The sequence below is a fragment of the Olea europaea genome, unplaced genomic scaffold (assembly GCF_002742605.1).
Source record: "Olea europaea var. sylvestris unplaced genomic scaffold, O_europaea_v1 scaffold1534, whole genome shotgun sequence".
NCBI classification, from domain to species: domain Eukaryota; kingdom Viridiplantae; phylum Streptophyta; class Magnoliopsida; order Lamiales; family Oleaceae; genus Olea; species Olea europaea.
The window spans coordinates 44569-95734 of NW_019232931.1; the positions used below are offsets into that span (position 1 = coordinate 44569).

General features: G+C 37.1%; 5 protein-coding genes across 10 annotated transcripts in view; 1 reads left to right on the plus strand and 4 right to left on the minus strand.

Annotated features, from left to right (window-relative positions):
* The window catches only part of LOC111376619 (increased DNA methylation 3-like), a 4445-nt gene extending 4115 nt beyond the window's left edge, over positions 1–330 (minus strand). Inside the window, exon 1 of one of the 3 annotated variants that reach the window (XM_022999579.1) lies at positions 1–330. This exon is cut by the window's left edge and continues 5 nt beyond it. The gene's annotated coding sequence lies outside the window, so the exon portion shown is untranslated. The other 2 variants (XM_022999580.1, XM_022999578.1) reach the window with 2 other exon arrangements.
* An 8315-nt stretch (positions 331–8645) lies between these two features.
* Positions 8646–9604, plus strand: LOC111376628 (heavy metal-associated isoprenylated plant protein 44-like). The gene is made up of 3 exons (XM_022999598.1): positions 8646–8893; positions 8968–9040; positions 9240–9604. Exons 1-3 carry the CDS (start codon positions 8888–8890, stop codon positions 9425–9427), a joined length of 267 nt encoding a protein of 88 aa, XP_022855366.1. The 5' UTR covers positions 8646–8887; the 3' UTR covers positions 9428–9604.
* A 2269-nt stretch (positions 9605–11873) lies between these two features.
* On the minus strand, positions 11874–17991 carry LOC111376620 (RNA-binding protein 24-B-like). 4 transcript variants are annotated; one of them, XM_022999584.1, is made up of 8 exons: positions 16973–17991; positions 16600–16723; positions 15486–15615; positions 14524–14560; positions 14206–14434; positions 13594–13630; positions 13404–13502; positions 11874–12303 (listed from the first exon to the last, which is right to left on the minus strand). In XM_022999584.1, the coding sequence occupies exons 1-6, from the start codon at positions 17207–17209 to the stop codon at positions 13599–13601; spliced, it is 789 nt and encodes a 262-aa protein (XP_022855352.1). In that variant the 5' UTR covers positions 17210–17991; the 3' UTR covers positions 11874–12303; positions 13404–13502; positions 13594–13598. The 4 variants fall into 4 exon arrangements, with proteins under 4 accessions (XP_022855352.1, XP_022855353.1, XP_022855350.1 ...); XM_022999585.1 differs by having other exon boundaries at positions 13594–13634; XM_022999582.1 differs by having other exon boundaries at positions 13594–13712.
* Positions 17992–22474: 4483 nt separating this feature from the next.
* Positions 22475–25813, minus strand: LOC111376618. Its single transcript, XM_022999577.1, has 5 exons — positions 25769–25813; positions 24028–24177; positions 23812–23893; positions 22804–23594; positions 22475–22753 (listed from the first exon to the last, which is right to left on the minus strand). Exons 1-5 carry the CDS (start codon positions 25811–25813, stop codon positions 22475–22477), a joined length of 1347 nt encoding a protein of 448 aa, XP_022855345.1.
* Positions 25814–25852: 39 nt separating this feature from the next.
* Positions 25853–30194, minus strand: LOC111376621 (cinnamoyl-CoA reductase 2-like). The gene is made up of 6 exons (XM_022999586.1): positions 29896–30194; positions 29256–29425; positions 28312–28497; positions 27988–28150; positions 26416–26602; positions 25853–26266 (listed from the first exon to the last, which is right to left on the minus strand). The coding sequence occupies exons 1-6, from the start codon at positions 30008–30010 to the stop codon at positions 26134–26136; spliced, it is 954 nt and encodes a 317-aa protein (XP_022855354.1). The 5' UTR covers positions 30011–30194; the 3' UTR covers positions 25853–26133.
* Positions 30195–51166: the final 20972 nt, after the last annotated feature.

Below are 51166 nucleotides of genomic sequence, written 5' to 3' on the forward strand. Positions count from 1 at the left end.
ATCCGTTTCAGCCCTCAGTATCCATCTCCACTGCTGTGCACTATGCGTAAGAAAATTGACACAAAAAGAGGCCAATTTTTAAGAGAAAATAGAAAGGAAGAAGAAGAAACTGAGATTTCTTGGAAGCAGTAAAGACGTCGGGCAAAGAGTTAGAAAGTGAATGTAATTTCAAATTTGAAGCTAAAGTGCAAAATATATTTTTTCTTGTTTTCCTATTTTTCAATCTGTGTTTGACCAAATCTAGACATACAAACAATAAATTCAGACAACATAGTACAGTGCCGTAGTTCTTCCAACCAAACGCTACACTGCGTACTGAATTGAAGAGGACACAATTTTATTAAAAACTTAAGGCTTGATGACATGAGCTTTAAACGTAAATGAAGTATATGAAAAATAAAATCTTAAAACTGACGAAAATGAATTCTCCTTTTAAAGATTTTTTATTAATTAAACTTAATTGATTTACATGAATCGGTTTCACAAGAAGCACAATTAATTATTCATACAATAACACGGGATATTTTTCATTCAATGAGGAACAAACAATGTAGAAGTTAAATTTCATTTCATGTGAGAGTTTTGTTAATAAAATAAGTAATACTATAACCTCAACGTTAAGCCCCTATTTGCCTTTGATTTTTATTTGGGTCAAAGTCAAACAATTAATATTAATCACATTTTTCATGATTCAACAACTTGGAAATAACACATTTCAAAAACTTATATCAAAATCTACTAAAAATCTAATTTCAATCACCATCAAATACCCTTAAGTATTAACCTTATTTCAATCAAATAATAAAAATTAAAATGAAAAATAATATTTAGCCTTGTTTGATTGAAATTAAAATTTTGAATTTTAATCTAAATCAAAATCAATAACTAAGTTTAATAACACATTTTATGAGATACAATTTTTCAACCATACATTACCTCGACACTTGTAAAAATTTACTAAAATTTTGAAGTGTAGAAATGAAACTAAACTTCTTGAAATAGATGTGGGTGTGTTTGTCACCCCTTATTTGGGAAGAGTGTATTATTAAATACTGATTGATATTGAAATGTGTAGTTAAAAAAAAAAGAAAAAAAGTTATTTACGTGTAATATTATTTTAATAAAAAATGTGTGGTTGAAATTGTAGAAAAAATAACGGGAGAAAATGGATGACAACCATTTTCTAGATCTAAGATATTCATTATGTATTCAGACACGTCATTAATTTTGTCAAAACATACAAGTCAAAACCTATTAGAATTGACACACTCTTCTCGGCCGACTTTCATAAAATCGATGTCGGTGTCAAATTTTGAAATTAAAAGAATGATACTCTTATTAAAACGAGACTTAACATACATTAATTTTACCCAATTAGATCCCTCCCCATTCATATTTAAAATTCTCATTTCGACACTCTTGATTGAGTAGGAACTTGTGATTAATCCTCGCAAGGCAAGATGTAACCAATTGTCAAAATGAAGAAAGTTTGCCGTCACTTTGAATTGGAACTTCATTAATTGCAATAGTGTAAATAATTGCAAGGGCAAGGCTCAACAATAGGTTAAATCTATGAAGTAAAAACAGTAGAATAATATTATTTGTAGTTGTTCATTACCGCAATCGCTATACGTGTCATATATGTGGTTATTAGTGATTTAATGCATAAAGTAATAAAAAAAACTATCACATTAATGCATCAAATCACTACCCGTCACATGAATACCACGTAGGGCGACTATGTAATGAGTAACTGCAAATAGCATTACTTTGGACATTAATACTGATATAATTAATTAGTGGAAAATCGAACAGTTATGTGGAAATACGTGTGTCAGACATAGTATTTAATACTTTAAAACCTTTATTAACATGGCATATAGCAAAATCGGAAAATTTCTTAAATTTGTATGAATAGGGATAAAAATTCCATTTTGATATCCAAATAACTATCTTATTCAAATGAAGCCTTGTTTAGTTTAGATGAAAATTAATTTTTTTAGTAAATTTTTATAAAAATTAATTAAATATATAATTAAAAAGTTGGTAAAATTAAATTTGTGGTTGAAAATGAGTTTGATATTTTAAAAATGGAGTCAGACATGGGTTAAATCACAAACAAACATCCTTCAAGTGGGTTAATATAGATATTAAATAAGCACAATATCTCTCATAAATAGCATAGCATATAGTAGTAATATGGTATTAGTAATTCAACGTTCTCTACTTAATTAAGAACCGAAATTGTAACATGCTAACATAATCCCAAAAATAGTGCTTCTCATATGTTGCACATACGTTGTATGTAATTACTGAACAATTGCATGCATGCAGATCGTGAATTGAGAAACTAAAAGTACTACAAAATTGAAAGGGTGGTACTACACATATATTAGAGTGTCCATAACAGTATCCATCACATCACATTAAAGGAGAGCCACTTCGAATTGTGTACAAGCATAATAGTCCAAATGGAAAAGCCATAAGACTCTCAAACACTAAGAAGAATAGTTTGAGAATCCAAATACACAATATGACATGTACACTTAGACAAAACATGCAAGGCATTAACCGAACAATACATTTAAAAAATAGTATAATACTTTTTCATATGAAACATTCGTGTCATTCATTGCAAGAAGAAAAGGGACTCTGGCTGAGCACAATAACATAGAAATTTTTACTAAAACAAATTTGAACGTATGTGGTATACTTGTCTTAGTGAATATTTGTTAAATGGGATTATAAAAATGACGATATTTGTCCATATATTTTCATAAAGAAAATGGACATTAAATTTGCAATTTCGACAATTTATATTGATGATTTAAATCTAACAAAAATTCCTGAACAACTACAAATCATTTGAAAAATAAATTTTAAATGAAAGATTTGGAAAAAATTAAAAAGGATATAAAAATGACGATATTTGCCCATATACTTTCATAAAGAAAATAGACATTGAATTTGCAATTTTGTCAGTTTGTATTGATGATTTAAATTTAATAGGAATTTCTGAACAACTACAAGTTATCTGAAAAATAAATTTAGATTAAAGATTTGGGGCAAAATTAAATTCTATCTTGTGGTACAAATCAAACATTTTCAAGAAGGATTATTTGTTCATTAATCTTCGTACACAAAAAAAAGTACTAAAATGTTTTTATATCTATTGGCATCACCTATATATAGTCGTTTGATCAATTGAAGAAAATAGATCAATTTCGTGCATTTAAAGGTGATGAAAATATTCTTGGTCCCGAATACCATATTTAAGAAATATTGGAGCATTAATATATCTTGCAAACTGTACTCGATAAAATATAGTTTTTTTATTTTTATTTTATAAATTTCCTTCCAAGGTAGAGCTCTATGCCAACTCAAAGATATTGAAATGTCTTAAACATATTCTTCGTTGCCTAGGAGATATTATTGACATGTGATTATTTTATTCACAAATTGAATTTTTTTTTTTTTTTTTTTATTTAATGATAGGCAGATGTGGTTATCTCTCTACCCCCCACATAAGCAAACTTGCAAATAGATATATTTACACAAGGAGGAACAATAATATCTTGGAAATCATTGAAATAAACTTTTATAGCAACTTATTCAAATCATTATGAAATCATTGCAATCTATGAAGTAAGTCGAGAATGTGTATGATTGAGGAACATGACCTATCATATTCAAGCATCATGTGGATGAACTTCAACAAATGATAGTCCAACAATATTGTTTGAAAACAATGCAACTTGTATTGTATAACTCAAAATGCTATATCAAAGGTACAAGACAAAAGCACATTTCTTCAAATAATTTTCTATGCACATGAGCTTCAAAACATTGGTGATATTGATGTTCAACAAACTAGCTCAAGTAATAATGTGGCTTACTTATTCACAAAAGCATTATTGACATCTACTTTAAAGAAATTGGTACATATTATTCGAATGCGTTGATTCAAAGATCAGCAGTTATCTGTAGTCTTTTTACTTTGTCTAGGTTTTGTTCCACTCAATTTTCTTGGCAATGTTTCAATTAAACATCATATTTTAATACTTCAAAAACTTTAACAATAAACTGCCATATTTTCCCTTGAGATTGATAATTTTTCATTGAATTTTTATCAAATCATATTTTCAACGAGACCATTATTGTGTAATTAATCATCAAGTGGAGAGTTGTAAAATTGATGAATAGTTATTGATGACTATTTAATTTTATCAAGATGTCTAGATAAGTCTTCCTCTAAAGTTTGTATCTTATTCAATTTGTTAACTCATCGAAATAATATACGTGGATTCATCGTCATTATAAAATTACACGACTTTTGACTTTACTTTTGTCTCTTGTTCTTTAATTTCATAACAATATTTTCTTTCGGAATATTCATTAATTCTTTAGATTTTAAAAGGGTACTCGACACAAAACGTCCCTACCTTTCAAGTTTATTGTGGAAAACGATCAAACCTTTCATTTTTTGACATTTTCGCCCCTACCTTTTACATTTCTTTGCGCAGAAGGTCTTTTTCATTAGTTTTTGACAATTTTACTCTCCATTTAAATAAAACAAAAATAAAAAAATAAATAACTAATTGCAATAATAGTCCCAAAATTTCAAAAAAATGACAAATCGGTCACAATTTATTGTGAAATGAAAAATTTTAAAATTACCAAAAAAAAAAAAAGAAGAAGAAGAAGAAGGGAAACTTGAATGTACAGAGAAATAATCAAGAAATAGAGAAATTTTTGAACCATAGCCAATGAAACTGAAAATCTTAAAAAATGGGTAATCATAAATCTCAATTTTTGGGCCCGTTTGGTAGGGATTTTGAGAATTGATTTTTTGGCCGTTAAAAGAAAAGTGGGGTCCACATGTGAGAGAAGAAGTCAAAAATTACGGCTTGAATAGTAAAATAACGGTCAAAAAATCAATTTTCATTTCCATTGGTTATGATTAAAAAAATTTCTCCATTTCTTGATTATTTCCCTGTACATTCAAGTTTCTTTTCTCTATTTAATTTTAAAAATTTTTAGTTCACAATAAATTATGACTGGTTTATAATTTTTAGAAAATTTTGGGACTATAATTGCAATTAATTCTTTATTTTTCTTTTTCATTTTGTTTCATTTCAATAGAGGGTAAAGTCGTCAAAAGGACCTTCTATGCAAAGAAATGTGTAAGGTAGGGGCAAAAATGTAAAAAAATGAAAGGCGGTGATGTTTTTAACAATAAACTTGAAAGGTAAAATGACAAATTGGTCACAATTTATTGTGAAATGAAAAATTTTAAAATTATCAAAAAAAAAAAAAAGAAGAAGGGAAATTTGAATGTACAGAGAAATAATTAAGATATAGAAAAATTTTTGAATCATAGCCAATGAAACTAAAAATCTACAAAAATGGGTAAGCATAAATCTCAATTTTAATTCAGTGAAAAGTAGATGAAGACTTGAGGCAAAAATCACGTAATCTTCAAAATTTCTCATTTCCATTGGTTATGATTAAAAAAATTTCTCCATTTCTTAATTATTTCCTTGTACATTCAAGTTTTTTTTCTCTATTTAATTTTAAAATTTTTTAGTTCACAATAAATTATGACTGATTTATAATTTTTAAAAAATCTTTGGGAGTATAATTGCAATTAATTCTTTATTTTTTTTTCTTTTCTTTTTGTTTCATTTCAATGGAGGATAAAATCGTCAAAAGGACCTTCTGTGCAAAGAAATGTGGAAGGTAGGGGCAAAAATGTAAAAAAAAATGAAAGGTAGGGATGTTTTCAACAATAAACTTGAAAGGTATGAACGTTTTGTGCCAATTACCCGATTTTAAAATATTGTGATGTTTACATAATTTTGATGTATGCGTTAAAATAGATGACACGGTAAAATCCCTATATAGTCATAATGTTGGTACCAAACTAAATTTGTTACTACAAGAAGGTTATAACTTAATGATGTGTACTTTTGAAAATTCAAAAACTTTTTTCTAAGATCAAGAAGTTGTTTCTGAAGATATTTGGTTAATTTTTTAAACGTATTTTATTTGGCTAGAAGTTCTTTTTAGAAAAAAAAATTGGCTTAATTTAGTTGCATCGGAAAACTCTTTTACAAGAAGAAAAAACAAAGATAGAAGTCCTATCTAAAGGACTTGAAATATGCAATGTCTTCTTAAACCTTTATTATAAGATAACACACATTTTTTGTTCCAAATAAATTTACATAAATATTTTATTTACTCTTAAACATTAATCTAACATAGCATATATTTTTTGCAATATACAGTTAATTATTACCATATAGAGGCACGTCCCTTGAGGCCTAGAAAAATTATAACTTTATTACTATGTGGAGTTCTTATTTATAATTTACTCAAATTGAGACCAAATGTGTGTGTGTGTGTGTGTATACTCGTTTATCCCCAAACAAGTTTATTTTAAGGAGGAATGATTTGACACTTGACTGACTATATAAATAGTTTTTTTTTTTTTTTTTTATCCAGGTATCCCAGCTTACACCAGACTAAATCCTGGACCTCCAAGACCCATGCCCTTAGAACCTTGGAGGGGGTAAATTGCGGAGTATGCCTCAACTGGATCACAGGTTCCCCTCATTGACTGTACACTTCTGAACACTAGAAACCCTCCTCCACAGTGATTGCTCCATACCAAATTTTTGACCACAGGTTCCCACCAAGAATCGAACTCTCCACCCTGCCGCTGGAAGCAAGCCAATGTTGATTGATCCACCAGTTGAAAGGTGATGAAGATGTTCATTTAGCAAATGTAGTGAGAAATTTGAGGCCAAATGCATCTTGTCAATGAACTTCACAAGACAATGAACTTCATATTTCAAGGAATCAACGAACTTCTTAAAATAAACATGTTTATGTAAATAATGCATCGATCAATTCTTCATTGATTTTGCTCTTTAAAATAACAGTCTCCTGAAAAATAGCTCACTAACACATAATGAATAAATAGTAAAATATATGCAGACAACTCTTTAATTATTTGGAAACTAAATCAATCAATAAAATAAAAAATCTGACAATTGAGCTATAAAATTACGACTAGAAGTATATTTCCTTAACATAAAGATAAACTCGTAACAATGTTAGATACATTGAATTTAGCGCCCTTTTTGGTTTAGATAAAAATCAAAATTTTAGTAGATTTTGATAAAAGTTAATAGAACATGTGGTTAAAAATTTATGTATACCATTAAACGTGTTGTTAAAATTAAGTGTTTAATTTGAATTGAGTTTTAGTCCACTTTTTTAGTGGAGGAACCAAACAAGGGTTTAATAATAAGGAACCTTTTGCTAATATATCGAGTTTTACATAATGGATTACAAAATGTCCATGTGATACTTTTATCATTTGTTAGTTTAAAACATAGTCAACTTTTCATCCAATCTTTTCCCTACATATCATTTTCGATAACTATTTATGTACCATTTTTATGTATAAATAGCAAAATCCTAATAATAATGTTGGCCACATGAAATGCAATACATATGCATGCATGGATGTTTATGTTTTGGCATTTGAATCATATGAACAAAGATTCAGGAAAAAAAGATTTTGACCAAATGGAGCCGACATTATTTTGTAAAAAACGAGGGAGGGATGAGGGAGATTCCCGATATTCCAACATTCACACCTTTTGTCAGCTGTTCTCTTGCTTATTCCATAGTTCTTACTTCGGAAAACTCGACACTTTTCGCTTTGAATTCTTCTTATCCAATTTTTCATTACTTACGATAGAGTAATGCTATTAGCATCATTGAAATATAACATCAACCTAAATGATAGCATAAGATAAATAGATCATAAATTCTTGATTTATTATAGGTCATAGCTCATAATGTCTCTAATGCTGTTATTTAGATTGGTGTTAAATACCAGTATTATTAGATAACATTATTCTTTATAATATTAATTGAGAATGGGCTTTATCAAATTCTATAGATGCATTAGCAGGAAGCGTTGACATGAACTCGGAACTGTAAACCACTCCGAAGGGCTTGAGAACATCCTTCGAAACAGTCGGATTTGGTAATGACATAAACTTTCAAGAGATCAAGGAAGAGTCTAATCTTGACGAATTCTCCGAAAGCCTATTATCTCATGTTGATTGAATCATCCATTTCAGAATATATCTTGAGAAAAAACATGTTTAGTATAACATATTAGATAAATCTCCATATCGAATGAACAAGATTTTTTACTTTTTTCCGTACCGAACATTGAACAGTTGTGCCGATCATGTTGTAAGTGGTAGGCAAATGTGACATGCTAATCAAATTTCTGGACCATGATCGAGCATATCAAAAGAAGAGAGACAAAGAGAATAAATGAAATTGAATATATATACTCAGTGGCTAAGCAAGCAACAAAACCCAAAAAAAATACCAAACTTGCTGTCTACTTTTATTATTTTCCAGACCAACTTATTTTGTAACATTCTTGTGTTATAAATGCAAGCAAATGGATAAAATTAAGTTGCTAGAAAAAGTAAAAGTGCCTAAATTTTGACTCGTCGAAGCCAGCCAATCATTTGAAATGCTTGAGACAGAGATTACTTTGGGCAGAGGAGAACCTTAAAGTTGTTGAATTCCTCAATCCTCAATCCTCAATCTCGATATAACTAAATGTTCTTCGATTTTAGAGCTTCCTTCCTTATGTGTCCTTTGAAAAAGCAATTCATGATCTGCTTAACTTATTTTAGCAGCAGAACCAATAATCAAGATTCACTTTTTCCACCTTTTCACTCGTATATATAACCTTGGAATTCCAGACTGCTTCATCCATTATTTCTTTTCCCTCATTCTAAATTCTTGCCTCTGTTTTACACTTCGTCATCAAGTTCATCATTCCTTCATGGAGGTACAGCCATTTTTCTCTGCCCTATCAATCATTTCTAGTTGCATTCTTACTCATGTTCTAACTCTCTTTCGCAGACGGTTGAACTCAAGGTGGAGATGGTTGGCATACACGAGAGAAGATTGAGGAAGTGCCTGTCAAAATTGAAAGGTACACGTGCTCGAAAATTTTATTAACTTCATTATTTTCAAAGAAAATGAAAGTCAGCTTGTGTGGTGGGACCCGCGCCTAGCGGGCATCCATCATCTGCACACATCACATTTCCGGTCCATTAGGGTGATTCCGGACCGTGTAGAATATATAGATACATAGTTATAATGCTGATGATTCTCTCCATTTTTGTTGGCAGGTATAGAAAAAGTAGAAGTGGATGGCAATAGTCAGAAAGTAGCTGTAACAGGGTATGCACATAGAAACAAAATACTAAAAGCAGTAAGGAGAGCTGGTCTCAAAGCAGATTTCTGGTCTCCACAAAATGATCTCCTTAATGCATATGCATATGGAAGCTTAAGATTCAACAACATCAACTTCTTCTAGAGATACCAATTTTTTGGGTTTTTTCATTTTTGCCTTTCCAGTTCTTCATATAGGACGATACACCAAAGAATATCTTTGTTTACGTATTTTTAATTTTTTGATTGTCTCTCATATTTTGCATTTAAAATAGCTGTTACACAGAGAAAATGAAATATCCTAAAATTTATCAGTTTCTTATGAGATTTTCTTTTTGAACTTTTGGATGGGGAAAGGGATTGAATGGGGCTGCACATTTGCTTCTAGTTCAAGTAATGGGAATTTATTGAAATACATGATTTAAAGTTTAGAATACGAGGGAGAAGTGATGCGAAAGAGCATAGATATGTCTGTTTGGACGTACAAGAAGAGTTAGTCCAGTCGCTCGCTGGTTTCGTTCTGTTTCCGAACCTTGGAGCTATATTTCAAATGTGATAGGCAACAAGCCAACAACCATGACAGTGAAACACAAACTAACTCTACTTGCTACCATAAATATTACAATCGAGATGGAAAACTGCCTCTGGTCCTGGTTCTCACAATCAAAATTACAAAAACCAACAAAATTTTAGCTTTTTTCTCATCTTTACTACTGGTGAGTCCATCTTATCAAACCAGTCATTACATCACAATGTGTTGATTAAAAAAAAAAAAAAAACAAAAGAGCAGAAAAGATCATTTCCGTTGCATGCCTTATATGTACTGGGATTATTGTTATTAGATACTCCAGTACTCTGATTGGATGGACTTACAGGCTCACCAGAGGATTCACTCTCGGGTAATGGTGAGCTGCTGAAACCAGTTTCACCACCCAAGCTGAGTTTCAATTGAACTGATGAAGGCTCACGTCGTTCCATAACTTCAATTCCTTACTATCACCTGGAATGAAGCTGCCAACGACGACCTGCAATAGTAGAAAAACCTACCGTGCAGTAAAAGCATTTGGCCATTTGGGTGAGAACAAGAGCAGTACTAATCAAGGCAATCTCCTGTGAACCTGTCAAATATTTTGTCGTTATTCAGCTTCTTAACACGTCTTCAGTATGTGGAATATCATATGGGCTTTTGAACCTTACTTGGGAGAAAGGACAAGTCGAAAATCTTACCTGTCCTGATCGAAAATTTGTGCGAAGGCTTGACAGACTCTGTAAATGAGAAACCAAAAATGAAATGCAACCATGACTAATCCCCTCAAGAAAAGCCAACGGAAGCTTTAGATAATGAAACTTCAAGCAATTTCTTGAGCTGAACTACATAGGCATGCGAAGCCATGAACTACATTTGCACCTCATGTCAGTATTCAGAAGCAACACATCACATGATTCAAATATCATATCCTTTTCTACAGGAGCTATACGTCCACATTAAAGTATCGAAGCTACAAAAAGAAATGTTAATGCAATCCTTAAACAAACCACATAATGAAACTTGTAAAGAGGGAATAGGAAGAAAAACAGAAAATAATCGAGAACCTCATTAGTTGCAGTTCGCCAGACATTGCAGCTTGACAAAGTGTAACATGCAATATGGCACTATTTGCAATAGGACAGAGAGATGGTCCTTGGACCATACTGAGAAAATCCCATTATTTTTTAAAATACATCCGGAAAAACCAGTTATAAGAAATTAGAAAACTTAACCATAATCCAGTCCAATTAATACATTCACATGCTACGACTATGCGTCCCAAAAAAATAGATGTTAAGATCTCGATTATGAAAACCCCTATAGAACTGATATCAGCTCTCTCCTCAAGGGACAATATGAATAAGAAATCATAAGAAAGAGTCTAAAACAAGTACGTTTATCAGCTCACTCTTTCCTAAATATATCAATAGGGCAGAGCTGAAAGTGTCCTTATTTGCAGCAAAGTGGTGAAGGTGGCCAAGAGTCCAAGAAGTCAATTACTTACAACTTAAATCCTTCACTTCAGTCGTCTGCTAAAAATATTAGATTTTCTGTACGTTGGAATATAACCATATGTACCTATAAATTCCATTTTTGCAGGGTATCCCCGTATTTTTCGTGGGTTCTTTATCAGAGAGAGATCCTATTTTGACTATACTATCATGAAATTAACTTTGCTGAACAGTCACCCTCAATTACCTTTTTTAAGCAGTCATCCTAAATTACCTTTTTTAAGTATTTTTGTAAATTTATAATTTTAAATCTGGAATGAATTTTCCATAGCGTAGCCCTTCAGTGACTTTTACATGGCAATGCTTAAGACAAAGCTTTGGCACGCAACTGGACTTCAGCAACTGTCCTCTTAAAGATACTAATATAAGTCAGTTCTGTTTATATTTCTGCAGTTAAACTGAAGAGTTGTACAAATATTGAATTCATCCTTCATCTCTGTGCGGCACGCTGTTTTCTTTATTAGTTATCAGTTTTGTCATAATAATTATCAGAGTTTTTACAAGCTTGTAAGTTTTTACTTGGAAGAAACACAATGTGCGTGCTGCCAAAATTTAATCGAATCAAGATTGTTTCATTTTGAAGTTAGGCTCTAAAATAATCCAGAATACAGAATGATTTATAAAAAGCCTAACGACTGTAGTTATGCACAAGATACAGACCCAACTCTAAATACAATGCAGGATTGTACCAAACACCACCAGAGACCATCTACACATCCAAAATGCTGGGACGGACTCTACTGAAAGAATCATATGTTGATTCTAACCATGATTTTTTCTTTTTTTACATACATGGGAAGGGGAGCCGGAACCCAATTCCGGCCCACGACTCTCTGCCAGTAATCCAGAATACTGGTAGAAATCGGGAGTTTATTTACATCATGATTGAAGGAAGTGCAATCCGCACATTCCCCTTTTCTTCTCTCCTCCAATGGAGCAACTAGGACATTGACTTCTATGGTGAGCGCGAAAATGTAACACCTGCATAAATATTGACACAAGATTAGACAGAGAAACGACAATAAGGTGTAAATGCATAAATATCTTAATCTTGAATATTCCTCCTCTTCTATATTGAGATTTTCAGGTCACTTAAACAGGACCAGATATACCTCCTTTTCTAATGGCCGAATATGTAAAGCTTCAAAATTGGAACATGATGCAAAGTCAAGATTGCATCACTGGGGTGATAGGAGCATAATTGCATGCTGAAAATATCACAGTATTGTGGAGTGTGAACTCCTTCCACAATCAATTTTGTCAATGAAATATAATACCAAATTTAGTTTAATTACATACTACAAGGTGCTACTTACTTCCCAGCACTGAACGACCTTAAGCTACCACTTTTCTTTTGGTAAAACTTCAGAGATATCGTCTGAAGCTAAGGCTACCCAACCCAGGACAAAATGGAAAGAAGACATTAATCCACTGGACATGACATCTATCTCTATTCCATTCTCGTTCCCTTAACTTTCTTTACATCAAGCATGAAATGACGACTTTGAGACAACCTGGTAGCTAATATAAAATTTGGGATCATGGACCAGAGAAAGAAGTGAGAGGATCAAGACTCAGTTGCCACTTAGAACACCAGAAGACCTTCGGTTTTATCACTAACCACAAAATAATCAGAACTTGGAGGCTGAGTTGCTGAAGATACGTAAATGTAACAACTGCAGTCTGCAGTCTCTATCCTGTGTTCAATCATTTCTTAGAAATACCTACAACATTTTTGGGAAGAAAACATTTTCATTTGTCATCTTTCAGTAGTGGAGAAAGTACTAAGTAATCCCGAACAAACTGATAGCATTAGGATAAGCATTCCAATTGCAGAATTGGATGCCATAATTAAGTATTATAGTTGTAGAACCAGACTTATTTCTGGTAATAATGAATAACTGAATGTTAACTAAAAGGTCAAACAACAGTAAGATTATTCACATTTCTAGACTTAAAACTTGCATGTCACCTACACTGATTACCTAATGTTAATTGCAAAATGATGCTTTTATTATTATTCGCAAAATGATTATTTTAATCAAGCATAGGAGTATAATATATTCTTAGGGAAAATATACCTCTAGAATGCAAAATGGATAATTTGCAAGGCTAGATTTGAAGCTCGCCACTCAAGTAGCAGAACTGCTGTTCTTAGTCCTGCCGCAATCCAAGGGTACCTGCAAAATAGCATCAAAATTATAACAAATATATCTAGCAAGAAAATCATATTATATCTACAAGAAGCAGGAGAAGATAACAGACACTTACAATGATCAACCCTCACCCAGCATTTTGGTCAGAACCGCTACCTTGCAAAAATTGAGGAGAATGAGCAGATAGTATGAATTGTGGCTGCGGAGTAATAGGTGCTGCGGCACCTGATACAACTAAAATGTTTAACTCAGATATGCCTATTCAAAATCATAAAATAGCAATGTACCATTTCAAGGAGAATCCAAAAGATGTAATTTGACCACTAGCCTCATTCAGTAAATGAAATGTCTTCGACTTAACACACACAAAAATAGAAAGGCCCCAATTGACAGAAGATCCAGTGAAAGAGAAAAACAAGATTGTTATAATACAGAAAAGTAGAAGTGCAGACAGTCCCGATTCTTTGGGGTCAATGGGCACTTCCCATTCAATCTTTTTATCTAAGGCATTAGAAACCTGTATTCTCATAGCAAACGGGTCAACTATTGACATTTTTTCTTCTGATTTTGAACAACGAAGCATAGCATTGTTACAGATTATAGGGAACTATAATGATGCCAAGTACTAATAAATAGGACTTGCAATAAGTACATACAAAAGTAGGTCCCATATAACATGTTTTTCTTCTAAATGATCCAAATAAATTCCAAAAGATGAAAATTTTACCTGTAGGGAACGGTGCTGGAACAGATGAAGTTGCCATTGCAGTGACGCTTGGCCCACCAAACTGCACTATCGGGCGACCAGACATTGCATATCCCTGCAATGTTGTAAAACCGTGACTTCCTGGAACAGCTTGGCTCATAGAGCTGTAAGGATACACAGTGTTGTTTACTGCTCCAGGAACACCATAAATTTGAAGGTATTGCTGACCTCCGTAAGGATTGTACATGCCCTACAGTATAAAACAACAATAACAGTGTGTCAAAAGCCAATTTGGCATCATGAAATTACCACAGAAACTATAGCTGTGAAGCTAGTGACCTGGGGATAAGCATATTCTGGACTGTAAGCAGCATACCTGAAACAATAGAAAAGATAAAACAAAGTGATAACAAACTTCTAAAGTACGAGTTATATTCCAGAAAACATCATATCACGTAAAAGAACTGTTGTATGTAATGCCATTTGAAACAAGTCCAGATAAATAAATGATATTATACAAATTATTACATGGGTAAAATTATTTGTTAAAGGAGCCAAAAAGGGGCACACGTGCCCAAATATAGAAATCAAAAAACAAAAAGATAATTGGTGACCATATGTATTACCCTCGTATACCTATTGACAATAATACTGAAATCTCACACCAAAAATGAAAAAATAAAATAAAATAAATCTGCATAGCTCATTGCAATCGCACGAGTATATCCCTACTTACCAGATTCTTTTTTATCATAATGTATCAATCAATCAATCTGTCTAGCTCTTTAAAATTTAAGCTCTTGCTTCAATCATCTCTCCCTCTTCTTTTCCATGTATCACTGAACTCATCCAATGTCCTCTGGACATCTAACAGAAAATTCCTAATCCTACACTACTCTTGACAAGAAGACACACCTAGAAACTTTCTAAACTTTTTCATTTTTTTCCCAATTAAATTAAAATCAAGACTACTTTCCCTACCTAACCCATGTCAATATACTCAACAAAGTAGATAAATTATTGAGAAAACAGAGCACTAATCAACAAAGTTGTTAGACATATACAATACTTGAATTCTTGACAGATGCTATATAGTTGGTTCTCATACAAAGTGCAATGAATGATTATAAAGCATTCAGTAGGTTAAAGAACACAAATTCGACATCAACATTATTTTTCACACTTGTTCTTCTTTCGGTTCATTTCCTCACAGGCCACCAATAAAATGTATACAGACCCAACCAGCTCATTCCAGTTTTCAAATTCTAGATGACTCATTATGTGCATAATACGTAGCTCACCCATATGGAGAATACATCAAGCCTTGCTGGTAACCATAAGAAGGTTGTTGCGGATGACCAAAACTTCCAATATAAGGAGCCCTTGCAGCTGGTAGTCCTCCAAGGTAAGGTGCTGGAGATCTAAGACGTCCTATAAGCAATAAAACGCATAGAATTAAACGTACTATATAGTTTATTGAAATATAACTGAAAAGATTGCTGCGATTATAGACATGCTGTCACGCTCCCAAATTCCAAAACACGATTACTACGGGTGATAGATAGATCTGAGTGGCACGATTACTCCCCAGAATGGTCTAGTAACCTCCTTGTGGTTGGAGACATTTTCCTCCCTTCCAGTGTGTGAAGCTAACTAAAATGCATTGAGGTGGAGGCAAAACTTGGATTCTCACAATCAAATCATGGATTGTTTTCTATAGATTTATTGGCTATTTTTCATGTGCAAGTTCTCTATTTTGACAAATTTTCTAGCACTTCTATACCCAAACAATTAAACAATTTAAATAAATGGAGCATACACCCCACCTAGTAGATATTGAAATGACTCAATTCAGACATCTGTTTTTAAAACATTAGTTTGCATGATATAACCCAATAACATTCGTAAAATTCAGGGAATGGGGCCAATCTTTGAATGTAATGGATTACAAATATTTTGCTGATGAGGTCAAATTACAAATGATTAATAATTAATTTATTAATCATTCTTCGATATATTTGGTCTAAGTTTGTCAACATAATCGAAAATTTGATCGTATACACATGCATTCACAAGAGTGGTTTACGTTAGGAAGCAGAACTGAAAGCTGACATTTATTTTGTGCCCACGACACCAGTGTGAACTCAGCTGATATTCAGCTGTCCAAGATCAGTGGTCTTTTAAAATCTTCAGTATAATACTCATTCTTATGCATGCCTATGAGAAAAACATAATGTTTTAAAATCTTTAGTATAATACTCACTCTTATGCATGCCTATGAGAAAAACATAATGAAAAAAACTCTTTAAAAGGTTTCAATCATCAAAATTGAGCAACTTCACTAATGATGGCATTCTTTCAAGTATAATTGACCATGCACAAGTGTGATAGCTATAGTCCGATGAGGTAGGTTACCAAAGGGCAGATAGGGACGAGGGCGTCCAAGTGAAGCCAAATTACAATTCGCTCTTCTCCCATCAATAATTGGACTCGGATCAGCACATGCCCTCCTAGCGGACTCTGGATGCCGGAAAGTCACCTAAACCCTCCATACAAACACCAATTTAAAGCATGTCATTCTATCACCCACATTTGAATTCATATGTAATTGATTAATAAACTAATGACAGAAATCCCTTGTTGACAGTAAATACATTTCAAAATTAAGAAAAACAAACAATTCCCAGAATCTTAAATTGCAAATTAAAGTGCCAAGGCTACTTAATTAGTAATCAGAATACACAATAGTGAGAGATTAGAATTTGAAAAATAAAAATGAAACACTCACAAAACCGTATCCTTTGGATCGGCCGGTGTTCTTATCCGTGATGACAACTGCCTCGAAAATTTCACCAAACTGCTCAAAATATCGCCTCAAGGTCTCACTCTGAGTTTCCCAGGCCAAGCCTCCAACGAAAACTTTAGTGAAAGTGGTGTCCCCAAATGGAAAATTCATATACTGAAACCCACCTGGACCCGAACCGGAACTTGGACCAGGAATCACCGGTGGAGGCTGATTGGCCATATAATCAGCCAAATTACTTCAACTTTTCAGTCAAAAAGGAAAAGGGAACTAAAGTTTCAAGAAAAAGAAGAAGATTCTGGAAGAAGGGAATTTAAATAATTGTGCGAGCAGTAGCGATCCTAAATGATACTAAAATTGATCAAATGAAGACAAATTAACATTTTTTAACAGAAAAGCCCCAAGAAAGGCTGAAAGAAACTGAAAAGCCATTTGATTTTGGATAAATGTTTATACATGGAAAATGGGATAAACAGAGTACGATTTTCGAATTTGAATTAAAAAAGCAAGAAAAAGAAGGAGAGATCAAAGAGCACAAAGATCAAGAAAACAGAAAAAGAAAATAAAAGAAAACCCTAGAATTAAGGTGGAACAGCAAAGTAGGAGTAAAAATGATGAAGTGGGGTTGGGAGCTGAACAAGCACATATACATACACACATATATACATAGAAAATACGAGGTGGTGGTAGGGAAAAGGTAAATCATGGAACTTAACAGTTTCACTTTGAAATAACAAAAGGATTAAGAATAACAATTTGTATTTACATGTCTATGAAAAAAGCAAATCAAGTAATTAGGGTGGTGAAGGGTGAAGGAAACTTGCAGGTGTTAGGGTTTGAAATTTGATAAGGGCGAGGGTGGTGATGATGGAGAGAGATAAAATGAAACAGAGTCATGATTTTTCCCACAAGTAGAGGGGACAGGGACAAGGAAAGCGAAGAAGACGAGTCTGAATATGAAAATGGTTTCCGGTTTTGGCATTCATTCATGACGTGGCATTTGTTGGCCCCGGCAACAGTGTGTCAATGTATTTCGTTTTCTCTTCCCGATCTTTCTATATAATTGACAAATTAATATTGGATAATATTAAAAATTAAAATTATACTCTTCAACCTTTGTGACTATAATTTTTTTATAATATTAAAATATGGATTTTACTGTTTGTAGAGTAATAAAAAATAATCAAAAGGAGTGATCAAATTGATGTTGAAGGAAAATATTGGTTGAAAAAAGTTGATTGCGTTTTAAATTAATAAATGATAGAATGTGATGTGATATTATGTTAAGCATTATATAATCCTTGATATATATATGTAATATTGTCATTAAAATATTGCTCTTCAACATTTGTGTAACTTGATTAGAAGTTTTTCAATCATGCTATACATTTAGGCTCAAATTCATATTCAAATCCAGATAGGACGTGTTAATGCATAATTGAACAGTTTGAAAAATCAAAATAAAAACACCCAATCATTTTTGACATATCAGTTTGTCTCTTCACTTCCCTATTTTGAAACCCGGCTAAGTGGCTTTATTCTAAGTTTTTGACATTCAAAAGTGAAGTTTTGAATCTCAAACTCATATAAATTTGTAAATCTAAACCTGTGTGAAAGCTACCTTTTAATTTGGATAAAAAAATAGATTCAATAAAACTTGGTGAAATATGTTATTGAAAAATTGATAAAACTTGTAAATATCCTGAAATATATAGTTAAAAATGAATTTGAGAAAAAAATTTGAAGAATGAGGACCAGACATTGGCTAAAATTGAATATTAGTTTCACAAGGTTTAAAATTGAAAGGCAAAAACGTCATACTCAAAAATATTATTCCTAATTTTTGTCTTGTAAAAATTGTTTATGATTTTAATGTCGTAATTCATATTCGCATATTTAAATAGGTTACGGAATCCAAAACTTCACTTTGAAGAAATGTTAAAGAGCCCAATTCTAAATTTTTTTCAAGTGAAAATCACAGAGTAAAAAGTTTGGACAGTCACCAAACTTCCCCCTTTGTAACATTGTGGTCACTGAACTCACTATTGCGGCTGGAGGGTCACCGAACTCCCAAACCCATCGCCCCGTCCATCACCCGGCGTCCCAGCCGTTTGGAACCTTCCGACGTGGCTTCACGGCAGCTGAAGTGGCAATCGACGGCGTCAAACTCGGCCAACATGGACGCGATTTCAGGCTGAAAAACACGATTCTTCACTCAAAAAACTTCAAAATCCCCAACCCCTGCCCTAAAATCCCGAATTCAAGGTGAAGTCTCCCCCAATTCAATTTGCAGAGCGTCACCATCTTCCAAGCGACCTGGTAGCCGTCCACGCTCGGAACCACATCCCGGTAGGCTTGAAGGTTCTTCGACATCACGAAAGAGGTAATGTCATCAAGTTCCAAACACTATTTTGAATCTGGCTGAATCTGAGTTTGTTAATGCAATGTGGTGGGTTGAAATTAGATAGATATTGAGGGGGTCAAACTACTTAAAAACATAACTAAAGCAGAAAGTGGAGTTGTTATTGGGTCAATGGAGACCATGGCTCCCCTGGCCATAATGTAGGTCCTTTCCACTTGAAAGATGTTTCATTGGACTTGTGCATTCAGTTATAGTTAATCTTCAAGTTAGTATGCGTGTCTTGTTGCACTGACTCATTACAATTTGATTCCAGTATTCGAGCTGGAGGTGTTGGTGTAAATGTTCAAGCTGCTGATACAGTTATTATATTTGACACAGACTGGAATCCACAGGCAACATTTCAATGCTGCTCTTCTTTATCAAAATGTAAAACCATTGATATGAGAGCTCAACATTTGCTGAAATCTTTCACGTCTCTCAGGTTGATCTGCAAGCACAAGCAAGGGCTCATAGGATTGGACAAAAGAAGGATGTTCTTGTTCTCAGATTAGAAACAGTGGGTACCTCGACCCTGGAGTTGCAGTATTTTTTGTTTAATTTCTTCCTGTCCACAAAATGTTAAAATTATGATGTTTCTGATATGATACCTTATCCAATATGGAGTTCTGACCTGAAGAATTTTGTTTGCTTACTGTTTCAATATTAATGCACGGTTCAACACCACTTTCTTTTTTATGATTATAATTTCCTTGAGGGATATTTGCTGTTTTGCTTGTGCTGATAATAGCACCCAGCTCAATCCTCACTCAAGTTTTGACATCTTTATGGGTTCCAATTTTCGGTACCTTAATATGATGAAGTTCCAGTGTTGGTGTTGTCTTTCCCTCAATTTACTGTTATTGAATTTTTTTGGAAGTGGATGCATAAGTATGGTACAATGGTTATTGTTAATGTTGCTTGAAGAGGCTGATTACGTTGTGCACCTTCCACTCTTCGAAATTTTTGAATTTTTTATATTGAAGAGGCTGATTATATTGAATTTTTGGCCGTTTTTATTAGTTTGCTGATTACATTACATTGTCACAGTTGTAGGAAGCCGGGGCACTTCTTGTATGATTGCCCAACAAAGAAACAGTGCACTTCTTGGAAAGATAAAGACAAGTCGAGAGGTAAATCAAGTGAAGGCAAGTGAACGTTACGTTCCGCAAGGGTAAAGGAGTTGCCGAGGATGAAGGAAACTAAAAGAGAATCTCCATGGATTATTTCTGCTTAATATTTTGCTTTGTTTGAAAACTTTCTTCTAGATTTAAGTTGATGTATGTATTTATGCAAGGTTTTATGTACCTTTATTTGTAATGACATTAACCTTTAACTAAGTTAATGATGCAAGAGCTTACCTACTATTTTGGCTTATTGTTTTGGCTTAGTATTTTACTTCGTTTGTATTGTTAGGTGGCTTATTGTGTGCAGAATCATCCCAAGTAATTAAAAGGCAGAATACTGGCATTTAATACTAAAGGTAGAATCATCCCATAATCTCCCAAGTAATTAAAAGTCTGCCTATATTTGCTGTGACAGAAACCGAACACCCAATTTACAATGTTCAAAAGAAGTCCATTTCATTGATACCACTAATCAAAAGGCATGCACCCAATTTACAATGTTCATTTCCATGTACAGCCATCAATGAACTAATTATACCACTACAAAAAATATTAGAGGACATCCAATAAACAATCTAACAAAAGCACGAGGATTCCATTGACAAAAAGGCCACCATGGAGATGTCACTCCGTTGACAAAAAGGCCACCATGGCTATTTCAATCTCAGCAATGTGTTGCAACTCATCGACCAAAAGTAGCGGCTGGTCCATATTCTAATATCCTTGAAGGCGATTCCCTTGCAACCGTAGGCGTAGGCATGAATTGCATTTGATTTTCTTCCCTTCGGCCTTGGCTCAATGTTCCCTTTCCTCTTGTGGCAACCAATTTACCCTGCCAAACCGAACTATAATTATTAATATCGGCCAAACACAATTATTAAATGACACAATGAAATGCAACTAGTTCTTGTATTACTTGTTCATTTACCAATACATTGCAATTGTTTTCAACTGGTTGTATTTCAACGTCTATCCAATCCTACGATAAGATAGAAATTAACAATATGACATTAGTTACAATGAATCTCAGACTTAAATGCAAAAACAAAATGGTACACTTACATCAACTGGAGCATTTGCACTGGAATGATATCGCTTATTATGTCCCTTCAATCCGCATTGCGAGCACGTCATCGTCATAGCCCCCTTCTTCTTCACATATGCTTTTCCTTTCATCCACACAACCATTTCTTCTGCCTGCTTTCGCCTCTTTTTTTGTTTTTTTCCCCCACGGGACACGGTCCACTTGAGGGGGAAAATTGTAGGTGCATATACTTCAGGCCACAATAATCTTCCATTAATTGGGTTCACAATATTATTGTAGCATCCCATGTATGTCTCAATACTATAACAGTTGTCAACGAAATCTTCGGGTTGATTCCTGCACTCGCGTATCACGGCAATGGCATGCATACACGGTATACCTGTGATATCCCATTTCCTACATGCACATGTTCGTTCCTGAAGATCAACAACAAATGTCCCGTAACTACATTCTACTTGTCACCTTGGCCCCCCAGAGAAGTGCAAAATACATTCCCTTGACATATCACTTGTCTGATCCAACTTTTTCTGAATCTTTGGACACAAACGACCTTGGCATCCTACCATCTTATCTCGCCTTTTCTGTATCCTTGTCATGAAAGTCATATGCACTGATGTAAGCATATTTAGTATCAACTTTTCTCTATCCTCTAACAATGTCTTATTGAACACTTCGCAGCCATTGTTAAGTACCATGTCGCTCTTCGAATGCATCGAAAAATGTGACTGACTCCACTCCCGAGGGTGCCTTTGTATCAACCAATCATATGCAGCAGTACTCACATCGTGAAGTTTTTGCATCCACATTTTAAATTCGGGGACGGTTGTGGACTTTGCCGCGTGCCAAAGATAATCCTTAAGAATTTTGCTCTTGAATCCTGCATTGAAGAAGTTTGTGTACAGGTGTCGTACACAAAATCAATGTTCTGCTTCCGGGAACAATTCATCACATACGTTCTGAAGCCCCTTTTGCTTATCAGTCATTAGTGTCCACCCGCGTCCGTTTTCCATTTGAATATCCTCGGCTAGATACTTCATGAACCATCTCCACGCTTCCGTATTCTCCTTTTCCACAACGGCATATGCCACTGGGTAAATACAATTACTAGCATCCTGTCCAACTGCTGTTAACATAATACCACCAAAACAACCCCGCAAATGGCACCCGTCAACACCAATCACTTTCCTACAACCATCCTAAACCCAACTTTGCAGGCATTAAAGCATATATACATTCCCTTGAATACTTGCTCCTTAAGTGTGATGAATATAGAAGATCCTGGGTTTGTTCTATGAACTTCCGCTGCGTATCTCCTTAATAGGCCAAATTGCTCCTGGAGGGTACCAAATAGGATCTCCTTCGCATATTGCCTCATCCTACAAGCAACATTTCTACTTATTTCCGTCTTCAAATCATTCCTCACAGTCGCTAAAATGGACTTTGTCTTCCAATCAGGATCTGCTTTAAATTGTTCAATATATCGATGCGTCAGGAAAATGTAGTTGCAATGTCTATTGTATTGACTCCGTGTGCATGTGTGTTCGGGGGTGTAAGACTTCACTTGCACCGTCTCAGTCTCGTTCAACTTCGAAGCCCAAATCCTCCAAGAGCACCCCGATTTGCAAACTCCTTGAGCTCTTTTCCTATCATTACACCTCAACTTCACATTATATCCGTTCAGAGCACCATAACTTCTCACCGCGCATCTAAACTCTTGCATTGATCGAAATAGTTGTCCGACCTCTAACTTTGGATTTCTCATATCCATCTCAGCAAAGAATTCAGGGAAGCGATAACCAACCTCTTCATCCGATGAACATTCCAAATTTAGCTCTTCGAAGGATGGATACTCCAAGTCATCAAATGTGTTAACCTCATCCATCTCCCCTCGAAGCACTACTTCTTCACCTTGTCCCACTGTGTTGATATCCATACCAATTTCAATACCGTCTATCACATTAAGATTGTACAGCATATCGTCTTCCTCAGAGGCCATATCAATATCGGATTGAGAGAAATCAGAATCTTCCTCACCACCTGTAAAAATTCGTGCAAAAAATAAAAAAAAATTTAAATTAAACCAAATATGTTTCTTCCACCTGCAATGTGATCACTAAGCCAGCTGCTATTTGTGTGGTAATGAAATGGAGTCTTAATTAGTTTGTTCAATCTAAACGGCACTCTCATTAAGTCGAAATAGCGTATTAAACACAAGTTGGATGACATGATGCTAAAATTGAAAAATGGTACTTACCTTCACTTTGGTCTCCCTCCATGCGTGCAAGTGAAACGGCTTCAGGCCTCGCCGGGCTACGAAGAGGAAGAAGAACAATCGCCTGCAGGGGGGAGAAAACGTTGGAGGGCTCGAGTTAGGGCAGGGGTTGGGGATTTTGAAGTTTTTTGAGTGAAGAATCGTGTTTTTCAGCCTGAAATCGCGTCCATGTTGGCCGAGTTTGACGTCGTCGATTGCCACTTCAGCTGCCGTGAAGCCACGTCGGACGGTTCCAAACGGCTGGGACACCGGGTGATGGACGGGGCGGTGGGTTTGGGAGTTCGGTGACCCTCCAGCCGCAATAGTGAGTTTAGTGACCACAATGTTACAAAAGGGGAAGTTTGGTGACTGTCCAAACTTTTTACTCGAAAATCACACCTAGCCCTACATTTTAACTTGTTAATTCAAAATTCAAATTTTAACTTCATTATTTCAAAATTAGATATACCATATCCACCCCATTCCTTTAACTCTAATTCGTTTTCTATCCAAACGAAAAGTCACAAAACTTCTTACCTTTCTCATTCTTCAATCACAACACTTATTACTATAGACAAGTCCACCGTAGTCCCATCCAGGACCACCGTGCAGTGGCGATGGTTTTAAGGAGGTGGGTTTTGGGGATAGTTTCTTCCTCCTTCGATTTGCTTAGTCTGAATTATGCGGTGATTTTTGTTGGTAGTTGTTGATGGTTTGCAAATAGTGGTAGTGGTGTGATGGAGTGAGGTGAGATGAAAAGCGTTTGTAACCAATAATTGATTTGTAACTAATAATTAATATATGATAGATAAAATAAATAATTTATGACTTATAAATAATATGTAGCCTAAAAATGTGTAATAGAAGCTGTTTGTAATTGTGACTCAAAATTTGTATCTTTGTGACTATGTAATTTGTGACCGTGACAATAATTGCGTGTTATTTTGACCTTGGACCTTAACTTGTTTGTTACAAGGTGATCACAAATGTAACCATCTAATTTTAGAATTTTTTTTCACATGTTTCTTATTTTCTAAAGTGTATCTTTAAACTTTATAATTATGTATTCTTCCATTTTTTTCAATCATATTTTGCTTCTGGTAGATACTAATGTATATGAGTCATACTAATTCTTTTCTATCAAGCATTACCATACATTGTTAATGCAGTCGTAATTTTTTTGGCATAGCTTAAAAGAAATATTTTAAGCTAAGAAATTTACTATTTTATACAAATTAAAACAAAATAAAACCCCGGTGGGTGGGGGGGGGGAGTGTAAATTTTAAGCTAGGCTAAATGCATTAATATGGTGAGGTTGTCAACATAATCGGACGAGAAAGGGACCTTGGCAGTGGTCGAAGTACGTTCCCACGGGAATAAATGTTACTTCTGGTGGAAAGGGCATCTTTGCTTCTCTTTTAATTATTATTATTATTTTTTTTTTGTCTGTATTTTAAAGATATTTTTAGACCCCAATTTAACCTTTGCAAACTTTTTAGAGGACAAATCTAGCCCATGTTTCAACCCATTATATAAAAATTCATTTTTTCTGACTCTGAACTCATTTTTAACTACACATTCTTCCCATAAAATAATTTTATACAAAAACTCAAAAAAATTTCTTACTTACTAATCCCAAATTCTTTAAAAAAATCACTATTACAAAACTCATTCTTTCAAGAAATGAGCTCACACACACCCCCAATCTATCGAACTTATAGAAAAACTTCTCCATGCAAATAATAACACGAACATGTCAGTTTTGTACGAAGAAAAATTGCTTAAAAGTAACTTTATTTGATTTTAACGTTGAAAAGCCAAAATGGTGGATTCAGCAGCTTGTCAATCCACGGACTGGGACGGGGCGTAGGCTGAACCTGAATGCGGTCCCAATACACGTGTGATTGAGGGATATTATATATGCTGTAGTTTATGTACATTAAGTCCAGCCACATTTTACCTGTAAAAGCACTTGAGATAAATCAGCTCCCACCAAACCATACATTACTCACTTCATTATTCACATCTTTGCTAATAAAAACACTTCCAACTAACACACTTCCCTTATATTGCATTGGGGTAATCAAAGATTCCATAAAAAGGTCTACATGGCTTTATTTCCTAGACGACAACCGTACGAGTAGAGTAACAGATTATATAAGAGATGACAAAAGTTATTTAAATTATAACTTCGGTATATTTTACAACATGTTTAACATAAAAGAGACGAACATTGCCAGCAACAACATAGAATTGTTGCAAACATGAGAACATGTATGAGAATACTTATTGAAGAGAAAGTGCATTTGTTGAAATTTGATGGCTTCAATCCAGAACCCAAGCCTGTTTGTAGCTCTCAACAGAATCAACAAGAGTTTCTTCGAGTGGCCTATATTTCAAACCCAGCCTCTGCAATTTTTCTGAACTGAGATTTCCCAGTTCTGCTCCCTCTGTAAAACTGCAACAATAAGGAAAAGCGTAAAATTCACAACCCGGGGCAAGCAATGCTAGTGTGATGGATTCACAAACCAGTTTACCAGCTACAAATGCGTAACAATGTTCTGGCACTAGTAAAAGTGTATTTAAATGATGAAAATATAAACTCACCGCTTGGGATATTTATAGTCGGGATAGATTTTCATCAGTTCTTCCACGATGTCCTCAGTTTTTAACATGTAAGCAGAACAAATGTATCTACCTTCAGCTTCAGGTTTTTCATATACCAATTTTAGTGCTTCAGCTACATCTCGAACATCAACTATCAGCCGGGTTTTGTTTTCCACTTCCTCGTGTCCTTCAATGTGAACAATAAGAAAAATAGCAATATATACAAAAGAAGGCCAAAAACCGATATACAGAACAACTATCAGAAGTTCAGATGATCCAGGTTTAGATGCTAAATGGAACAAAATTAATTGTGAAATTGGGACTATAATTACCTTTTCATATTTTCCCAATAGTTCACCTTAAAGATGTAATAATAAAAAGGAAGGAGGGTTATCTATTAGTTTTCAGTATGGTTGCTTTGATCTAGAGAGCACCAGATATATAAACTGTATCAATGTATTGAGAGTCTCGAACACTCCCATCTTCCAAAAGTAGAGAAGCAGAAGAAAGAGAACTGAAATGAGAGTAAGGATCCTAAAAATCTTCCAAATGCCCCACAGCCCGAAACTTACTGGAACATAAATATTATGGAAGTGTAAGATATTAGATAGACCAGTCATTTCAATGCATATTTAACAAGAGATGGGGAGTAGAAATGATTAGTGAACTTAGATTACTAACACAAAGAAGCAGATCATCTCATGCCAGCAAGCGTACAGAAAACCTAACTAAACTTTATTGGATCCACTGAGGCATTTTAAAAGAGGAGCTAATGAAACAACAAACATATTGCATTTAATTACTACCACAAACAAGACGTCTGATTTCATTTCTGATGTGATTTCAAGTGTACTGGTAATGATCTAACAATCTCTATTGATATAGATTTACATATAAGTGCAATGATCCTACATATTTCTGAATCTCATTTGTGTTTACAACCTCGATAAGTCTCAGTTTTAATGTTTGTGGTTTGGATACGGTTGAATATAGAAATAATTGTTAAGTTGTTTTGGCTCATGAAACTCTGTTCCTATAAGAATACAAACATCGAGTTATCTTGTCGACCGAAAAATGGTTGTCCCCCTCCCATGCCATGGGGATTCTTGAAAGTTGGAGTCAATCTGAAGTTTAATCAACAGCATGTTTGCAGTTGGAATCTGCAGGTTGGGAATAATCCCGGACATTATGCAGAACTGTACTGAATGTTAATTTTATTAGCCATTGTTTCAAGTGTTCCAGCTATAGCTTTAAAGTGACGTAGACATCAGCTTAGGACACTCAAACATTGTATTAGAATTAATCCAGAGACTAAAAATCATTAAACTTAAATTAGAATAAGGAAAAACAAACAGTGATAACATAAATCTGTATCAATAGAGATCCTTAGTTAGCTGTTTACATCCTCAAGTCCACTAGATGACATTAACTGGACACTTTAAATCACATTAGAAATGAAATCAGACGTCTAGTTTGTGGTAATGTTAATAATAAATGAATGTATAAAAAGATTACCATAATAACTTACGGCACTGAATATATTCAGTAAGCAGTAATGATATGGGTAGGTACCTTTCAAAAGCTTAATAAGAACGAGACTACTAGAATTTGCTGTGTTCTGCAGCATCGGCCCAAACACACCGGTTGGACAAACAGTTACAACATCAAGTCCACTTCTCTTTGCATATTCCCAAGCCTCACTCTCCGCCAATGTTTTGGAAAGGCAATACCAGTTCTGTGTATACATAGCATCAAGTGTTCAAGTTAACTGGGGGAAAGAATCTGATAAAACCTTCTGCCAGTAATTTTTGAGAGGTGATATCGATAAAATAACATCGTCTCACATGTAATTGTTTAAAACAATTTTCATAAAAGGTGAATTTATCAGGCATTTACATTTGATGATCTGCAGTATTCTCTGTCTGACCAACAGGTCTCATCTATTACTTGACCCTTGGGCCTGTTAGGGTTCATCACAACAGCAGCACTTGACGATACATATACAACACGCCCAACATTTGCCTCAGAGCATGCCTTGAGTACATTAAGTGTACCCTTTACAGCAGGCTCAATCAGTTCTACCTGCAATTAAATTCATACTGAAAAATATAGAAGAATAACTAAACTGTGACAGCAGCACTTCTGAAAACAAATTAGCAGCTCCAAAATATAGTGTTGTAGTCACAAAAAAGTTTTTAAGATAATCCAATTTATTGCACTGCAACAGAATGCACCTCAAAGGGCACAAATTCCCTGCCATGGAACAATCGACATTCAACACCAAATTTGATCTTGCAATAAGAATGCAACTGTTTCAGTCAATAATTTTCCTCAGTATTATATATTAGCCCTTGTTTGGCCTCCATTTCTTAAAATTCATTTTCAGCCACTCATTTCATAGGACTCACAAATTTTATCAACTTTTTAACCACACATTTTACCAACTTCTATCAAAATCTATTGAAAATATAATTTTTATCCCAACCAAACAGGGGCTTAATTTCTTACTGTTCTTAGAAACATATTTTTAACATTTACAGTCTCTTAAGCTGTTCAATGTCTACCAAAAGTTAAACTCGAAGTGGCTGAATCATTTGACTATCGTTGATAAAGAAATTGAAACCAAGGGACTGATGTGTGATTTAACCTGAAAGAAGTAATTGATCCATTTTTTTTTTTTTTACTAGCTACGTGTACGGAAAAGCTATAAGCCCAAAAGAATTTTTTCCGGAGGTTTCCCCAAAAACTTTGCAAGTAATAGCTCATTTATTGCTTTAATAATTACACTCCACATATTCACAATTCAATTAAAGTCATAAATAACCATGACATAATCATGCCTCGGGATTTGGCACGGAGGCTGGTGGAACTGGACTTGCAACATGGAATACTCCATTGCATCCTTTTATGGCTGCAGAAATTGAGTCATAATCCAGCAAGTCTGCCTTGAAAAGTTCCAGTTTCCCAACCACGTTATCGAGGTTCCTCAAATGAACATTTTTATCATCAGCTGCAAGACACATACACTTGACATGTATATATCTTTCTAATCAAAATAACAAAATTTTCCTAGCCACACCTTCCACCACTATCTGATTTTGAAAACACAAGCTTGTAGAATCACTTCCATTTCAAGGGTATAATTCAATTTCTCATGAAAAAAATGATAACAATTTTCAACATAGAATTGCCCATTTGCCCTATCCAAAGGCCCTCAAGCAAAACCCCAACAGTATTCCGTGGTAATAAAATGATTTGACAACATAAATAATAAATGGGCAGTAGTAAATAAGAGCAGAATTCTACATATCAGATGAAGAAAGAAGAGAAATGTTAAGCAGCAATACGTATAAAGCCTAGAGGATTTTGTAAGGGTTATAAGAAAGATTCATTCATATCTGATTTGAATTACAAAGCAAAAGCAGCAGCGTGTGAAATTGAAGAGGCACAGAGAAAGACAAGATCGTAGAGGATACAAACCAGGATTTCTGACGGTGCCATGAACAGTATAGCCCTTGGAGAGGAGAAGCTTCACAAGCCATGAAGCTACAAACCCGCCTGCCCCTGTCACGCAGACTGTGTTATTCGTCGCCATTGAAACACAAATGGAACAGACAGAAACTCCCTAATAATACTCAAAAATTGTAAATAGGAATTATTTCCCTGTTTGGTTTAATTAAAAGTAAGACTTTTGATAAATTTTGATAAAATTCGATGAAGATGATTATCCATTGTGGAAGTTGTCGACTGCCTGAAGAAACATGTTTTGTTCCAATATTATTCTATTACTAGTGGTCGCTATAGTGAAATAAAGAATGACCAAGACTCTACATCCCAATCCAATTGCTTACATTAAAAAAATCCTAATTATTTATTTTATGTTTGGCAAAGTAATTAAGTACTTATAAGTTATGAATTACCAAGTGTGAATCTTCAATATGTTAATCCTAATGTGCATGAAAAGTAAGTGTGAATCTTCAAAATGTTCGAAAGAAATTATATTTAAGTATCTAAGAAGATTAAATCTTTGCCAAACATGCTATAAATTATCTGATACAAATTTTTTTCTTTTAGCATTTTTTTTAATATAAAGTGCTCCTACGACCTCGAAAATGTTAAGAGTATAACTTTTTCAAAAAAAGTTGGACATCGTCCATTTTATCATCTTTCGTCTTTTTCAATAGTCAAATTAATCTCTAATAATATACAGAGTTCAAAGAATTTTAAGAGTTTGACTCTCTAAAATAAAGAAAATAAAGTAATTAAAAAAAAACATATTCGAAATGATTTAACTATCTTTAGACTATTATTTGACTTTTATATACTTTTAATTTTTTTTTAAATATAAATCTTTTATATGACTTATATTGTTCATTCTTATGAAATCATCACATGCAGTAACAAATTTTTATTTTTAATGTCATTAACACATTTTTTAAAATATATATAAGTCACCTAAATTAGAAAAATAAAAAACCAAATTACCAAAAAAAAAAAATTTATAACATCAATTCTCTTTGATGAAAAAAATAAATCTCTAAGATTCAATATTATCAATATTTTACCAATATATAAATTTTTTATTATATTTTAAAAGTACAATTAAAATAATAACAAGTTGAAAAGAGAGAATAATATTGATATTTGTATTGTGTCTTTAGGATTCGTAGAATGAAAAAGAGGGAAGAGAAATATTGAAGAAAGAGTGCAATGTTACATTGTGAAAGACATTTTTTTTTTCCATTTTCCTTTTTTTTTTTCTTTTTTTTGGCGAAAGTCTTTCAAAATTTTGGAGTGAATGATTTTTATTAGATTTTGTATTTGTAATTTCTACTTAAAAGTTATTAAATTAAGGATTTTTTTTAAAAATCATTAAAAGTGATTGATATTTTGGATAGTCGTGACTTTTTAGGATTTTAGAAAGTCTAAATTTAATACTTTATGATTTTTTAGGACGTTTAAACAATCAATCTTGAATACTCAATGAAATCAAAACAATTATAAACTTTGCAGCAATGCGCTTAAATTATGGATGAATAAAAATATTTATACAAAATTTTGTTGACAAAATGGTGTACTGACTCTCACAAAATTAGCGGATCCCACGTGAATTTAAAAAATGTCGACTTGTGGTCCTTCTCCTTATTGTGAGTAGTGAGTAATAGAGTTTGTATACGTAGTATGATCCATTACGGATAAGCCTTTAAAATATTTCTTATCAACTTTACTTCAAATCTTCTTTTCTCTTTCGTGTTTAGTCTGGATCAATGAGCATTCAAAAATTTTTAAGCGTATAAATGTTTTTTTTTTTTTTGAGACTTCAAATATATTGGTTAAACTCCGTATTCAAATATTATGATCTTACGTCTAAAATGACAAAACGACTTGATCCATTGTTGAGTTCTATGGATCCTCACAATACTCTAAGGTTGTCTGGTTGTAATTTTCTAAAGCCAAGAAACTGTTTTTTTAACCTTTTTTTAAAGGTGGATCCCACATAAGACACAACCAGTCAATTAAAGTGGCTGCCAATGGGAAGAATTTTGCTGTCAACGGTAATAATTTAGCTGAAAATTTCTCCCATACAAGCACTCTATTTTACTTGTCGTGATTTTGGATTTTTAGCTTCATTTTTAATAAATTAAAATATCCCGGATTGTTGAATAAGAAAGTTTCATTTTGACCCGAAATCCAAATTGTAACTTAAAAATAAAAATAAATAGCAAAAATTCATCATTCATTCTCCGTCATCTCTTATGAAAATTGACGGTGACATTCGTTCCTTCATGATTTTTTTTTTTTTTTTTTTAACTCTCTTTCGTTCTATCACTTCATTGATAACTTTTATAAGAGTTCATTTGCATTTTGTTTTTTAACATATATGTATTCTAATTTTTCCTCTTTTGGATTGAATTGTTAATTGATTTATTGAGAATCAGTCGTACAGCTAGACCTGGATTCACGAAATTATAATGACTTAGTTGCTAACGTTGACCCCAAAAAGTGCGCCAACAGATGCCGGTCCCACCCGCACTTGCGTGGGCGAATGTCCAACACGCTAAGACACGTGGACGGTCTAAAACGAGCGATTTAAAGGGGCGTGGGAGTAGCCCAACGACGCGGGACGGTGACGTTCGGAATCCGGCGGGTTGTTCGTAATCCGATTGTACAATAATTACCAACCGGTGCTCGTAAATATATATATGTGAAAGTGTATAAACTCGATTTATGTATTGTCAGTAAATGAGAGAGAGTTGAGTAAATGTAGTCTTGGGTATTGATTCTTGCATTAGCCTTTGACATTACACAATGTGAGTATTTATAGTGATACATATGAAATGGGAGTCCTTGGATGAAGTGGCACGTTGCCTCATCTCCTTAGTTCAAACGTCTGTTCTTAGGTATGGGACTTAACTTGCTGCTTACGGCGCCTTTATTGCTTGCGCAGGTCCTTTATACTAGTGACAAGACTTGACCTTTATGCTTGTGACAAACGTTCCATCAGTCATTCGAATAAGATCTCTGAGCAGGCGATCTCTTGGGAGAAGTGATAGTGGAGGAAACTCCTTGTGGTTAGGAGGCTCGCGCATCAGTTTCGGGGCTTCGACCATTTGACAAATACCCCCACCTGAGGACCTGAGCTACATTCAACAGGTTCCATGCTTTGGGTCATGGGACTTGGTAGTTGGACTTCGGCAGAGTACGTCGGATCGTGGTGCCTCGGTGGATGGACCTCGGCTCGAAGCAGTTCAGATGTAGCCCACCTCGGCAATGTGTGCCACCTCGCGCAGGAACGCCACGTGAATCAGGATGAGTGTGCCATTGGCTCGGGTAGGTATGACATGTGTGACAACACGCAACAATAGTCCCCCAAGTCTAAGTATAGATATTTATATCATGGTTGGGGTTTGAGAAGTGTTGCCGTTGATGAATGATGAAGAAGCCTAGGTGGTTGAATAAACCGAACCTGCGAGGTTTGATTGCTGAATGGTGAGGAGGAAGCCGAGGTGGTTCAGGGACCGAACCTGCAAGGCTTGAATGCTGAATGGCGAGGTGGAAGCCGAGGTGGTTGAGGAAACCGAACCTGCGAGGCTTGAATGCTGAATGGCGAGGTGGAAGTCGAAGCCGAGGTGGTTGAGGAAACCGAACCTGCGAGGCTTGAATGCTGAATGGCGAGGTGGAAGCCGAGGTGGTTCAGGGACCAAACATGCAAGGCTTGCCGAGGTCCAATGGTAATGATTGTGCGTTGGTTGTTGTGTCAATGATTTGATGTTTTGTGCTTGTTTTCGAGGAAAGGTAGCTGAACCGTTACGACTTCCAAGGCGCTGCTGCCGTCGAATTAAAAATATAATTATGAGGACAGCTGGCGTTTCTAGAAGCAGACGCGTTGGAGAGGTGCGTGGGAGGCACGCATAAATCTGAGGCGTAGGATTTAAAAACTGTTTGAATTCAACGCCTTGGATTGGATCTGAAATGGAGGGCTCGAATTGATTGAAATTTGATCTGACGGCTGGGGTTCGTCTTGGGCCTTTATAAAAGGCAAGAAAATCCCAATTTTCAGGATTTTTGAACACTTTGCACTCTGAAACTCTCTCAAATCTCCAATTTTTCGGCGTCGAGCTTGTTTGTGATATTAAATTTCGACCAGTATCCGTTTGTGTCGAACTCGTTTAGGTATTGTTTGCATAAAAAACCCTTGTTACTATCTTTGTACTGACAAAATGGAGTCCACTTCGGGTAGGGAGCTTGTTACAGTGGCGTCTTTAGACTATGGGGTCGGTCATGGGGGGATATTCGAGGTGGATAGGTATGCCATGGCCGAGGAGGCTATAGATTATACCCAGGAGTGGGGGGCTTCTAGAGTGCCCTCGAATATAACGGGGAAGAGGTTGGGGGAACTTAGGGAGAGGTACAGTGTACCCCATAACATAGAGATGTTAGTGCCCGAGCCGAACGAGCGGGCCTGCTATCCGAGGCCCGGCTGCGTGGCCGTGAGTGAATACCTGTTCAAGGCAGGTATGCGTCTTCCTCTGCACCCTTTCTTTAGGGCGGTGCTTAGGAAATTCATGCTGTCGCCAACCCAGGTTCTGCCGAATGGGTGGAGCCAGCTGGTCGGCTCGTACTTCCTGTGGAAGGAAATGTCACTTGGGGAGGACATGCCTCTTCATGTGTTCATGACACTGTTCCAGCCCCAGGTAATTGGGAAGGAGTCAAGGGGGTGGTACTACCTCACGCCTTGGGGGGCTCACGCACCCTTTGTGGTAGGACTTCTTTCCTCTATCAAGGGGTGGAAGGAGTCCTGGTTCTGGGTGCGAGGTAAATGGCAGGCAGTGGAGGGTGACAAAGCCCTGTCATGCACAGTGCTGACCCAGTACTACGAAGCTCGTGAGTCTCCCAACCTCAGCTTGTCTTTTGAAGTCAAAATATGAATTCGTTTAACTGTTGGAGGTTCCTTTGCAGATAGTAGTACGAGGTTCGAGCTCAGCAGGGAGGAATTCGAGGTGATAGAGGACATTTACAAGAGGCCTCTGAAGTTTCGGCACTTCGATCACCTGATTGATAGAAGCAGATACTTCTTGGACTTCGAGCTGATGTCATCCAGAGGTTTGAGGCCCCAACACTTGATCCCTTGTTTTTATCCTTATTGTTTCTTATGCTGATGCTGATCTGACATATTGTGCAGACAAATTCAAGAAGAGTGAGTACCCTGCTCCGAACATGGCCTCTATCTTGAAGGCCACTTCTACTGCGAAGGCGAGGCCCCTGAAGCCTGGGTCCAGTGGGGCAAAGGAGGTCCGAGGCAAGGTTGAGCACCTGTCCAAGGACTGCACTCCCAGGGCCTCGGAGGAGGCAACTACTCAGAGGCTAAAGAAGCCTAAGGAGCCTCATGGCAAGGAGAAAGTCTCTGAGGAGACTAAGAAGAGGAAGCTGGTGCACATCTCCAGTTCAGCTGGCAAGTTTGGGACCTCAGTGTCCCATAGGGCCGAACAGACTGGAGAGCCGAAGTTTCTTGCTGCAGCCTCTAAAGCCATCAAAATGGAGATGGTAAGAGAGGTAGAGGCCGAAGAGGCCAGAGTTGAGGCTGCAAGGCGAGCTGCAGAAGCCGTCGAAGAGGAGGCAGCAAGGGACAAGCCGGTTCGGGAGAAGGGGAATTCTCCGAACTTCCTAGCTGGGAGGGAGGAGGAGCTGGCCCCAGCCTTGGTGGAGGCTCTCCCTAAGGAAATCAGAAGTGCCACCGAGAGCTTTTACAAGTTCTGGACAGAGAGGTGGCAGCTGCATGCCTCGTCTTGTGATGCCACAGACTCGACAAGGGCACTGGTGAGCCAAAGCACCCGAACCTTTGGCCTCGCGCTCGAGTGCAGGGAGGCCTTGAGCGAATTCTAGACAGGACCCACGCCTCGGAGGGGAAGGCTGCCTCCCTTGCAGAGGAGGTTAAAGCTGCTAAGGCCGAGGCCGAAGAAGCCAAAGCCTAGAGGGTTGAAGAGGCGGCGAAGCTTGAGTCTGCTTTGGCCCAAATTGAGGCCCTAAAGAAGGAAGTTTACGAGTCACGGTGCGAGGTGGCCTCCTTGACAAAGAAGGTGGAGGTCTCCAATGAGCACCAAAAGGTGACTGCTGAGGCTGTTGAAAAGGCGAATCTCTCCTTGGCCGGTGCTCGAGATGCCTATCAGTTTCTCAAAGGCCAAGCGAAGTGGTACATGAACGACGCCTCGGTTGCCAGAGAAGAGGCCCGAACTGCAAGGGAAGAGGCGATGAAGGAATACATCGCCAATTTCCACACTACAGAGGAGTACAAAAGCTTCAGCTCGTACTGGAGGAACTTCGCCTATGTCGAAGTGCTAGAGAGGGCAGAGGAGCTGTATCCCAATTTGGACCTGGCTCAACTTAGGTCCGAATTTGTGGATGAGGTACCTCAGACCCCAGCTGAAGAGGTCCAGGGTGATGAAGAAGTTAATGCCAAAGCCCCAAGTGCCGAGGCAGAGAAAACAACTACTAAAGCCCAAGTTGCCGAAGCCCCTATTGCCGAGGCGCCTCCGTCATCTAGCCAAGCATAGACTAGGTTTTATTTTTCAGTAATTTGGATGTAATGGCCAGAGGCCCTCCTTTGTAACCTTTGGAATATCAATACAATGTCTTTCTTCTTTCATTGTTGCTTTTTGTCTAAGTTTTTATACCCCGTTAAACAAATGAACTGGAACTTGATGTAAGCATGAACTAAATAACTTTGTGAGCCTCGGACTTAAATAAATGAGCATAACTTGCGAAGATGAACCTCGGACTTAAGCAAATCAACATAACTTAAGGAGATGAACTCTGCGAACCTCGAATTTAAGCAAATTAACATCACTTAAGGAGATGAACTCTGCGAACCTCGGATTTAACTTAAGGAGATGAACTCTGTGAGCCTCGGACTTAAGCAAATTAACATCACTTAAGGAGATGAACTGTACGAACCTCGGACTTAACTTAAGGAGATGAACTCTGTGAGCCTCGGACTTAAGCAAATTAACATCACTTAAGGAGATCGGACTTAAGCCAACAGTGTGAGCCTCGGACTGTAGGGTTGTGGCTTCTCCCTTTGGCATTCAGCAAGGCCAAAGGGAGGCATGTGCTAGCGCCTCGAAGTTCAAGCGAGGTGGCCCAGAGGTGGGCCCCGAGCCTCTCCTCCGAGGTGACGACACATCCCAGACATGGTGGATGGTGCAGCCATGTTGAGACTTCTTCCCTTAGCGTTCAGCAAGGCCAAAGGGAGGCATGTGCCAGCGCCTCAGAGTTCAAGCGAGGTGGCCCAGAGGTGGGTCCCGAGCCTCTCCTCCGAGGTGACGATGCAGTATGACACGATTTAATCAATGCATTTTATTGAGCTATAGAAATATTACAAAGGCTGGGAAAGTCATCCAGCATGATACAATTCATTGATAAAAGATTCTGAGGTGTTCAATGTTCCATGGACGGGGTTGTGCCTTGCCGTCCATGTCTTCAATCCAGTAGGTTCCAAGTCGGATTTCTTCTCTGATCTTGTATGGACCTTCCCAGTTCGGCCCCAGGGAACCGGAACCAGGTTCTTTTGAAGATGGGAAGACCCTCCTGAGCACAAGATCGTTGATTCGAAACAACTTCTTCTTGACTTTGGAGTTGAAGTACCTTGTCATCTTTCTTTGATAGGTGCCTAGTCTCAGCTGGAAGTCATCCCTTCTCTCCTCAATGAAATCGAGGTCGAGCCTTCGGAGCTTGTCATTGGTCACTTCGCTGAAGTGCAGACGACGTGGAGATGGGAGTCCGACCTCCACGGGGCTCATTGCCTCAGTCCCAAAAGCCATGAGAAAAGGGGTCTCCCCAGTTGGGGTCCTGTGGTGGTTCGGATTGCCCAAAGTACTTGGGGCAGCTCATCAACCCAAGCTCCCTTGGATACATCAAGCTTCCTTTTTAGGACGTGCTTGATTGTCTTGTTTACGGCTTCAACTTGGCCATTAGCTTGTGGGTGGTGAGGTGTAGAGAAGTGCTTCTTTATGCTAAGGTCTTCACACAGTTCTCTAACTTTCTTGTTATCGAATTGCCTGCCATTGTCTGAGACGATCGAGTAGGGAATTCCGAACCGGCAAATAATATTCTTCCATAGGAACTTGGAGGTATTTGCTTCTGTGATTTTTGCCTGTGGTTCAGCTTCGACCACTTTGTGAAGTAATCAATGGCCACTATTGCAAAACTTGCACCTCCTCTACCCTTAGGTAGAGGGCCTATGAGGTCCACACCCCACTTTGAGAAAGGCCAGGGGCTGGAGACTGCAGTCAAATCCTATGATGGTCGTCTTTGAACGGGAGAGAATCATTGGCACTTATCACATTTTCGCACAAATTCGAGGGCATCCCGTTTCAGGGTAGGCCAGTAGTACCCTTGCCTCAGTATTTTTTGTGCCAGAGATAGGCCTCCAGAGTGGTTGCCGCACACTCCCTCGTGGACTTCTCTTAGTATGTAGGTAGCCTCTTCTCCTCCGACGCATCGTAAGAATGGAGAGGAGAAACTTCTCTTGTAGAGAATGTCATCGATGAAGAGGAAGTGGGCTGACCTCCTTCTCAGCTTATAAGCCTCATTCTTGTTGGTGGGCAGCACCTGGTCTTTCAGATATGCTATGATTGGTTGCATTCAGGTGGGAGTTCCACCGACCCACATGACATTAGGGGTCTCAGTAGAAGATAGGAAGAGGTGCTCGATAGGCACTACAGTGAGTAGCTCTGAGTCTTTGCTACTAGCCAGCTTCGAGAGTGCATCCGCATGAGCATTTTCGATGCGGGAACTTTGGGTTAACTCGAACTTTTCAAAGGATGGGATGAGGTTCATCACCATTTTCAAATAGGAGGCCATCGTTTTGTCTTTAACTGAGAAATTACCATTGACTTGGCTAACAACTAGTTGGGAGTCACTACTGACGAGTAGCTTCTTTACTTGCATTTCCTTGGCCAGTCTGAGGCCTGCAAGGAGTGCTTCATACTCTGCAACATTGTTGGTGGCTTTGAATCCGAACCTCACGACCGAGGTGAGTTTGTGACCCTCGGGGCTGATGAGGACAACCCCGGCACCTGAGCCGACCTCCCCAGCTGAGCCATCGACGAAGAGGCTCCACGTGGGAGTTCGACGGATTCCATGATTTCATCCACCTCGGGTAGGTTGGTGAATTCAGCAACAAAGTTAGCTAAAGCTTGCCCTTTGATAATTGCCCTAGCTTTGAACACAAGGTCAAATTCACTTAGTTCCACTGCCCATTTCAACAATCTTCCCGAGGCATCGGGCTTTTGGAGAAGTTGCCTTAGGGGAAAATTTGTAAGTACATGGATGGTATGAGCTTGGAAGTAGGGTCTCAACTTCCTAGAGGTCGTGACTAAGGCCAAAGCAAGCTTCTCCATATCCGGGTATCAGGTCTCCGGCGATAGGAGCGCTTTACTCGTATAGTAGACGGGAAGTTGGGTGGACCCTTCTTCTCGAATCAGAACCGAATTGATGGCGTCATTGGAGACGGCAAGATATAGTTGCAAGATGTCGCCGGGCTTCGGCTTGAAGAGGAGGGGGGCCTGTCCCATATGCCTTTTCAATCCTTGGAAGGCCTCTTCACATTCCTCAGTCCATTGAAATTTCTTCCCAGCCTTGAGCACTTTGAAAAATGGGAGACACTTGTCAGTTGCTTTGGAGACGAAGCGACTAAGTGCTGTCACTCGTCCAGTTAAGCTTTGCACCTCCTTTGGCTTTTGAGGGGACCTCATCTGGCACAGAGCCTCAATCTTCTCGGGATTTGTTTCAATTCCTCACTGGTTGACCATGTACCCCAAGAACTTGCCGGAAGCCACCCCAAAGGCACATTTCAAGGGGTTGAGCCTCATCCTGTACCTTCTCAGGATTTGGAAGGTGTTGTTGAGGTGCGCTACGTGGTTTTCTGCCTCTAAGCTCTTCACCAGTATGTCATCCACGTAGAACTCCATTGTCTTGCCAATAAGGTCGGTAAACATTTTGTTCACGAGTTTTTGGTAGGTTGCTCCGGCGTTTTTCAACCCAAAAGGCATCATTCTATAGCAATAGGGCATCGGTCCGTGATAAAAGAGGTGTGCTCTTCATCTGCCGGGTGCATGGGGATCTGGTTATAGCCGGAGTATGCATCCATGAAGCTCAACAACTCGTGCCCAGCCGTGGAGTCCACCAATTGGTCAATCCTTGGAAGCGGAAAGCTGTCTTTCGGGCAAGCCCTATTAAGGTTGGTAAAGTCGATGCATACCCTCCACTGGCCATTGTGTTTCTTAACCAAGACCGGGTTGGAGACCCACCTCGGATAGGTGGCCTCCCTGATGAAGCCATTTTGGATGAGCTTCTGAACCTCTTCCTTTAGGGCCTCATACTTCTCAGGGTTGAGGGCTCTCCTTTTTTGTCTATGCAGGGCAACATTAGGATCAATTTTCAAGTGGTGGCAGCTGATCTTGGGGTCTATGCCCACCATGTCCTCATGCCTCCAAGCAAAGACGTCAAGGTTCTTGCCTAGGAAGTCCTTAATCTTTTCTCTCAAAATGTTGGATAGGCCTCTGCCTACTTTCAACACCTTGGACGGATCTCGGGGGTTGGCTGAGAAGCTCTCAAGTTCCTCTACAGGGGATGCTTGAGGCTCATGTTCCATTATGCGGGGGTCGATCTCATCAACGATCAGCACCTCCTGAATAAGTGGTGCGTCGATCATATCGACATCTTCCTGGTCAGTGGGAGCGTCACATGGGATATCCGCCATGACCACATCAGCCATGATCACATGGACGTCCCGGGGCTCTACCTTTTTAATGGAGCTCAGATAGCACTCTCTCGAACCTCTCTGGTCACCTCTCACCGTTGTCACCCCATTTTCTATTGGAAATTTCATGCATAGGTGGTGGATGGAGGTGACTGCTCCCAATTCCTTTAGGGCCGGTCTGCCCAAGACTTCGTGGTAAGCCGACCGGCTGTCAATTACGAGGAATTCCATGAAGTTCATTGTAGTTTGAGGAGATTCTCCCATCTCCACTGCCAGTGTTATCTTTCCTCTCGGAGTGATGCTATCTCCGGTAAATCCGTACAATGGAGTAGTGGTGGGCGTCAACTGATGGTCCAATATCATCTTGTCAAAGGCGGACCCGAAGAGGATGTTGACGGAGCTGCCGTTGTCGACTAGCATTCGTTTGAGCCCATTTCGGGCTATAACAGCCCTGACCACCAGCGCATTGCAGTGGGGATAATGAACTCCCTCGGCGTCTTCCTGGGTGAAGACAATGGGTGGTACTTGGTTTCTTCGAGAGCTACTATCCACAATGTAACTCGTCAGAGGGGGGTGCTTAGCCTCCCTAGCATAATTTCTTTTGGCGTTCCGTGTTTCACCGCCAACATAAGGGCCTCCAAATATTGTATCTATCTCGTGGATAGGGGCCTCATCTTGAGCTTGCTTATTTCTTCGGTGTCTACGCCCTTTCCTGGGCCTCTCTGTGTCTTGCTCTCTTCGCCTTGGGGATACATCCCTTTGACGAGGAGCGGCCGCCTCACGCCCATGTCGGTTGTCTTGCCTGGGCGGGGGCTGTTCGCCCGAGGCGAGTTATGTCTTTCTCTGGCGGGTTCCTGCCGGGAGCGGTGTGCATAGTCCCTGCAATCCGCGGTGTCGTGCCCGTATGACCTATGGTGCAAACAGTATCCAGGGAGGTTCGGATTGGACCTATTTCTAGGTGCAAAACCTCGGCCTCGGCCTCTTCCTCTACGGGGTCCCTGCTGGGCCTCCATCTGATGTGGGTCAGCAGTTGGGTTGACATCATCATATGCTAAGGTTGGAACCGCGTTCAAAGTTGTGGTGGCCAGGGCTTGGCCGGAGTTCTCATTTCCGGCTCGGTTCATCTGGTAGTCCATGAGGTGGGAGGTCGGTCCCCTACTTCACTGTCTTTGAGGAAGTGGGAGGCCTCTGCTTCCCCTGTTCCTATGCTTAATCAATTCTTCATTGATTATCTCCCTTCTCATCATCTCTAGTAGGGCGTCATAGGTGGTTGGGTCTTGATTCTGCACATCCCTCCAGAATAGGGTGTTCATGTTTAAGCCTCCTCTCAATGCAGATAGTGCTTCTCTGTCGGTGACTTGTACACAGTAGGTCATCTCGTCGGTGAAGCGGGATAGGAAGCTTTTCAAGGACTCGCCATGCGCTTGCCTCATGTCTTGAAGACGCTGGATGGGGGCCTCTCCTTCCTTGCTCACTGCAAACCTCTTCAAGAAAGTAGTTTTGAACTGGGGCCAGCTTCGAATGCTCCCAGATGGTAGCCTACTATACCAGATTTCAGTCGCTCCACTGAGGATTAGATGGAATGCTCTGCACTTTATGGCTGGGGTGGTGCCCATCAGGCTCATGTGAGTTTTGTAAGCATTGAGGTGCTTTTCTGGGTCACCTCTTCTATCATACTTTGGTATTTTTGGCATGACATAGTGGCTCAAGACTTGGGCATTTCTTAGTTCTCTTGAGAATGGCAGGTTCTCATCATCATCATCCAAGTCACAGGACCTCTGCTGCTCATCAGAATCATAGTCATCGGCCTCGTACCTTGGTTGTTGGTGAGAGGTCCGGGCCGGTTCCTAGCCTCTTCCTCCCTCCTCTGCGGCCTACTTCTAGGCGGGACAGCGCGGGGGGCATTTTCATGCCTTCTCTCAGGCTGCTGGGGCATCGGAGGTGGAGGCTGTGGCCTCGTCCGAGGCTACTGAGCCTGCTGTTGACTGGGCCTCGGTTCGGCGGGGCTGATTCTGTCAAAAACACTTCCTGCTCTCCTATGTCTTGGGTCTTGCTCATATGGAGGTGGGAAGTTATCATGGCTCATTTGAACCTCGGTGGGTCGACTAGATGCACGGTTGGAGGAAATGTCAACTCCCACTTCCCTCTCGAATGGGCTTTCACCTTGGCCATAGTCTGGCGAGGCAACCCTATGACTCTGGACCTCGTCCTCTTGCTGATAGTGCCCGTGGGGGGGCATATGGAGGAATGGGGAAGCCCCCCTGGCCTTGCATTTGGGCCATGAGCTCCCTTATGGCCAAGTTTTGGTTGGCTATATCCCTCATGTTGGCTGTCATGGTAGCCATTTCTCTTGATAGTCGTGCTGTTGCACGCATCCCACCTCTCCTTTGGTGGTGGTGGAGCCTCGTCCGAGCTGCTGGGGCAGCAGGCTGGGGAGGCACATTCGTGCTTTCTCTTACCCTCCTTGGAGGAGTATCTTCGTTAGAACTCATTTTTCTTTTATCAAACTTAGATTTCTCCAAGTGATAGGGGTTCCTCCTATTTTTTTTCAAGAACAAATCCTTTTTCAAGGGGAGTTGCCCAAATATTTTTCAGTAAGCTTCTATCACAAGGTTGCTCGTGGTTATGGTATGGTTTCCCACAGACGGCGCCAATCTGTTGACCCCAAAAAGTGCGCCAACAGATGCCGATCTCACCCGCGCTTGCGTGGGCGAATGTCCAACACGCTAAGACACGTGGACGGTCTAAAACGAGCGGTTTAAAGGGGCGTGAGAGTAGCCCAACGACGCGGGACGGTGACGTTCGGAATCCGACGGGTTGTTCGTAATCCGATTGTACAATAATTACCAACCGGTGCTCGTAAATATATATATGTGAAAGTGTATAAACTCGATTTATGTATTGTCAGTAAATGAGAGAGAGTTGAGTAAATGTAGTCTTGGGTATTGATTCTTGCATTAGCCTTTGACATTACACAATGTGAGTATTTATAGTGATACATATGAAATGGGAGTCCTTGGATGAAGTGGCACGTTGCCTCATCTCCTTAGTTCAAACGTTTGTTCTTAGGTATGGGACTTAACTTGCTAGCTTACGGCGCCTTTATTGCTTGCGCAGGTCCTTTATACTAGTGACAAGACTTGACCTTTATGCTTGTGACAAACGTTCCATCAGTCATTCGAATAAGATTTCTGAGCAGGCGATCTCTTGGGAGAAGTGATAGTGGAGGAAACTCCTTGTGGTTAGGAGGCTCGCGCATCAGCTTCGGGGCTTCGACCATTTGACAAATACCCCCACCTGAGGACCTCAGCTAAATTCAACAGGTTCCATGCTTTGGGTCATGGGACTCGGTAGTTGGACTTCGGCAGAGTACGTCAGATCGTGGTGCCTTGGTGGATGGACCTCAGCTCGAAGCAGTTCGGATGTAGCCCACCTCGGCAATGTGTGCCACCTCGGCAGGAACGCCACGTGGATCAGGATGAGTGGACCATTAGCTCGGGTGGGTATGACAGGTGTGACAACACGCAACAACTAATATAATTTATAGTTGTGTGTAAGCTTTGCACATATCAATGGTGATTCGTGTTCGTAAGTTAGTTACATAAATATTAATTAAAGTCAAGGGTTTGCGTGTTTATTCTATCAATTGGGGGCTCTCCTTCATCATAACATGAGATGGTCTAAAGAAAATATTGATCTTAAATAAATCTTAAATAAACCAAAATAAAAGTATGCTATGATTTCGGATTTTGATTTGGGCTTTCTTCGCGTTTAGAAACCTATTGTGGACCTTTAAGAAGTTGCGCAACCTTTATTTTATAGTTTACTTTTAGTTAGGTACGATTGTTATTTTTTTTTTATTAAAAATGTTTCGCAGCTATCTACGTTTTTAGCCCCTATTTGGTACAAGTTAAAATCAAGATTTTAATCTAAATTAAAATTAACAATTAATTTTAATAACACATTTTATAGCATCCACAATTTTTTAACCATATATTTCATCATATTTTATCAAAATATTCTAAAAAATCTTATTTTAATTCTCACCAAACAGAATCTCATATTAAACTTATGTATTGATAGGTATTAAAATTTATAATTTAATTTAAGTTAAAGTTAACAATTAATTATAATTATATATTTTACAGGACCAACGACTTTTCAACCATACATTTTATTAATTTTTTTTTATCAAAATATACTAAAATCTAATTTTAATTCCCTCCAAATACAGACTAAGTAATTAATATTCAATAAAACCAACTAGCAGGTACAAGCTTGCTTGGTTGATTGGTTTTATCGAAAATTCTCATTTGTTGAAACAGAGCATAATGTACTTTAGGCATAAGTGAGAAATGTCACTTGGGAGTTGTAAAATGAACATTTTATAGGATCTAAAACTTTTTAACCATATATTTTATCAATTTTTATCAAAATATACTAAAATCAGATTTTAATCCCCTCCAAATACAAACTAAATAATTAATATTCAATAAAACTAGCTAGCAAGTACTATGTATCCTTTGTCCCACGCATCGAACCGGCTTGGTTCATTTGTTTTATCGAAAATTCTCATTTGTTGAAACGGAGCATAATGTACTTTAAGCGTGAGTGAGAAATGTCACTTGGGAGTTGTAAAATGGACAAATTTTGGGGACATAAAATGGACAAATATGGGGACAAATATTTGATTAACTCTATAGAGAATTTATGAAAGAAATTGTGTTAGGTTCAAATGCACAACTACTCTTTGTTAAAAAATTTAAAAATGCTCGACGCCAATGCATCACATCGACAAGGAATTCACTTCCACCTTACACTAAGTCCATACATTATATAAATATTCATACATGAATTTGGGAGATTATTGTTACGCCTCTTTTGATGAAGCTCTAGACTACCATGACGTGGTTGTCAACTAGCAAGCCAATTGGGCCCCCACTCCACATTATCCTCCTACCTGCCCAAGGAAAGACCATATATAAGGTGGTTGAGGTGATGCATACTTATGTCGTAGTGCTATGAAGGGGCTGATCCTCCATGACCAAGCAAGGTGATACACATGGTGCAGGAAGTGAATCCAAAGCTATTAGCCTCTTTGATTGATAAAAAAATAAAAAAATCCTACCTCACCTTTTTTAAGAGATCTTTTGTACAAGATCCTCCTACAATTTATTGATGTGACATTTCTTTAGGCGTCTAAATATCAAATTATCGGTCTATGTTTTAGAGGTAGACCTAGATTCTAGGGTAGCAACTTTTTAAAAATATTAAATGTCAACTAGCTTATGATTGATGGATTGATGTCTAAAAAGGGACACATCAATCATTAAAATGAGACCACGTCTCTTTCCATCCAACGGTCATAATTACACTACTTCTACTATAAAAGCAAACATTTAGTGCAATTTAAAGGTAATGCAACATGACACATTCAATTGTAACTTTGCTCTGACATTATCTTTTCTACTCCCAGATTCAACCTCCTTTTTACTTAGTGGCTCGCATTTTTAACACGTCTCATACACATACATTCACTCATAAATTGATTGACTTGACTATCATAGTGCTTGTGACAACCTCCTCCGCAATTGGAGAATGTCAAATGTGCTAACGATTTGTCTAAATGTGCAGGAAGAAATTACATGGACGTGGGATAGACCGAAATTTGTTGACCACATCATCAATTCAGATTTGTGGTCAACAGAGACTAACACAAATGACAAATATTTCTCAAATATTTCTTCTGTTGAAAATATAATCATTGTGCAGCAACTATCAAATTTAGCCACGTTTGGCCTCCATTAAAAATGTGTTTTGGAAAAAATATATTTTGGAATAGTAATTTTTTTTTTTGAGAATGTGTAATTAAAATATAAACAAAAATTTAAGATTTATATGTAATATTATTTTATTATAAAATGTGTTTGAAAATAAGCGAGAAAAATGCTTTTTCAAAGAATGGAGCCCAAATAAGGCTTATTACTATTTTTGACAAGTCATAAAATTTGAACATTGCCTTTGTGAATGGAAATATGTAGAAATCTGCTACATATATAATAGATTGACAGATGCACGTAGAATAACTTGAATATGTATATACCTTTGATTGCCTCATATTGTATAGAATAATGCATGACATTCCTCCTACTGGGGAGAATTCATGCATTGATGGAAAAAGTGGGAAATAATTAATGGTATAGATCATGTAACATGAAAGAATGTAAATCAAGGTGTTTCGCGCGGGTAGTCGCTAACAATTAAAAATGAATCAGATGATTGTGTAATGAACAGACCTCTTGAGACAAAGTCCCAAAAATGGGTGTTTTATTGATGATGATTTACAATTGGAACTTAACAGAATGCCTCCAAGGAGCGCAAGCACACGAGTATTAAAAGAAAAGTTTAAATTTAGACTAAGAAATTAAAATTACATATTCTCTGTTTGAGAATATTTGATTCGGGGTCCTTTTTTTCTATGTCTTCTCTTCTTTTTATATTCCTTTGATGATTTCTTCGTGACAAACCGCTTGGAAACTGTTTGATTGCTGTATAACTACCCACTTTCTTTATGGTGGCTAACTTGTTGTGGAACTGACATCCCTAACTGTTGTCATTACTCTTTGTCGTTCAACCGCTTTCAACTGGGCTCCTTGAATCGTGGAATGTGATAAGATCACTCAATAACTGCTTCAATAATTGTTATTCTGGATAACCATAATGTTTTATGCTTGCTAAAATCCTAGGCGATTCGAAAGTTTGGGCGAGAATGAGGTCATCGCTCTGGGCGACTATAAGGTATTCTATTCGCTCAGATTTTGGGCGTCTTGTAAGTTTGGACGATGATATTACCGTGTTCGTGGGCTTCCATCGTATTCATCAATAATCCTGTTTGGACCCTTATCCTGGATTCCCCAATTGGGCTTCACTCTTTGGGCTATTTGATTTAGGCTGCACTTTTAGTGTATCAACACAAGGTATAACCCATAATTTAACTATAACAGAGTTGTATTTTACATTCCTTATGTCATATACAATATTTGTGACCAAATTTTTTATGTTTACATTTAATGAACAACCAATGTCACTTATGGTGACAAGATTATTAGTATTCACTCGGCAAGTGATTTTTTTTTTTTTGACAAATTAAGCCGCTGTTTGGGCTTCATTTTAATTTTAATACATTTTTTCTCTTTATTGTTTTTAATCACATATATTTTTAATAAAATAATATTACATGTAAATTCTTCATTCTTCATTCTTTTTTAATTACATATTTTCCAAAAAAATATATTTAATAAATTTCGATAAAATTTGCCGAAACATTTTATTGAAAAATTATTAAAAATTATGGATTTCATAAACTTTACTCGTGTTAAAAGACTTCTTCCAACACTTTCTAGGAGTCAAACAGTGGTCATGACTCTTTTTTCAAGTATGGAGGAGTGAGAAACTTTTTTTCAAACCTTAAAAAAATAAAAATGATTGCTTTAAAAAGCTTGAAACGTGAATGTCAAACTTTGGGATAGAAGTAACAAAAAAGCCTAATGTATAGGGCCTATACAGGCTCCCTCACATGCTGTGTAAGGGGGTGGGGGTGGAGGTGGGAGATTATTTAAAAAAAAAAAAAAAATTACCCATCCCCTTATAATGTGTTTGGCCTGTACAATGAGCATGTTCCTAGAAGTAAAAATAGGTTCTATTATTTTAAAAATTTAGATCATTTTTAAAATTATTTAATAATTAAATTAAAAAAACTTAAAAGAAAAGCGACGAGTGTGAAAAAAAAGAGCAAGACAAGACGTTTTGTGCTTGATTCGTGTTTAAACGAGGCATGGATTAAGCTCCTATTTGGTTCTGATTTTTCACCCAAAAAAATCAATTTTTTGATCGTTATTTTTTTAAGTCAACTATCATTTTTAACTTCTTCATTCACAAGTGAAATCCACTTTTTTTCTAACGGTCAAAAAATTGATTTTCGTAATCACTACCAAACAGGTCTCAAACACTACTTTTAGAACATTGAAAAAAAGTAAAAAAAAAAGAAGTTGAAGTTAAAATTGAAGTCTGACCGTTGGTTAAACATGGCTAAATCCAGCGAAGCAGAGGTTCTCTTCTTCGCTCCTCCCCTATCTATTATATAAGTAAAAATTAGGTAGATAAATTAAGGGGAATTTGGCCATTTGGCCTAACTAAACAATGCATTTTGTGAAATGGCCTTTGACCAATAATAAAAATAAATAAATAATGTAAAATATTTTGGCAAAATAACAAAATTCTCCTTTAGATTTTAATTTAATGTCTTCCAATTTTTCTCCTCCAAATCACCTTCCTAATTTCTTTTTTTTTTTAAATAAAAAAAAAGCATCTTCTTCCCCATTTCATCTTCTTCAATTTTAAATCCTCAAAATTACAATAACCTATTTTCTTCTCTTCAATCACTATTCTTGCTATCCTAAAATTATGTTTTTTTATTATATTCTTCACTTATTTTGGATATCTTTGAACAAAAGTTTGGTTAGTATTTTTATTAAATAATGTGTAGTTGGTATTTTTGTTTTTATTTTTTGTATTTAGTGTGATTTTTGTGTTATCTACGACCATTGGATATAATAACACTCCAACTGCTATTTGAAATAAATAACACCACTCTAGCCGTTATCTGTAAATTATAACGACACTACAGTCGTTATCTTGTATAGTTTGATTTTTTTAATGAAATGACTTTAATAATGGACTCACTAATGTATATATCACGAAAAGATTCACTAATCACAAAAAACGATTGAAATGACATAACTTTTATATTATTGAGATGGTGAAAGTACAAGTCATCACAATTATTTATGTAAATTAAGTTAATGAATAAATCTACCAACTTTTGTATGTATCATGTACATATTACAATATAAATAAGTTCCACTTATTATTTTTCATGGAATAAATGGACCGTGACTGCTAATACGTGTTTATATACGTAACAACACAAGTGTCGTTTTCATGTCCAATAATGACACTTGTGTCGTTCTGAAATTCATCTATATCCGATTTTTTCAACAAAACAATATTTAATAATGGACTCCTTACATATGTAACATAGAAAGTTTGAAAATATCATAAATAACGTAAATGAGTTCCACTATTGGTTCCCGAGGCATGAATAAGACGTAGCTGCTTTTACTTATGCCTACACATATAACCCTTGTTTGAACCTCATTTTTCATCAAAATGTATTATTAAACAGTATTTTGATCTCAATTTAATCACGCATTCTTCAATAAGATAATATTACACGCAAATTCAAAATTTTTTCTTATTTTTTAACCATACATCCTTCGTCATAACACTATTACAAAATTAATTTCTTGAAGAAAAAAATGGGGGGCTCAAACAACCTCATAATCGCACAAAGGTCATTTTTCATATTAATAACGATACTTGTACTGTTCTATTGATTTTTTCTACATTTTTTTTAATATCTTTTAAGATAAATGTTTGCATTTCAATTATACATTACAATGACATATGTTACGTTATTAGAAATATAAGCATCCATGAGAATGACACAAGTGTCGTTACTGAACTTGTAAGAGGAAGATGAGAACGATATAAATGTTATTATGTTTGTTACAAACTTTCATGAGAACAGAACAAATGTCATTACTGAGATGAAAATATTTATAATTCATTAGGGAGTCCAATATATAAGATCGGTGTACTAGAATAAAACCAAAATATAAGAAAAATAGATAGAACGGCACAAGAGCCATTACTGGAATGAAAACGACCCTTCCATCGTTCTATTTATAAATATGCTCATTAATTGTCAGTCTACCCTCCCAATAATGACACAACTGTCGTTATGATTGTAAATTTATTTGTCTATGAGAACAACACTTGTATTGTTATGCTTATAAACTTCTATTATTAATATGAGAACGACACAACTTAGGATGTTCAATTCTAAAGGTCGTTGCGTTAGAAAAAAATGAAAATAAAGGAGAAATCAACAGAACAACTCAAGTGTCATTACTGATTATAAAACAACACTTGTGTCGTTCTGTATATGAACACGAGTTTAAACAACGATGACTCTTCCGTGCCTCGAGAAATAATAAGTTGAACTCATTTAAGTTGTAAGGTTGACAAGACATTTAAAAAATTTGAGAAATATGCTCATTATTTGAATTTTGTTGAAAATAATAAAATCACTTGTGCTTTCATCAATTTTATATCAAATAATCTATGTTATTTCAACCGTTCTTTGTCACGTGATCTACTTTTCTAGCGTACATTAAGGATACAATGCTTAAGGATGAAAGGTCATCGAAAACGACACTTTTACCATTATTGAGATGAAAAGTTCTAAGAAAATGGCACAAGTACCTTTTGGAGGATGAAAAGGTCATTAAGAACGGCACTTGTGCCGTTACTGAGATGAAAACGCCCCTTGTGCTGTTCCGTCTATAAACTCGAGTATAAGCAGTCAAA

Coding starts and splice junctions, on each gene's coding strand:
- LOC111376628 (XM_022999598.1), top strand. Junction 9,041..9,239: donor GTGCCTGTCAAAATTGAAAG/GTACACGTGCTC, acceptor TTTTGTTGGCAG/GTATAGAAAAAGTAGAAGTG.
- LOC111376620 (XM_022999582.1), bottom strand. CDS start 17,209: ATGGCCAATCAGCCTCCACCGGTGATTCCTGGTCCAAGTTCCGGTTCG. Junction 15,616..16,599: donor TCGTCCCTATCTGCCCTTTG/GTAACCTACCTC, acceptor TATTGCTTATAG/GACGTCTTAGATCTCCAGCA. Junction 14,561..15,485: donor TTGATGTATTCTCCATATGG/GTGAGCTACGTA, acceptor CTATTGTTTCAG/GTATGCTGCTTACAGTCCAG.
- LOC111376618 (XM_022999577.1), bottom strand. CDS start 25,813: ATGTATGGTTTGGTGGGAGCTGATTTATCTCAAGTGCTTTTACAG. Junction 23,595..23,811: donor GGAGGGAGACCAAAGTGAAG/GTAAGTACCATT, acceptor GAATTTTTACAG/GTGGTGAGGAAGATTCTGAT. Junction 22,754..22,803: donor TCATCACACTTAAGGAGCAA/GTATTCAAGGGA, acceptor AGTTGGGTTTAG/GATGGTTGTAGGAAAGTGAT.
- LOC111376621 (XM_022999586.1), bottom strand. CDS start 30,010: ATGGCGACGAATAACACAGTCTGCGTGACAGGGGCAGGCGGGTTTGTA. Junction 29,426..29,895: donor TGGCACCGTCAGAAATCCTG/GTTTGTATCCTC, acceptor TGTGTCTTGCAG/CTGATGATAAAAATGTTCAT. Junction 28,151..28,311: donor AATACTGCAGATCATCAAAT/GTAAATGCCTGA, acceptor ATGTATACACAG/AACTGGTATTGCCTTTCCAA.